The 62,383-nt window shown below is 48.7% G+C and overlaps 2 protein-coding genes across 4 annotated transcripts in view; both read left to right on the forward strand.

The window, feature by feature from the left end:
• Positions 1-1,558, forward strand: part of SLC35C1 (solute carrier family 35 member C1) — a 7,891-nt gene extending 6,333 nt beyond the window's left edge. For both annotated transcript variants that reach the window (XM_057317508.1, XM_026512052.4), the window contains one exon: positions 1-1,558. This exon is cut by the window's left edge and continues 719 nt beyond it. The gene's annotated coding sequence lies outside the window, so the exon portion shown is untranslated.
• Positions 1,559-26,259: 24,701 nt separating this feature from the next.
• On the forward strand, positions 26,260-60,452 carry CRY2 (cryptochrome circadian regulator 2). Of its 2 annotated transcripts, none has more exons than XM_057317100.1 (12): positions 26,260-26,536; positions 34,551-34,659; positions 37,518-37,660; positions 39,236-39,420; positions 40,383-40,471; positions 45,601-45,741; positions 46,845-47,156; positions 47,400-47,551; positions 47,676-47,878; positions 48,208-48,300; positions 49,462-49,617; positions 58,162-60,452. In XM_057317100.1, exons 1-11 carry the CDS (start codon positions 26,322-26,324, stop codon positions 49,599-49,601), a joined length of 1,782 nt encoding a protein of 593 aa, XP_057173083.1. In that variant the 5' UTR covers positions 26,260-26,321; the 3' UTR covers positions 49,602-49,617; positions 58,162-60,452. The 2 variants fall into 2 exon arrangements, with proteins under 2 accessions (XP_057173083.1, XP_026367834.1); XM_026512049.4 differs by having other exon boundaries at positions 49,462-49,603.
• The last annotated feature ends 1,931 nt before the right edge of the window (positions 60,453-62,383 follow it).

Here is a 62,383-nt window from a genome sequence, read left to right on the forward strand (position 1 = left end):
GTCCAGTGATGTCAGAAAGTTGCCAAACCTATCTCAACCCCCTGTCCTGTTTCTGGGTTTTGTGCTCCCCTAGGGAGGAGGGACCCCACGGAAACAGCCAGTTAGGTTCTCTGGAAGAGCACTCGCTTTCAGGGAGGCAGCACCCCTTCCTGTCCCCCTTCCAGGGCCTTCTACCTCCACATGACCTTTGGAGTTGGGGACAGGCCACGACCTTTAAGAGACAGCAGTAAGTCTTCACTCATACTCAGGGGAGATGGTGGTGCGACCCCACCAGAGGCCAACTGAAGGGAATTGGGGAACTTCACATCTCTGGGTCCCAGGACAGGCAGCGAAGCTTGGACCCCACAAATCAGCCTTCTTCTAGAGGAAAGTGTGGGTGGGGCTGAAGGAGGAAACAGACAAGTGTTCCCTCTTCTCTGCATCCAGCCCAGCAGGCCCCATGGAAGGGCACAGAGGATCATTTGTCCCCGACCCTGGCCCTGGCCCCCCCAGGGACTGCTGGGAATTGGCCTGGGAATGGGGTACCTCATGGGAAAGCACCCTTTTCCCACCATCTGCACCTTATGTTCCCAGCTTTCGAACACAGGGGAGCCACACAGGGTCATTAACACCCACCCCAATCCCTGACACTAAGAAGTGTCATTCGTCCCTCCTGAGGAGCACCTGGCCCAGGTAAGACCTAGAGGTGGAGCCAGGTAGCCCTCCCAGCTCTGCCTTCTCAGAGCTGCATCCCCAAGGGGGCTGATGGAGCATGGGTCCTGGCTCCGAGCCTCCCACCTCGCGGTGCTGCGCCATCCCCAGATCCTGCTGCCTGCACAGGTGTCCAGACCTGGCTCTGACGAAGGTGATACATGAACACTTGTGTTTCTTCCCTGAGGTTAGGGCTGAAAGACGCTTCTCCTCCCCCCACCCCTGCCCCGGGGCCTCAGGACAGCCTTCACAACTCTGTTGCACATTCCGTTCCATCTCCTTGGGGTAATTCCCTAATGTTTTTAGGCCCCACAGGGAAAGGTTGGGGAGGGTGGTCTTCTAATTCACGGTGGTTTCTAAGCAAGTGAGTAGGGCCTCATGCCCTGAATGGAGTGTGGATTTCATTAAAAGTGGGAGTAAGACACTATCACGTAAACCCTGACAGTTGGGGTTCTTTTCTTTTCTGCAAAGCAAGTGCCTGACTTAGCTCCGATGGCTGAAGCATCCACGTCAGAGATCATCAGAGATTGCCAGCCACAGGACGGGACAAAGAGCCAGGCTGCCTCCCCCATCAGAGGCCCCTTTGTTTTCAAGATCTTGGTTGATTTCAGTAACTGATCATTTGGGCCACTTGTTTGTTTGGTTTTTTTCTCTTCCTACACTTTAAATTTCCACTCTTATATTTTGAATTCACCAATAAAGAGTGAGCCCGCAAAACCCTCGACCCCAATAAAAGTAGAACGGCCTGTTTGTGCTCTCTCATACTCTCTCCATCTCCCCCCCACACATGCCCCCCACATCACTGTGTGGCCCAGGCATGCCGTGTAGTTTCCAGATCCTGTGAGTAATAAACCTTTATTTTTTCAAAGTTTCTTGATGGTTATTGCTGAAGGGTGTCTTGCAATCATAGCAACCACAGGGGCTGGTCCCAAACAACATTGCTTGCTGACAGGCTGAGATCAACACAAAATGATCAGTAGAGTCGGCAGGATTGCATGATCGCCCTTGCAATTCACCAGGGGGAATGCCCTTGTTACCTGTGACCTGCTTACCGACCCCCCAAGTCAGGTGGGTGACACCATCTGGAAAAGGAACGAGGCTTGCTGGGGTCTGTCGCACCGTGGCTGGCTGTCGCATACTGCCTCTGCAGCATGTTGCCTGAGGTAGCCCCATCTGAAAGTTCACGGCTGCCATGATTATCCAATGATCTCCCCAGAGCAGCACGATCAAGGCCATACGGCCTAATGAGACAATTAGACCACTAATTACAAAGGCTGTAACTGACTATTAATGTGCATAAGGGTCTTATAGACTCAAGGCCAAGGAGAGCTAAGGAGGGTGGGTTGGATAGCAAGGCTATCGTCACTACCCAAAAAAATAAAAAATAATGGACCTATAAATGTCCTCAGCATATGGTTCCAATGCCTCCTAAGAGCCCTGAGGAGGAACACCAGCTCCTTGACAAATGCAGACCCTCGTGGGTGCTACGTGTCATTCTAGGCGTTATTCGGTGCCATGCATACCAACAAGCCAAGACTCTGCAATGGGGCTCCAGAGGCCTGGGGGGTTTTCCGAAAGACCTGGTGTATATTGTGCTAGTGGAGGCAGATCCTAATCCTGGAGAGGTCTCTTGGGACACCCTGGAAAGGAGTGGCCATCTACGAAGAGGGTTCACTGTAACATCATCCAAAATTTTCCAGTAACAAGTAAGGTTAAAATTATAGGATAAAAGAAGAAGCAGAGGGCGCCTGAGGGGCTCAGTCAGTTAAGTGTCTGCCTTGGGCTCAGGTCATGATCCCGGGGTCCTGGGATCGAGTCCTGCACCAGGCTCTCTGCTCAGCGGGGAGTCTGCTTCTCCCTCTACCCCTCCCCCCTGCTCATGATCTCTCTCTTGCACGCACGTGTGCTCTCTCGCAAATAAATAAATAAAATCTTAAAAAATAATAATAAGCAGAAACTGAGATCAAAAACTATACCTGAACTGAAATTCAAACCTCCAGTAAAGATTTTATGCACAAGAAGAGAGGGGAACTGATCAGCTACTGTGGGTTTTCTTGTTCGTTTGGAATAGTCTCTGAGTTGTTATAGCTGCCAAAAGGTGTCAGCTGGCTGATATCTCTAAAAACCCCCAAATCCATAACTTTCTTAAAGATCCATCTTAGCCATATGCTTCAAAGAGACTCCACAATCCTGAGCCCCATCAGCTTTCCCCTGAACTGGACAGACCTAAAAGCACGCCTCTCGAGGCATCCCTGCCACCAAAGGGAAAGTTGGCAGGGTTATCAGGGCCTCCAGTGAGGAGGAAGAGGGAAATGGGAAAGCATAGGCCCCTAAAGCTACCCATATTTGTATGAGGGCCCTCCTTCTCACTGGGATGGTGATTGCCTGGCTCCGTGCTCAACCCTTCTATCACAGTGACCACTGCTAAGCTTCACAGTGAGTGGAAAACCTCAAGATGAAGCCCATCTCCTGCTCCACGAAACTGACATGATCCAATGGGTTTATCAATTCCATGACCGCAGTGACCCAAATGACCTCCTCTTCCATTTCCAACTCTAAAGAGGTCCCATTTGACCTTAAGTCCAGAGAAGTATTTTTACAGGGCACTGCCCTAGTGACAAGGCAACACTACCCCATTTTACTGAGACGGGGGTCACCATCCAAAGATACTAAATCTCCTGGAAGAAAACTGAACCTCCTCTCTCTGTTCCTTGAAGATGTAAATTTTACCAGATTGGCATGTAACTACCCTAGGAGATAATTAGAGATTACATCTCAAAGACAAACACAAATCTAAAATGTCCTCTCCACAAGTATTAGTAAAAAGCTGTAACCATCTGGGGCGTCTGGGTGGCTCAGTCAGTAAAGAGCCTGACTCTTGATTTCGGCTCAGGTCATGATCTCATGGTTATGAGATTGAGCCTCGCTAGGCGTGAAGTCTGCTTAAGATTCTCTCTCTCCCTCTCCTCTGCCCCTTCCCCCCCATAAAAAGAAAAGAAAAAAAAAGCTTTCAGCCATCTGAGCAGGTGAATTTCTCAGACTACAACTGCCAAACAAAATTTGGATACAACTGATCTTTTATAAATTTGCAAGTTTGCATTATCATACCCATCTCATGGCTAAACATTTAAAACAAAAGCTGTGAGTTCTCTGTGTCTGTCTGTACGTTTGCGTGTGTCTGTATCTCCTGTGTGTGTCTATAACACATGTATGTTGTAAATGTGAAATATATTCCTACCTCTGTATGGTTTTACTAAAATTTATTTGTAAAGAGCTCTATTCAATTGGCTAAAAAACAAGTGCATTTGTAAGTTAAGGATCTGAAAACTCTCAGAAATATAAGAGAAATTAACCCAAATGTTTTTCAAGTTCTTGTGACCTAGGATAATATTTTGTAAATAAAAGCTAGTTCAGGGTTTGGTTTTTTTCAATTTTTTTTTTAATTTAATTTAAACAGGTATGTCTTTAGAGAGATCAGCATTTGGGCTCCACTTTAAAAAACTACATTTAGAGGGATCAGCATTAAAGAGAATAATTTTACTCTAACTAGGTTTACTAAAGATTAAATGAGTTCACGTTCTCTCTGTTGCAAAATGTGTCAGCAAGAAAAGTTAGCTTAGGGTGATGTCTGATTTTGTTTAGTGTCTACCGAAGTTTTTGCGGGTCATCTAAACATAATTTTGGGAGAAAAAGATTTTGAGAGGTGTAAGTGGGATGTGAGTGTTTAGGTGAACTTTCCAGCATCCCATCCAGCAGGGAGAGAGGAACTCGGAGGAGTTGTACAAAGTGGAAAGTTGATCTAGATGGACGGTGGGGGCAAGAGAGTTATTAGCAAAGGAAAAGGATTATTCCAGAGGAAGATGTTTGCTAGGGGAAAAGCAAAGTGTCCCATCATGCCGATTACGTCATCTTTCTCTGGGATATGGAGAAGACCCAGAGACCAATTGGCAATGATGGAAAGAAAAATATCCTGACTGACGGGTTAAGCCTACATCTCTGGGGGGGATGGGGAGGGGTGAAACTGCAGTTAGGTGGGGACACCCTTTTGGGCCTGTGGGTTTCTTTTTTTAGCACTATTATCAACATCAACAATCGACCATCTCTTTATCGGGAACTAACCGTGCCCCACGCACTGGGGAGACAAGCAGAGGACAAGACACTGTAAACAGTGTGGTAAGAACAACGAAGGAGACAAACAAATAGTCAAAATGGAGACTATCAGACAGGAAAATTCTTCTAGTCAGAGAAAGCCTCTCGGTGAACTCTTTTTTTTTTTTTTTTATAAAGATTTATTTATTTATTTATTTGACAGAGAGAGACAGCCAGCGAGAGAGGGAACACAAGCAGGGGGAGTGGGAGAGGAAGAAGCAGGCTCATAGCGGAAGAGCCTGATGTGGGACTCGATCCCGTAACGCCAGGATCACGCCCTGAGCTGAAGGCAGACGCTTAACCGCTGTGCCACCCAGGCGCCCCTCTTTTTTTTTTTTTTTTTTTAAGATTTATCTATTTATTTGAGAGAGAGAGAGAGCAGTGGGGGAGGAGCAGAGGAAGCGGGAGAAAGAGTCTTAAGCAGACTCCATGCTGAGCGAGGAGCCTGGGGCTAGATCTCACGAGTCCCTGAGATCAAGACCAGAGCAGAAATCAGAAGTCGGCCACTTTAACTGACTGGGCCACCCAGATGCCCTGTGAGCACAACTTTTAACCTCAGACCCAAATGATAGGAAGGAACCAGTCATAGGAAGAGCTAGAGAAATGGTGTTCCGGCAGAACTTACAGCCCATGCAAAGGCCCTGAGGAGAGCAAAGAGCTGGGCGTGATCAAGGACCAGAGTGAAGGTCAGGGTGGCGGGAACAGAGCTAGGGAACCCAACTGGTCATTCCCACTGGGTTCCTCCTCACAGGGGAAGACAAAAATCCCAGAAATAGGAAAAGGGGTAGAAGTAGATTTAGCAACTTCCTGACATTACTGGGAAACACTGGTTCCTTTTGGTTCCACTCACCACAGGGAGGAGTAGAAAGAGAGGGGTCAGAGGCCAAGCTCCAGCTAGGGAGCGAGACACTGAGCCCAGGGAGGTTAGATTTACTCTCAGTGCCATGGGCAGCCACTGGGGGCGCCATGACTTGATTTATATCTTTTTTTTTTTTTTTTAAAGATTTTATTTATTTATTCGACAGAGATAGAGACAGCCAGCGAGAGAGGGAACACAAGCAGGGGGAGTGGGAGAGGAAGAAGCAGGCTCATAGCAGAAGAGCCTGATGTGGGGCTCGATCCCAGATCGCCGGGATCACGCCCTGAGCCGAAGGCAGACGCCCAACCGCTGTGCCACCCAGGCGCCCCTTGATTTATATCTTAAGACGATCCTGCGGGGGAGAAGGGGAGAAATAGGTGAAGGGGGTTAAAGAGTACACATATCATGGTGAACGCAGAGCAATATCTAGAATTGTTGAATCACCATATTGTACACCTGAAACCAATATAACGCTGTGTGCTAACTACACTAGAATTAAAATTAACAATGCAATTAATTACTTAATTAATTAACAAATAAATAAAACTTTAAAAAATCCCTGTGGCTGTTTCGAGGAGACTGAACGGGCACGAAACGCAAGGGCTGCAAAGGCACCGTCAGGGAGTCAGGGTGACCAGTCGGGAGGCTGCAGCGGAAGCCAAGGAAGAAATGATGCTGGCTTAGATCAGGGTGGTGGCCCTAGAGAAGAGGAGAGGACAGATTTGAGACGCATTTCGGAGGTAAAGCCAATAGACCTTTCAAAGGGATTGGCTGTAGGGTTGAGAGAAAGGGAGAATTCAAAAATAATGCCAGACCCTGGCTTACAGAACTGGGGAAGGGGCCATTTATTGGACAGGGAAGACTAAGGGGTGAGAGGTGGGCTTGGGAACAAAAGTTTATTTTGGGGCATGTTAAGTCTGAGGGGTCGGATGGTTGGTTGGAACAAGACATCATCCAGTGGGGAATGTCAAGCAGAGCATGGGACATTAGGACTCTAGAAGTTTCTGGGAAGGAGAAAGCACTAAAGAAATAGCCTATTCCTCTTACTATTGATCTGTGCTTGGCCTCTCCAGCATGGTGGTCTCAGGGTGGTGGGACCCCTTACTGGGTTACTGGTATCCACCAGAGTTCACGTCCCATGAAGAGCAGGTTAGCTGGCCTTTTCTGATCCAGGCTTGGAAGTCACGTCATGTCCCTTCTGCCTTTCTCTATTGGTTGAAGCAATTACAAGCCCACTCAGAATCAAGGGTAGGAGACAGAGTCCCCGCTTCCCATGGGAGGAGAGTCCAAGGCAACTGGGGGTATGCATTACCGCAATACAGCCCTTCTTATGGCAGGCTCTCCATTGACAACGGCCCCTTGGTAACCCATGAGGTGTAGGGAATACAGATGACACACATATGGATTTACTCCCGCAGCTCAGTGAGGAACCCCATTCGATCACAGGTACAATGAACCCAAGCCCCGTCCTTCACAGAACTCCCAAGCACCCTCTCAGTAGTAATAACAGGTGTTTATATCATGCCTTTAGATCTTCAAAGCACTTTGAATAGTGCTTATAGTCATGGACTAGCAGAACTGGAAAGGGCAAGAGTCATTGAGATTATCCAGCCTTGGTATAAGCTCCCTGCCTCACCTTCTAGAATCATCTGTGATGTAATTTAAGCTGCCTCTCATCACAACTTTTTGTATATTAATAGTATAATATCTAGGGGCTCCTGGGTGGCGCAGTCGTTAAGCGTCTGCCTTCAGCTCAGGGCGTGATCCTGGCGTTCTGGGATCGAGCCCCACATCAGGCTCCTCCGCTGGGAGCCTGCTTCTTCCTCTCCCACTCCCCCTGCTTGTGTTCCCTCTCTCGCTGGCTGTCTCTCTCTCTGTCAAATAAATAAATAAATAAATAAATAAATAAATAAATAAATCTTAAAAAAAATAGTGTAATATCTAAAAAGCATGAAATTCGTTCTTTCTTTTGGTAAACGTTTGAGTACTTACCATGAGCCGAGCATACATCAGAGATCCAGGCAGACCATAGTCCTGGCATTCTTGGAGCTTGCTGAGAAAAGAACAACAGTAAACAAAAAGACAAAAAGTAAATAATACACAGCAGGTCCCACGAAGTAGAGAAGGCCTAATTAGGGCACCGGCAATGTCAGGGGTATGACTCGTTCAGGGATCAGAAAAGACCTCTCTGAGTAAAGATGTGAGTATAGACCTAAAAGTAACAAAGGAGCAGTGGGAAGATCTGGGGTCAGGATGTGCCAGGCAGAGGGATCAGCAAGTGCAAAGGCCCTGGGGTGGGAGTGTGGTTGGTGCGAGTGAAGAAAGGCAAGGCCCAGGTGGCCGAGAGCTGGTAAGAAACGAAATCAGAGTGTGCTAGGTGGGAATATGTAAATCATAAGATCTGTTACTTACGTTACTTTTGTCCTGCAACTAAGAAATCCACTGCAAGTAGTTGTGGTATTTGTCTGCACACCCAGCACCTTCCTTTCCTCCCACCCCCAATGCACACACTGCATCTCCCACCAAGAAGTGGGGTCTATTGAATCCTTGAATCAGGGCCAACCTTGTGCTTGCTCTGACCAAGAGAATACAGAAAAAGCAATATTCTGGGGCTTCGGAGGCCAGGCCTTAACTGGACTTCTGTTTCTCCCCCTCACAATCCGGAGACCACCCTCAGGTGGCCTAAGCTATCCATATGGGAAGGCCGCAGGGAAGAGAACTAAGTCACCCCAGCCAACACCCTCTTCAGCCACACAAGTGTCCCTAAGATCAGCCAAAGGGCCACCCGGCTGAAGGGCCATCCAGCCAACCTGAAGAATCTAGAGAAACAGGAAATTGGTGTTTTAAGCCTCGAAATTATGGGGTGATTGGTTATGCAGTGATAGATAATTGATAGGTTAGCCTAAGTAAATGGGGGAGGAGTGATATTTGAATTTCAGGAATTCAAGATAGGCCAAGCCTCAGAAAGAGCAGGAACCATGGGGTGCCTGGGTGACTCAGGTCATGATCTCAGGATCTGGGGATCAAGCCCCACATCAGGCTCCCTCCTCAGCCTGTTTCTCCCTCTCCCTCTCCTCCCCACTTATGTTCTCTTTCACTGTCTCTGTCTCTGTCTCTCTCAAATAAATAAATAAAATCTTTAAAAAAAAAAAAAAAACAAGAGCAGGAACCAGAGCCCTACAGCTACCTGAGCAGGAATTCATGACCTTCCTGCGTGAGTGCCACCTGTGATATGGTTCAGTCTCCCTTTGGGGTCCACTTCTCCAATTCCTGGGAGGAAGGTATGATTGGGTTGAGTAAAGTCACATACGTCACCCAGACCACGGCTACGGGGCTCCTGGGTGGTTCCCCAGGGGTGCTGGGACAGCTGCCCGGGCAACACCCACTACACTGGAATATTCGATAGACTGAATTAGATAAGAAAATATGATCAAACAAGTTTTGATGTTTTTCAAAAAGTGCCGCTCATCGATGAGCTTGTCCAAGCCCCTCATTTTGTAGCTAAGGAAACTAAGGCACAGAAAGTTTAAAGGAGGTCTCTGGGGGCGCCTGGGTGGCACAGCGGATAAGCGTCTGCCTTCGGCTCAGGGCGTGATCCCGGCGTTATGGGATCGAGCCCCACATCAGGCTCCTCCGCTAGGAGCCTGCTTCTTCCTCTCCCACTCCCCCTGCTTGTGTTCCCTCTCTCGCTGGCTGTCTCTATCTCTGTCGAATAAATAAATAAAATCTTTAAAAAAATAAATAAATAAAGGAGGTCTCTGAGGGCATAGAACAAATTAGTGGCGGAGCCCGAAGTGGAACACGGGTCTTCTGGTCCTGATCTAGAGTGTTTTTTTTACATGCTTGAGATCATGTGCCTGATTGAAGGGGAGCTGTTTTATTATTTCAGCAATACTTAAATAAATGTTACTAAGTGTCAGGCGCTGCTGAAAGTGTTTTACACATATGAATAATTTATTTAATCCTCATAACAACTCTGTGTGGGTCCAATTATCATTTCCCGTTTCACAGGTGAGAAAAACTGAGGCACAGAGAGGTTAAGCAATTTGTCTGAGGTCACACAGCTAATAAATGGCAGAACTAGGATTCAAACCCAGGCAGTCTGTCTCTCAACCATAAACCCATGGCTTTTACCTTTCATCTAAAGATAAAAGGAAAAAAAATAAAGATGAAAGGAGACTAGATCTGGGGGTTAAAGGACTGACTCAAATCATACTCTAGTTGTGTGGACTTGGCTAAATCACTTAACCTCTCTGAGCCTTTCCTCTTCTGAAAGAAAAGGAGGCTGTTTTAATTGAAGAGATCACGTGATGATTTAAGGCATCAACACACATGAAATTTAGTTGCTAGATAAGAAAACCAAGGCCCGTAAGGGTCAAATGACGTGCCCAGGCCGATGACAAGGTCCAGCATGGCTCTCAGCCCTCCTGACCCTGCTTGCTTCTCACAGCACCAGTCAAGTGGGGAAGCTGCCTCCCCAGACACAGCCCTCACTCTCGCCCTGCCCCCACCACAAACCTTGGTTTCTGTGAAAGGGCCAAATTTAGGGTCTGAAACCAGCTGACACGGGGCCAGCAGAGCCCGCTGAGCTGGAGCACCTGGCCCAGGTGTGCTGGGAGGAAGGCTGCGAGGATGTGGGGGAGGAGAGGCACTATCGGCGGGGAGGGAAGACAGCAGGCTGTGGTTGAGCCCCCAGGGGGGAATTTATAATGGAAATGAGAGGCCAGCCCCAGATTCCACAGACAAGCCTGTGGCTGGGAGACTGTGACTGATTTGCCCAAGGTCACAGTGTCATGGGGCAGAATCCAGGCCAGTGCCCTTCCGTGGAGCACCACCATAATAATTTTTCAATAAGAATTACTATTATTATTATTATATTATCATTACTAACATTTGTTGGATACTCACCATATGCCAGGTGCCCTTCTAAACACTTCACATGTGTTAACATCTGAGACAGGTCCTATTAGCATGCCCATTTCACAGATGGGGAAACCGAGGCATGGAGCATCATGGTCATGGAGCTGAACCTGAACTTGAACCTGAACTCTAACCATACTTCTTTTTTTTTTTTTTTAAGATTTGATTTATTTATTTGACAGAGAGAGAGACAGCCAGTGAGAGAGGGAACACAAGCAGGGGGAGTGGGAGAGGAAGAAGCAGGCTTCCCACCGAACGGGGAGCCCGATGCAGGGCTCGATCCCAGGTCCCTGGGATCACGCCCTAAGCCGAAGGCAGAGGCTTAAAGACTGAACCACCCAGGCGCCCCCTAACCATACTTCATTGATCTTTGCCCTCGACTCCTATAATGCCTGGTGGGGTGGGGTCGACAAAGGCAAACACGGACCTCCAGCTCTGGCCTAGAACTAAGAGCTCCAAGTCATCTGAGCTGGACTCTGCAGGGAGGCAAGAGGACATGGAAAGGACATGAAGGTTGTCATCTTCTCCAGAGGCCAAGCAAGTAACACGCGTGAGGGAAGAGGCCAGGGTGCGAATCAACAGGTATTAGGGGGACCTGTGACAAACTGGGGACCAGGAAGCCCAGCAAAGGGCAAAAAATTCCTCATTTCCAAAAATACTGCTGGCCAAGCCAGTGTGCCCCCTCTGGCCACCAGCTTTCAACTTCTAGGCTTTGGAGTCAACTGGACCTGAGCTGGAACCCCAGCTCTGCCATCTGTTGGCTGGGTGTCTTCAGCTGAGTGAGTTAACCTCGCTCGTCTCAGCTTCCTAGCCACTTCCTTGCTGTGTGACCCTAGGCAAATGACTTGATGTCTCTGAGCCTTGCTGGCCTAATATGTGGAGTGAGGATAATAATAGTTGCAACTGCGGACGGCACTATGATAATTGGATGAGACAATGCATAGCGCATGCTGAGCAGACCGTCCAGGACGTACACAGTAGATGCGATCCCTGGAGGGAAGCTCGCAGCAGAAAGAAGGGTGTGACTTTGTCCCCTCTGCCACGCTGGCCTGCAGATTCAGCTCCGAGGCCGGCCCAGAGCCGCCGTCCAGCCTGCTGGGTGGGAGAGAGTGAGCTGGCAGGACCTAGACGGGCCAGGAATCCACGCTGCCTCCGTCCCTGCTGCCCTCATCTGCCCAGTGGATCGCTGCTCCTTCCCTCCCGCTGCATTTTCAGGAAAGATGAAACCCCCCTTTTTTTTAAAGCACAGGAGTGAACTCCTGAAAACACCAACAGGGACAACCGGGAATTTAAATGAGGAAGGGAGCTGGGGGGGCGGGGGGGGGGGCACTGTGGTGGACAATTGTAAACAAGGGATTTGCAATTCAGTTCCTGTCACCTGTTGCCATTTGGGAGTGAGGGTTTATATCGCTAGAATGTCTAAAGTTGCCAAAGAAGCTGGAAATCTGAACATTTATGTGCAATCTGATTTTTAAACAATGGCTCAAATTTATAAGCGACCGCGTTGGCTCTGTGGCTCCTGCATGGATTGCATTCAGCCTCGGGCCACCTTTCACGCCTCTTTCTTAGAGTATAACTGCTTTAGCAGCCTGTCACATCCGTGAGAGGTTGATAGGACAGGGAATCCACAGGCCGAGATGGCGGTATCCCTGTGAACCAGAGATAATAGGCATTGCCCCTTTGCCGGTCCCAGTTAAAACATTCTTCTTTCCCCACCTCCCCCAAGACAAGGGTCCCCAAGGGGGTCTCTCTGGCTGTTTCCACCACTTTCCAGCAGCAATGAGTATCATAAACATTTAGGGGCCTTAGAGTATGTGAAAGGTTTCACACCCACACATACCCCACTGCCCCGCCACCACCACGTCTTTGCCAAATGACAGGGACACCTAGTGTAATAATACTATTATAATATTATAATATTATTACAAATAATAGCAATGGTTACATACCAGTCATAATACTAACAAAGCCTTCTGTTATTGTAAGGAATGTTTTCAGGTAGCTTCATAGCTTATTTTGAGATTGCAAGAGTCAATTCCGTCCCATCACCTTCTCCCCAAAATTCCTCAGGTTTAGAATTGTGTTCACAACAGGGACAAATGGCAGCCACTGCTGGTTGTTCACCCATAACCCGCTCTTTCTGGCCAGAAGAGTCCTCATTTTGTTCAAGTGTCCAGTGAGCTCTTGTCTCCCTGAGGCCATGACCCAAGGGTGAATTGTGATTGGTCTAAATCACGTTGGTAATGGACTGGTCTCGGCAATGAGACCTGGGGGCAGGTCTGATGGGGTGCTTCCCTAAAGACTTTCTCTCTGTTACAAAGGAGCAAGAAGAAGGGTTCCATAAGGTGTGTGGAGTGCTGTAGCCATATTGCCACCTTGAAGGAAGCAGTCAACATCTGAGGACAGATGAGTGGAAAGATAGAGGGAACCTAGGTGCTTGATCTGGGGCTTATTTCACTTAACATCTGATCTTTTATTTCTTCAAGTGCTCAATATTCCCACTCACCTCAGGACCTTTGTACATGCTATTCTGTCTACCTGCAACACCTTCCTTTCTTCATAGAGTTGCACCTGCTACCCCCTCAAATCTCAGCTCAAACATTGTCCAATAAAAACAAAATCTGGATATAGATAGGGAGATGCTTTTGTTAGAAAGAGACTATAGCACAAGAGAGAACACATCTGTCTCAGAAATCTGCGAGCATCTCAATATCCAGCAGAAAAAAAAGTTTTTCTTTTACAGAATAAAGGAGGAGGCAAGCAGAATCTCTAGAGGAGAAACCAGACAGGCAATGGGAAATGACCGGTGGGGTCTGATAGGAACAGGGTCTTGACTGTGGTCAGCACATTTCCAGAAGCCGATAAGGGGAGACACGTTCTATTTTTTTGTGCTTGCTCAGGCTTGGGACAAGCAAAGTTCACCGGCCTGTAGGCAACAGAGAAGCCTCACTAAAGTTTGGTCAAGACAGAGAGTAAGAAATGGACAACAGTGAACACTTGGTTCCTCAGAGAAGCCCTCCTTTATCCACCCAACTTGGATGCTGGAACCAGACTGCCTGGATTAAATCCCAGCTCTGTCTAGCTGTGTGACCTTACATGAGTTCCTTAACCTTTCTGTGCATCGGTTTCCTCATCTGTAAAGTAGCAATAATAAAATAATCCATCTCACAAATTGTTGTGAGGATCACGTGAGTTGAGCAGGTCCCTGGGACACAGTTAGCGCTTAGTATATATTCGCTCTTGTGACATGATCTCTGAGCCCCTATGCCCTTCCTCCACAGGGAGGAAAGCGTCTCCCCCACTGGACTGTAAGGTCCTTGACAGTAGCAATGGAGCCTCTCCTGCTCCTGTCTGAATCCCCAGCCCTGGCAAAGCGACTCTGGCACAGAGGCTCTTTGTAAGTGTCGTGTAAATGATCCCCAGCCCACAAGCAGCTGATCACATGGGAGGAAGAAGATAAGCAAGCCCTGGGAGAGTTCGCTGTCTCAGGATGTTCCAAGGTTCACCCGGATGTTGAGCCGAGCTGCCTCTCTAGCTCCAGCATCCGGGGTCTGCAGAAGCTCTTGCCCTTAACAGAACCTTCATTTACTTTGCCGCTTATTTTTCCACGGGAAAGGCCAGTGCAGTTCCCATAACTATCCTCTCCTCTGTAGCTTTCACCATATTGCTCAGGGCCCCAAGTCATCATGGCCTGGTAGGAAAGGTCACTTCTCCTGTTGAGCAGCTCTGCCTCCTGGCTCCCAGGCCATGCGGGTTTGCTTGCACGGTGTTTCTCTGGCCGGCTGGGTAGGAGACTCTGGCCCAAGAGTGGTGGCTTTTGTTGACCTGGATTCTTGGCATCAATTTCTCCTCCTTCTATTCTTTCTTTTTTAGGACCTTTATCAGTTTAGATGCCAAAAAATAACAAACAACAACAACAAAAAATACCAAGTCACAACACAGAGGGCCTAAGTCACGAGTTTGCAAACTTTTTCTATAAAGGGCTGGATAGTAACTGTTTTTGGCTTTTCTGTCCATAGCGCCTGTGGCAACTCTGCCTTCGTAGCTCAAAGCACGCGTTGACCATACGCTAACAAGCGAGTGGGGCTGGGTTCTAAAAACATGCTACTTGCAAAAGAAGTAGCAATGGCGGAAGTTTAAAAGCATTATGCTGAATGGCAGGCGCCGGGGTGGCTCTGTTGGTTGGGCGTTGGTCTCTTGATTTCGGCTCAGGTCCTGATCTCAGGGTCGTGGGGTTGAGTCCACGTGTCAGGCTCCTCGGTGTGGAGTCTTGCTTGAGATTCTCCCTCTCCCACTCCCCCTACCCCACCCCCCTCTTTCTCAAATAAATAAATAAAGCTTTTTAAAAAAATGAAAGAAGCCAAGTACAAAAGACCACATAATGTATGATTGCATTTATATGAAATACCCAGAATAGGCAAATGTCTAGAGACAGGAAAGAGATTAGTGCCTGTTCAGGGATGGGGTCGGGGGTAAGGGCATGGAGAGTGACAGCTAATGGGTTTGGGGGCTTCTTTTTGGAGTCAGAAAAAATGTTCCAAAATAAAACTGCGGTAGTCGGTATGCAGCTCTGTGAATGTAGTAAAAACATTGAATTGCACACTTAGCCTCTGTGTGTGTTTTTGGCATGCAGATTATATCTCAATAAAATTATTTAAAAAGAAGAGTACACCAATGTTCAGAGCAGCATTATTCACGATAGCCAAAAGGTAGAAACAACCCAAGTGTCCACGGACAGATGAACGGATAGACAAAATACACATGCAACAGAGTATTATGCAGCCTTAAACAGGAACAAAATTCTGATGTATGCTTCAACGTGCAAACCTTGAAAACATTATGCTAAGTGAAATAAACCCGACACAAAAGCACAAATACTGCATGATTCCACTTAAATGAGGTTCTTAGAAAAGGCAAACTGAGAGAGAAAGACTAGAATACGGGGACTGGTGACGGGGAATGGGAATTATTGCTTACAGACACAGAGTTTCTGTTTGGGATGATTTTTAAAGTTCTGGAGAGGGATAGTGGTGATGGTCACCCAAAATTGTGGATGTACCTAATGGCTATGAATTATATACTTAAAAATCAAAAAGTGGTATATTTATGTGAAGTATATTTTACCCCAATTTTTTTAAAAACTAAAAAAAAAAGGAAAAAGAAAATGAAAGAGTAAAAAGAAGTTCAAAACACAAATTCCCAGGCCTTGCCCCAGGCCTCTGGAGTCAGACTCTGCATTTCGAACACCTAGGAACATTTGCCCTGGACAGGCTGGAATCTTGTTCCTGGACCCCACCTAATGGCTGGCAGGCATGGGAAGGGCCTTATCACCTCCCTCTCTCTCCTCCTTCTGCAAAAAGAAGCAGGGCTATGGGGCATCTGGGAGTGAGATGGTGGGGAGCAGAGGAAGGCAAAGTCCTCACCCCTTGATAAGAAGTCCCTCACTGTGGATGGGGACATGTTAACTTTGCATGAGGACTAAGCGAAGTCATTGCCTTTGGCATTTTCTTTTTTCTTTTTTTGAGCTAATTTGTTTACCTGGTACATCTTTTGAAAAAATGTATTAATTAACCACAAATCAAACAATGCATATTTTAAAAATTCAACGGTCCAGAAATGTATAGGGTCAATTTTCCCCCTACTCCATCCCTCCCCCACCTCGGTAACCCGACCCTGAAAACACAATTATGTCACCCTCCCCAATGTTTGCTCCTATTACCTTTTTAAAAAAGATTTATTTATTTGAGAGAGAGTGAGAGAGAGAGCATGAGCAGTGGAGGGAGGGACAGAGGGAGAGAGAGAGAGAAGCCCAAGGAGACTCCACGCTGAGCACAGAACCCTACAGGGGGCTTGATCTCACGACCCTGAGATCAGGACCTGTGCTGAAACCAAGAGTTGGACACTTAACCAACAGTGCCACCCAGCTACCCCAGACTTCTACTACCTTTTAGTATGTGTTTCTGACTCATTATCTCTTTGTTTTTATAAATTTAGAGACACGTGTAACCTTTTCCCAAAAAAATACATAAATGAGACAGGATCATTTTATACGTACTATTTCATAGCTGGCTTTTTTTTTTTAACAATTTAAATTTAGTTTTATCGTCTTTATTTTTTTAAAGACTTTTTAGTGTATTTATTTTAGAGACAGAGAGAGTGCACACCAGCAGGGGACGGGGCAGAGGGAGAGGGAGAGAGAATCTGAAGCAGATTCCCCAGCTGAGCGTGGAGTCCAATGTGGGGCTCAATCCAATCCCAGGACCTGAGATCATGACCTAAGCCAAAACCCAGAGTCGGGCATTTAGCTGACTGAGCCACCCAGGCGCCGCTATCCTCTTTATTTTTTTATTGAAATATCGTTGACATAGAATTCCTTGGTATTTTCTAGAATCTCTGCTGCTGGAGCGGGAAGACCTTAGGTTTTACACTCAGCCAGACCTGCATTGGAATCCCTGCTCCCTGCTTCCCAGCTGTCATTTAGAGGCTGCTCAGCTGCTCCGAGCCTGTGTCCTCCTTGGCAAATGGAGGTCATTGCTAAGACAAAGTGAATGTAACAGACCCTACTTTACAGGGTTATGTCAAGGGTTAAGCGAATAGTGGCTGGCATAGAGCAAAACTCAACAAATATTCCCTATTAATATTCCTCTGTGATCTTATGATCTTAGTTGGCACAAAACTCTATTATTGTACTTCTCATGAAACATATAACAAGAAAAAATGTTAATATGCTTGCTTCCTTCACTGTAAGTTTCGCAAAGGGCAAGAATTATGTCTAACCCAACCCTGTATCTTTGAGAACCTTCCTGGAGCCTGACCCAGGAGGCACTTGGTCAGGTTTGCCCAGTGAACGATTACTACCCTTATAAGCAAGGGCAATGATAATTAATGTCTGCTCAGCACACGAACCTCCATCTCTACCACCCCCCCTCGCTCATGGGGGGATGCCCTCTCTCCACATTTGGACCACAGCCTCCCGTCCCCTGCACCTGCTGGCTGGACCAACATCCTAGGCCAGCCACCATTCCTGAATCGGGATCTGAAAGATACTGGTAGTCTTCTCCTAGTACCAGCTGGAAGTTACGGGGCAGCCATGTTTGGCCTTGTACACAGAGCAAGCAGAGAAAACACATCTTCAGAGACAGAAAATGGAGAAGGTTGCAAAAAGAAGCAAACAGGAGACCATGGGATCCCAGAGAAAGAGAAACAGAGGGAGGATGGCTGCCCCGTATCCAGCGTCTTTAATGATCCCTGCTTTCAATCCCAGTAAAGCAAGACGCATGTTAGGCCCTGGGGTCCCACAAGATGTTCCTGTGTCCTCCCAATGTATGTTTGCTTTTTGCTTCAGCTAGCTCGAAGGTTTTGGTTACCTGACTCCAGAAGGATTTGGACAAAGGTCACATACATGCAGTTTCCGGCTTGACTCAGGGGCCCCAGGCATCTGGGGCACAGGGTGGCAGCTACGTGGGCTCCTTCCACCACCCTTCATCCTACCCCTTTGGAAAGTATATCCCACCACACAGAAGGCAAGCAAGCCGTCACCAGATGCTTCCTTCATAGAAGGAGTCAGTCTCTGATGTCCTCGAGAAGGAAGGTTCCATTTCTAGCACTTCATCCTTTTAAATTAAAAGGTAGAGGGAAGGGCGAACAAATGCTAATATCTCAGCGAAGACCGCGATTCTGTGTTAGTGGCCAAAGCCCAGTCTCAGGGGGTGGCGGTGCGTGAGGCTGCACTCCTCCAGCAGAGGCTTGTAATTAAGGGCAGGCTGAGGCAACTCTCCCACGAAACTGTCACCTCAAATACGTCATCTCTCCCCAGGCCTCAGAGACAGATGAGCAGAGAAAGGCTCAGCAGCGAGGTCCTTTTTCCTGGTGGCTGAGAGGCCCGTTACACGTGCCCTTTGTCCCTCTCGTGCCCGCCACACACACACCTGCAAACACACACACCACACTTCCCTCCCGTGAGCCCAAAGAGTAGTTGCCATCCTCTTGAGCAAGAACCTTGAAATTTCAGTTTTGACATTAAACCAAGTGCCATACCCCCGTTCCCTTGCCCTTCCTCCTGGTTTTTCTTTCTTGCATTTACTCTTTCTTACTGGGTGGTCCGACATCTAGGCTGGGACCTTGCCTCTCAGGGTGGGGAGAATGGAGTGCAGCTTTCCTGAGTGTTGGGGGTGACTTGAGGTCTCAGTCCCAGGAGATGGGAGCACAGTCGCTTGCCCATCCCCCGCTGGCCATAGGCCCCTGGCCCACCCCCATCTGGAGAGGAACATCCTGTATGCTCTTGGTCTGCTGCGGCAAAGATCAGAAAAGCACTCACTTGCCTATTTCCTTGGTCCTTTATTCAAGGCTACAAGTTTCTGGCATGGCTAGCAGGAAGTTAGGCCCAACTTGTCCCTTGGTGGTTGACAGAGGGTGAGGCCTCTTTAGGACTGAACAAAGCAATAATCCTGGCTGCTTCCTGCTCGGGTAGAAACCCGGGTGTGTCCGTAAGAACTCAGATCCTGCCCGTCCAGCTTCCTCAGTTCCTTTGATCAGCAGAAGAGTCTGGGAAGGCTCCGAGGGAAATAGAAATAGAACATCATTAGCACCCCAGAAACTCCCCTAGGTGCCCCCTTCTCTAGCCCTCCCTCCTGGTCCGTAGTCACCATCCTCCTGGCATGTGAAATCTAGCACCATGGATTAGGTTAGTTTTTGGTTTTGTTTCTAATTTATGAGCCGAAAATCTTTTTAATATGGACACCAACACACTCATCTGTTTAAAATACTGTACCTGTTAATCCAGTGCATATATTCAGATAAATAAAAGACCCCATGACATCAATAAAAAAAACTAGTGCTTTTATATGCAAATTTGATATAAATACTGCTTTTTGACTTTGGTATTTCTGAGTGGAAGACCTGTCTTTTTAAAGTCCCACTCTGGAACTGAGGCTTACTTTACTTTTTATTTATAATGCCCTTTATATATTTTTTTAAGTGATAGCTTTATAGAGACACAATTCACATGCCATACAATTCACCCATTGTTGAATTCAGAGTCGTGCCACCATCATCATGATCAGTTTTAGAACATTTTCATTACCCTCTCCCCAAAATTCAGTATCTATTGGCTGTTACTCCCCATTTCTCCCCAGCCCTCCCTGCCCTAGAAAACCATTTTCTGTCTCAATGAATTTGCCGGTTCTGGACATTTCATATAAATGGATTCCTACAATATGTGGTTACTTTGTGACAGGCATCTTTCACTTAGCAAGATGTTTTCAAGGGTCGTGGACGGTGAAGCGTCTACTGGTACTCCCTTCCTGCTTATCGCTAAGTGATATTTCACTGAATGGATATACCACGTTCGTTTGTTTACCCGTCCATCAGATGATGGACATTTGGGTTGTTTCTACTTCTTTGGCCATTAACACCAGGTTGTGAACTTTATATGGTGGATACGTACATATATAAATGTTTGCTTTTGTGTCCAACTTCTTTTGTTCAATATTAAATTTGTGAGATCAGGGGCACCTGGCTGGCTAAGTCGGTGAAGCATGCGACTCTTGATCTTGGGGTTGTAAGTTTCAGCCCCACGCTGGGTGTAGAGATTACTTAAAAATAAAATCTGTTTTAAAACATGTGTGAGATTCATCCCTGAATGTATGCATGTAGCTATGGTTTGCTCATTTTAACTGTTGTACAGTATTCCTTTGTTTGAGTGACCAATAAGTTATTTATCCATCCTACTGCTTAGAGACATTTGAGCTGTTTCCCGTTTAAGAATACTCCTAAGAATGCTACTACAGTGAATATTTCCATACAAGCTGTGAAAGTCAAGGACAGATAGAGGCTAGCCTTGGAGGCTCCCTGAGCAGACAGCACCAGTTGTAGCCATGCAGACAAAGCTTAATTTACCTTTTTTTTGCACTAACTGGACCTGGATTGTTTCTTGCTTCTGCCTCTGGAAAGGATAAGCAAAACTTGAACAGTTTCCCAAGGTTAATATGGGGTAACCACTGAAAATTTTCATATTGTAACCAATCACCGAGAATAAACGGTCATTGTTTTCTGTCTAAACTGCTTTATAACAATATACCCTTAGGTAGCATTCCATGTTCTCTTCTGACTGCTCTGGTTTGCAAGCTGCCTTTTTGATGTATGCAGTATACATTTTTACTAATTACTACTTCTGTGATTCATTGATTTTACTTTGGCTATTTTGAACCTTTGACAATGTGTTTTGGTGTACATGTGGACAAATTTCTGCTAGGCATGTGCTAGGGGTTAACTTGTTAGGTCGGAGGGTATATTGTTTGCAATCTGTAGGATATTCGGTCTTTCAAATTTAGCATATAACACCAGACAGCTTCCTAAAGTGTTTGTTATCAGTTTACACTCGCAACAACAGTGTGTAAGTGTTTCAGTTGCCTACATCTTCCCCCACACTTGGTTTTGTCCATCCTTTTAACTTTATCCATGTTAGTGGGTTTATGATGGTATCTTGTGGTTTTTATTTGTATTTCCCCCATGAACTAATTAATGCAGGTGGGCACCTTTTCCTGTGCTCACTGGCATCTTGCATATCTACCCCTCGTGGGAGAGAAGGTGTCTATCCGAGTTTGACTTAGTTTCATATTGCATTGCCTGTCTATTTTTGCTTTTTTATTTTATTTATTTATTTATTTTTTAAGATTTTATTTATTTATTCGACAGAGATAGAGACAGCCAGCGAGAGAGGGAACACAAGCAGGGGGAGCGGGAGAAGCAGGCTCATAGCGGAGGAGCCTGATGTGGGGCTCAATCCCAGAACACTGGGATCACGCCCTGAGCTGAAGGCAGTCGCTTAACCGCTGTGCCACCCAGGCGCCCCTATTTTTGCTTTTTTATTCTGTATCTGAGCTCTTTAAGAATTACAAGGGTTACAAAGATCTTGTGTCATTCTGTGGCTTGCTTTTTCACTCTCTAAATAATGTTTTTTGATAAACAGAGGTTCATAACAAAGCAAACAAGTAAAACCAGAAACAGACTCATAATTACAGAGAACAAACTCTGGTTACCAGAGGGTGGGGTGGGTGGACAAACCAGGGGAAGGGAATTAAGAGGTACAAACTTCCAGTTATTAAATAAATAAGTCATGAATGTGAAAAGTACAGCATAGGGAATATAGTCAATAATATTGTAATAACTTTGTATGCTAACAGGTGGTGACAACACTTACTGTGGTGAGCACTGCATAATGTAGAGAATTGTTAGATCACTATGCCATCCACCTGAAACTAATATAATATTGTATGTCAACTATACTTCAACTAAAAAAAAAAGATAAAAAAATGTTCATAATTTTAATGTAGTTCAATTTATCAATCTTTTCATTTATGGTTAACACGTCCCATGTCTTATTTAAGAATTCTTTGTCTGCCCTCAAGGTCATAAGAATTTTCTCCTATATAATCTTCCCAATGCTTTATTTACTGTTTTACTTTTCACATTTAAGCATATAATCTACCTGGAATTGATTTATGTGTATGTTCTGAGATAGGGGTCAAGTTTCTTTCTTTCTTCCTTCCTTTCTTTCTTTCTTTCTTTCTTTCTTTCTTTCTTTCTTTCTTTCTTCTTTTTTCCACATCGGGATATCTGTTTGACTAATTGCCATTACAAGAAGAACCACCTTACCCCACTTCTGTATAAAGATATCTTTGTCCTGAATAAATACCCAGATATGTGAGAGTCTTGTTCCTGGACTCTCAATTCTGAGGCTTTTATCATGCTCCAATTCCATGCTGCACGTGTATCACCATCATCATCATCATCTCCATTTTCCAGATGAGGAAACTGAAGCACTGAAAGGCTAAGTACCTTGCCCAGTAATTTGAGAGTTCATGGCAGAGCTGGGAATGGAACAAGGAGTCTGGCTTTTAGATCCGTAAGTCTCTATAAGTTTTACAGGTTCTCAAGCTGAAGCGTTCAAAGAACATCAAAGTAGGCTTTGTGGGTGCGAAATCTTGGGAATAGGAATGCCGAGGTTGCACACTGCGTGTGTCTGCACAACTAAAGGGCGGAGGGTAGGGCCCTGACGCTGGGTGCTCAGCCCAACAGTGAACGGCCCCTTCTTTCCCAGTCCCACCACTAGAGGGCGCGGGTAACTGAAACTCGCCAGGGACGTCCCTCCCTTCCCGCCCCTAGTTACCTTTCAACCAATCATCAAATATTTACCCAAAGCGCCGCTTAAAGGGAATGCAAACAGTTGCCCAGTCCAGTCTCCATGCGAGTTTAGAACAACAAAAAAAGCAGGACTGACGTCCCACTACCTGACTAATTTGTCTCATTCCTAAACCACTGAATATGAAGTCCCTTCTTAAATCACTTACTCTTCCTAGCGTAAACTAAATTTTTTTTTTTCTTAAAATAGATTCTTTCCCTCTACCCCTAATGGAAACGAGGAGCAACTGTTTGGCATCCTCATGGCAACCATTCTTCAGAGATGCTTGTAAATACGAGGTGTACGGCTATGAGGTCAAACCTCCTTATTTCTCTCAAAGATACAATAGTACTTGATTACATTTCACCTCCCTAACAATTTACAGGTTTCTTTGGTCTCTCTCCAATTTCTCTATGTCCTTTTTTTTTTTTAAGATTTATTTATTTATTTGAGACAGAGACAGAGACAGAGACAGAGAGAGAGAGAGAGAGAGAGAGAGAGAGAGAAAGGAGGGGCAGAGGGAAAGAAGCAGACTCCCCACTCAGTACAGGGACAAAGCCAGGCTGGATCTCATGACGGTGAGATCATGACCTGAACCAAAATCAAGAGTTGGCTGCTTAACCAACTAAGCCACCCAGGCCCCTCTCTAGGTCCCTTTTAAAGTGTAAAGTTCAAAAGTGAACTTTGAACTCCAGGATTCTATCCAGGGCCAGATTCACTTCCTGATTGATTCTTGATCCCTGTTATTATACTCAAACCATATGCAATCATTCCATAAAATAATTCATCCTTATCAACACGATGAAGGATTATACAGTCATTAAAATAACAAACACAAAGACAATGACATAGCAATATAGAATATACTTACTATTTTGTTTAAAAATGCATGCAACACTGCACTGGTTCGGGGGATTCTTGCAGTTTTTCATTACTGGTATCATTTTGAGGTCTTTTAAAAACTGATTAAAATCTTTTTTTCACTCAGCAACTTATAGAATGCTCATTACGTGTAAGACCAAGAACAAGGTTGCAAGGAAGACAAAAGGAGACACAGATCCTGTTGTTCAGAATAATAGTAGCTGACTCATCAAATGCTTACCATGTCCTCGCTACTATGGTCATTCCTACTGTATAGCTTAAGGAAGTGGGGAACAGGGAGGTCAACTAGTTTACCGAGGTCACACAGAGTAAAAGCAGAAGCAGAATTTGAATCCAGCCACTCCAAATGTGCGAGATGTTGGGCTTAACCATCGTACAACACTGCCTCCTATCATAGCCTAATAAGATAAGGATAAATGACATTCAATCACTCATCAACTATTTATTGAGCAACTACTACATGTCAAGTACCAAACTAGTGTGGGGAATACATTGATGAGCAAGACAAGCACAGTTCCTGCCCTCATGGACCCACAGTCTACAGAAAGCATTACAGGAGTTCAGCAGAGAAAGAGTACCCATCTTTGAAGCTAGGGGAAAGAGCCATCTCCTTACACTCTCTGTTCCATTCCTTCTCAACCTTATGGAGAGAAAAAGGGATGGGGGGGGGGACACAAAGTCCCAAGAGAAAAGTTATGAGAGGTGACATCTAGTCTTCCAACAAGCATTGGGGATTCAAAAACAAGGACAGAGTCAGGACTGGATAGAACTTTTAAGGTTCCTGCCAACCTGAAACTAGTTTCTGTTCACTTTTTACTCAAGTAATCCTCAATCAGTAAGTGCCAAGCACTGAGCTAAACCCTGAAATTTCACCTGTGAATAAGCCAAGGTCCCTGCCCTCCAGGACTTTATAGTCTAATGGCACAGAGAGACAAGTAAGAAATTCCGGCACCACGGACTAAAGCTAGTGATAAGCAGCAGTGCAGAATGAGATGGGCACTCTGCGGGCGGGGAGCAGACAGCAAGAAAGTGACATCTCTACTGAGCAGTGACACAGAACAAACTGGAGTTAAAAAGGGGACAGGGTAGGGGCGTCTGGGTGGCTCAGTCGGTTAAGCGGCTGCCTTCAGCTCAGGTCATGATCCTGGGCCCCCAGGGGTTGGGCCCTCAGCTCCGTGGGGAGCCTGCTTCTCCCTCTCCCTCTGCCTGACGCTCCCCCAGCTTGTGCACTTGTGCACACTCTCTGTCAAATAAATAAAATCTTTAAGAAAGAGAGAAAAATAAAAAATTTTTAAAAGGGGGTCGTGGTGAGGAGTGTGATTCAGACTTGTGGGAACAATTTATGCAAATGAGAGAGAACCTGGGATTGAGAATGATTCTGTGGTTTATAGAGTTGTGCCAAATAATGCCACTAATTTGCTAAATTCCTTCCTTCCTCGCTCATTCCCAAATCCAGGAAGGGATGTGAGTATGGGCACATCCTAGGGCCAGATTCAAACTCTTTACTTGATAACCACAAAGCTCCAGTCTAAATAGGCTAGCTTAGCCCATCAACACTTCATTGCAGGTGTTCATATGCTTCTCTTGCCATTCAATCAGTCTATCAGCAAAGCCACTGCTAGATTCCAGAATAACAGGGCTCTACTTGGCTCCCCAGGGGAATAGTGGAGACAGTCTTCATATCTCTGAATCCCACACGGAATCCAGTTCAGCACTTTGGGAGCACAGAGGTACCATTGTTCTATATTCCACTAAACACAGAACAAAAAGAAAAATTCATCTGATGGCATAATTACTATCTTGACCCACATCTTCTGCATTGGCCATCCCTACTCCCAAGCCCTCCACTGCCGCGCATCAGGGCACTTCTCTCTCTTTAGACTCTGCTGCTTTCAAATGCCAAGCAGCTCTACGCAGATAAAAGTATAGCTTTGTGGATAAAAGCAGAAGCTTCAGATTCCGAATAATCTGGGTGGGATCCTTTTATTAGCTTTCTGATACAGAGCAAGTCACTCTAGCTGTGGCAGCCTCAGATTTCTCTGTCTCTAAAATGAGAATAATAACAGCTCTTTCACTGGGATCTGTTGAGTGAACGTAACCAGGTTAAGATTAGTAAATGAGACAGTTTATGTAAGGATATTGTCATGTTGCTTGGTATATAAATTGCACTGAATAAATGGTAGCTGTAGTAGAATGTTGCAGATGAGGTCATAGACTAGAGGCAGAAGTTGGTGATGCCGATTAAGCCACTGGCTGGAGTCACAGCAACCCCCACCAGCCCAGACAGCTTCCAGCGACAGGATTAGAACAGGACGCATGTAAGAGATCCTCGGTCCCTAGAGACTCCTTCCACGCCCAGACCTCTGCAGAGATAGGCAACTTGCGTCACCAGCCCAGCCCGCCGCCTCCTCTCTGACCGACCGACACATGGTGGGAACGTGAGGGGGCGGGGCCGGACTCCCCGCCGCTGGGCCAATCGCCCGGCCGGAGGCGCCCAGCCAATGGCAGGGGCGCTCTAGGGCCTCGGGGGTGGGGCTACAGGGAGGAGCGGCGGCGTCGTAGGTCACTGGGCGGACCGGGGGCGGGGCCCGCGGGGCCGACGGGGGCGGAGTTGCGGAGGCCTGAGCGGTCAGAGCGGTGATGGCGGCGGCTGTGGTGACTGCGGCAGCCGCGGTCCCGACGCCGGCAGCCGGAGTGGATGGCGCCTCTTCGGTGCACTGGTTCCGCAAAGGGCTGCGGCTCCACGACAACCCTGCGCTGCTGGCGGCCGTGCGCGGGGCGCGCTGCGTACGCTGCGTGTACATCCTGGACCCTTGGTTCGCGGCCTCCTCCTCAGTGGGGATCAACCGATGGAGGTAAGGGGGCCGAGTGGGGTCGTGGGCCCGGGGGAAGCGGCCTGGCCTCGAGGGCTCCTGGCGAACAGCCCGGGTCGCCCCCTCTCTACGGAGAGGGAAGCTCTGCCTCCCAGTCCCCACGGCCGGAAGACCTGGCCTGAGGAGGTGGGACAGGGAGACGGAGCCGGGCCTCCAGAGGGGAGAAGCCGGGACGAGGGAAACAATTAGTCATCTTAGTAATGGCCTGGGTGGGCCAGGGCTCAACCTCCGACAGACCGCGTTCGCACTGTGTATTAGACCCTTAGGAACCTGTCAGCATTCCTGTGGGACAGAGATCATACTCTTCATTGTACGGGTGGAACTCCTGAGGCCTAGAGACGCAGAGTTGGCCTGCCCAAGGACTTGCAGCCAGGGAGTGGCAGAGCAGGGACTCCTGGTCTAGGGCTCCTAGGGGTGTGCTCAGGGAGGGGAAGAAAGGAGATACTGGCATGTGAGGGCAGGGACGGGTTTCTGGGTTTCTGAGTCGGTAGCACAGCAGGTGCTTCTGGCAACCTTCAAGAATGCTGGGCTCCCGAAGATCATCTCTAAGCTTCTGGCTTGTTTGAATCCATCCTTTCACCCATCCTAGTTTCCCTCCACCAAAGCCTTCTTGCCTCTGGAGGTGTCTAGAGAGCCTGGCTTGGCATTAGATAAGGCAGGTGTGGTCTCCCCGTTATTATGAAGACCCCAAGGGCTTACACAATTAGAGGCACTTTGTGTCCTGAGCTAGAAAGTAGTACTTAAACACCTTTTGAAGAGTTCCCTCGGCCTCTAGCTATGAGTTTGCTAGGGAAAAAAAAGAAAGGAAGGAAGAAAGAAAGAGGAACCAAAGTATCCCTTCCTTCCTCCTCTTCTCATGAGGCTGATTTTAAAGGACAATTGAGCCACTGTAGATTAGACTTTTATCAACTGATGTGCTGAGGTTAGGAAGCAAGATAGCTGTGATAGCAAGGAGATCCCTCTCTGATGATTCCCAGGAGAGGCAGTCCACAGAATCATGGGAAAGGATTAACAGAGAGGTAGCTGATGTCTTTTTTCTGTAGTCAGTGTTTAAAACCAGGGAGTTTTGAAACATTCTGTACCCTTTTCTCTTTAAAACACCCGCAGCTGTCCTTTGGTTTGTTTGCATTGTTCTGGGGGATGTTTGCTTGTGGCCATGTTGCACTAAGGGGCAGAGTTATTCCCAGCATACAGTGGCTATCAGTACACCATTCTTTTCCTCCCTAAGGCGTGTGCCCTGCTAGGAGAGTGAGTGCCCCTAGCAGTGGGTCTATTAAATGCCCCCTCCTGCCCCATTTATATAGAGAGAACAACTAAAGATAGTCCTGTGGAGAGCCTGCCCACACAGTTTTCAGGCTGCTCTATTGCTCTGCCTCTGCTCCAGTTTCTATAGATAGGAGGTTGGGTTTGACAGACATCTTCAAATGGCCATCCCTAGCATGGACATTAAACCAAGCCTTAGACTTTGCCCTCTGTTTATGGCAGTGTGCCAATTAGAGCAGGGTAAATAAATCTGACTACTTGCTCGTTACGTTGTTTTACGGGGCTGGGGGGACATTGCCTAGGACTGCCTACTCCTTTGTGGTAGTGGAGATTTAAAATCAACAACAAAACCTCTGTTGCTGATTAAACTCAGATTTGCTAGAAACTAGGTGTTTATGGATTTTTGTGGGTCACTCTTTTGTGATTGTGTTTTTGAGCAAGTGAAGGAGAAAAGGAATATGCCAGCTCAGATGCCTTAGTCAAATCCTGAAGTCAGAGGCCGTGTAGGAATGTAGATATTAATTGAACAGTGATTTAATGAGTGGCTAGTATCTGCCAGGCACTGATGTGGGTGTTGCTAGGGACACAGCAGTGAACAGCAGTTGTGTCCAGAGCTCCTGGAGCCTACATTTTAGTGGAGGGAGACAAGTAAACAACCATAATTTAGTAGAACTAAGTGCCATGAAATAAATAAGTTAGGGGGACAGACTAGAGCAATATCAGTCTTGCTGCACATGGGAATCACTAAAGGATCTTTGAAAGATGCTTGGACTCCGTCCTCCCCCAATTCTGATTTAATGGTTCTAGGTTATGGCCTGGGCATTAGGATTTCTAAAGCTCTCATGTGCAGTGAAGCCTGAGAAACACTGGATTGGAGAAGGACAGACTTGAGCCTGACAGCTTGGGAAATGTGTTGCAGTGCTTTGTCATGGAGCTAATTAGCTTTGGCATTCAGAAGAAAGAGGTGAAAAAACACAAAACAGATCGAATATGAGAACTGCTCCTGGGTCTGGAAACAGACACACTGCTGCCACCCCCACCATACTCTTTGCTCCCGTGATCAGATCCAGGGCAGAGCTGCAGACTGTTCTACACACTCGGTTGGGGGTTGGGGGGCTGGGGGTGTGATGGAGCCAGCTGTACCTCTGCATAATTGCAGTCTGTGTAGTCTTCCAGTGGCTGTTTCTGGATGTGGGAGTGATCTGGGACCACTGTGCTGCAGCATAACGTCCTAACTCTGCAGATCAGTTGCTGCCTCTGAGAAGCCTCCCTAGAAGGGGTGGGCCGTGGGCCATCTGCAAGAAGTAGGGGGAATCGAGATCTCAGATGTCTGTTCTCCTCCTGCACTTCTTACACTAACTCCTGCACAGCATTTTCCAGCAGATGAATCAGATTAAAATAACCATGAATGGCATTTTCTAAGAGTCAAAGAGGACAGAGAAAGGCAACCAAGAAATATGTATATTAGCTGAGCAGAAAGGCTAGCATACTCCTTGGCTTGGTAGTAAGTGGGAAACTGATGGGCTAATTGTAGCTCAGGGAGCCTCAGGACTTTTATTGCCAAGCACTAGTTGGCTAAGCCCTTTGCCATTATTCCCAGCCCCACCTTCCCCAAATTTGCTGCATGTGGAAGGAGGTACAGTGAGAACCACCCAAAAAAGGCAGGTGATCAGCTTCTAGATTTAAAAATGGGCACTCAGAATAGGTTTTCATTGCCTTCATCTTGCTCCTGCAACTTCGATTGGTGTTGGCAACAATTCATTGCACCCTTTATTTAAATCGTTTTCTCCCTAGCTCTGTGCTGCACCTGCATCCAGGAGCTTCTGGGACAGGGGGAGTTGGTAGAAATAAAATACCAGCCCACTCAGAGGGGAGGGGGGTGGGGGAATGGGATAGACCGGTGATGGGTAGTAAGGAGGGCACGTATTGCATGGTGCACTGGGTGTTATACACAACTAATGAATCATCGAGCCTTACATCGGAAACCGGGGATGTACTGTATGGTGACTAACATAATATAATAAAAAATCATTAAAAAAAATACCAGCCCATATAGCTGAGAATTAATAAATGAGGTGACCTAGGAACTCCAGGATGCCTGGTGAGAACAAGTGTATCTCTCATCCCAGTGCTGGGAGCTAATCACTATGAAACTGTTATTTGGTTGGTTCGTCCCTGGGACTTGGTCAGCAAGCAGGGAATTGAGAACTGTAGCCTGTTGGGGGAGAAATCTGAGTTTCTCTGAGCTGTTCACACTGGTACCCAAGAGAGTCACTTCACTGTTCTGCTGAGGAAACATATGCCAAAAAGGAAGGAAAATCTTCATCTTTTTCTTTGAAATTAGGACAGCATAAATATATTTTTAAGTGAGCGATACTTAGAGATCAATCCCTGCTATGGATTGTGGGTTTGAGCCACTCTTTTACATGGGGCTTATGCTCTCTTACTTAGGATAAATTAATTTCTATTAATGTTCTGTGTAGGCAGTCTGGGCCAGCCTATGGTATCATCACATAGTTAGATAACCTTGGTTTGATGCAGAGAAACTTGGTCAAGGGCAATCTGGATCCAAAAAAGAGTTCACTGTCATCCTCCCTCCTCCTATTAACAACAAATAAAATATTCCTCAATGTAGAATCTGCCATCTTTAGGGAAGGTCTTCTCTAAAGATCCGCCTATCTTATTCTAAAGGGCTAGCCCCATGGAGTGCCTGAATTACAGAGTCCTTTCCGTATTTTTGGAAACCCCTGTTTGGTCTTCTGCAGTGCTGTCTGCCTCTAGCTCCGGAGCACTTACATAATGTAATTCAGTTGCACATGTTGTCTAATCCTAAGGGTGAGCTTTAACTGCTCGCTCAGGACCGTGTGCTCTGAATTTTGGCCATGTGAGCTCAGCTTGGAGCTGCCAAGGGTGAGCTGCCAGCCCCAAATGCCACCATCTCCAATACACAGTCCAGATTTCTTTAGAGTTCACCCTCACTGGAGTAAAGAGAAACTGGCCACGTGGAGAGGAGGGCTCTGAGGGAGGGCAGAAGGCCCAAAATTCTCTCCAGTGAAAGAATGCATACACCTGCCCCAGCGAGCATTTGCCCAGTAGTAGTGCTGCTCCCTGTTTCTTTGGTGTCATGCAAAACTGTCATCTGGCAGGTGAGGTACTACAGCAGTGGCTTCTCTTTCTCTGGCTGCCTGGCGGCTGGGGCTCCTGGGGGCCTGTTGCCTTTTAGGGGGGCCATCCTTAAGGCTTCTTCCTGGGAAAGCCCTGTAGGGCTGGACTTGGGAGGGAAGTTGGAAGTAACAGAGCATATCTAGAACACCAAAGAGGAGCCAGAAACCAGGATCTCAAAGACAGAAAGTTTTAGTAGAAACAAATTGGCAGCAAAGAAAGGCAACTTATAAACAGAAGCTAGAAGTGAAGTTCAGTTTTCGAGACTAATGCTTGTGAAACTTTAGTATGCAAAGGAATCACCAGGGGCTCTTGCTAAAATGCAGATTCTGATCCTGGAGGTCTGAGATTCTGCATTTCAACAAGCTTCTGGGTGATTGACAGCTGTTGAGCCTCAGAGGAGCAAGGATCTGGGGGCAAAGGTGTTGGCTGCGGTTCTCCTTGACAGCTGCGTCTTGGGCAGCACAGCCTCAGTGCTCAGGCGGTAAGTCCTGGTCAAGAAGCAGTGGAGCCTGGTGGTTAAGGATGCAGACACTGAGCCACACTGCCTGATTTGAATTCTGGTCACTTACTATCAAATTACTTAATCACTCTGTGCCTTAGTTTCCGCATCTGTTAAATGGAGATAATCATAGTATCTACTTCACAGGTCTGTTTGAGAAGGAAATGAGATAATGTATGTAAAATAAGTAGACCAGTGCCAGGTTCATTGCAAATGCTGATTGAATGTTAGTTGCTGTTATCATTACTATCATTTGGTTGCAGAGTTCAGAGTTGGGCCTTCTGCTTCCTGCCTCAGCTGTCGACTTCTCTTGTCAAAGAAGAAAAAGGCTCTCATGGGGTTATCTTACTTTGCTTCAGAATTTCTCCTTTTACTAAATGAGATCTAGAACTAAAGCTCTGGGGAGGCAGCTGGAGCCTAGCTTTCATGCACACGTCAGCCTTATTTATAGCTTCAAACTGAAAACCTGTGCAGCCTAGTGGCCTGTGAGGGAGGAGGCCACCAACGTGCATGGCAGCGACATTCCTAAGAGCCTCAGATGGAGGACCCGGTGCCCTGAGGTGATGGAATTTAAGTTGCCAGTTATGTCCGGGCATTCTCCCTGGCGGGGCCCGGCTTTCAGGTAGTACAAGGCTGTTCACAGGGGTCTCTCTTCTCTTCCTCTTGAGAGGAACAGTGTGGCCCGGGAGGAGGCCGACACAAGTGCAAGTGCGTCACTCCGGGCTTAGTGTTCCTTTTCTGAGGGTGTCAGGTTCTCAAAAACAGAAATTCACAGAGGCGGAGCTTGGGGTTGCAGAAAGCAGCAGTCTCCCATCTCCGCCTCTCCTGGAGAGTCTCTGCAGGCCAGCAGGATGCTCTGGGCCGAGCGTGGGACTCAGCTCCTGCTGGCATGTGGGTCTGCGGCATTCGCTGCCGTGGGAGTGTCATGTTGTCGACGTCAGAGGCAGCGGTGGGGACTGGATCTGGTGGGCAGCCTGGGAATGGGCTGCTCCTGTCAGCGTGCAGCAGTCAGGGGATGCGATGTGCTACAGAGGAGGCACGGGGCTGCATCGTGTTCAGAATGAAATCTAATGATTTCTGTCATTGACCGAGGTGGGTGGGAGGTGGCAAAGTGTAGATAGCAGGGGTGTCTGTGAATAATTATGATCTTAAGCAAATTTATTATCCTTTCTGTGTTTCATTTTTCCTTGTCTATAAAATGAGGACAATATTTCCCTTCAAAATGTTTTGAAGGAATTAAAGAAAATGTGCTTAAAAAGCATAAACAGATAGGTAACAATGTTGATGGCATTGTTTGCCTCTGGGGAGGGGAATTAAATTCCTGAAGGATAAAGGGGAGACTTTTTACCATGTACCTTTTTATAACTTGAATTTTGAATTACATAATTTTAAAATGCTAATTTCATTTAATTTAAAAATAAAACACATGTTGGGGTTCCTGGCTGGCTTAGTGCGTAGAGCATGCAACTCTTTATTTATTTATTTTTTTAGAGAGGGAGGGAAGTGAAGAGGGGCAGAGGAAGAGAGACAGAGAATCTTTTTTTTTTTAAAGATTTTATTTATTTATTTGAGAGTGAGTGAGAGAGAGCATGAGTGGGGAAGGGTGGTGCAGAGGGAGAGGCAGAAGCAGACTCCCTGCTGAGCGGGGAGCCTGACACAGGGCTCAGTCCCAGGACCTCGGGACCATGACCTGAGCCAAAGGCAGACACTTAACTAACTGAGCCACCCAGGCGCCCTGAGAGGGAGAGAATCTTAAGCAGGCTCCGTGTTGGGCACGGGCTCAACCTCACAACCCTGAGATCATGACCTGAGCCAAAATGAAGAGTCAGACACTTAACTGACTGAGCCACCCAGGCACCCCGAGCATGTGACTCTTGATTTGGGGTTGTAAGTTTGAGCCCCACATTGGGTGTAGAGATTACTTAAAAATAAAATCTTTTAAAACAAACAAACACACACACACACACATATGTCAGGGGCACCTGAGTGTGAGTTTTGAATTCGAGCCCCACATTGGGTGTAGAGATTACTAAAAAAAAGTAAATAAACTTAAAAAAAATTTTTTTAAATAAAACACATATCACAAAAAGGTACTGATACATTTCTCAGAGGTGGTTGTACCTACCTGAACAGTAAATAAATGTTTGTGGTCAAATAAAAATAAATAAAACACCGAAGGCACTCAGCAAATGCTATTTCCTTCTCCATAGTGATCCAGCTCTCAAGGCCACGTCTCTTGAGTATCTGGGGGTGCCCACCACGCCCCCCCCACCCGCAAAAGCATGTGAGGATATCCTATAGAGAAGTACCTTCTAAAGCTTTCTCTCTCTTGGGATGAGAATCTGGTGGCTAGAGCCCTGGAGAATGAAACCCTGGGAACTGGGGACCCAGCCCAGGCTGTGGAGCTGTGGCAGTAGACATATGTGCAGCCCAAAGCAAGAATACACAAAGGCAGGGTAGACGAAGGTAGGAGGGTTTGCCAGGGCTGTTGCAGTCTTGTTCCTCTCTAACGGGACCTTGGGCTTCTATGCTGCGGTATTGCTCTTGCTTTTCAGATGGCTTTCTCCCCTGTTCTCCCTTTTGATTTTCACAGCAGCCTTGTGATAGGTGGATATTTACACACACACACACACACACACACACACACACACACACACACGGCCTGAGGCTGAGAGGGAAGACGTGCCTTGCCCCAGATCACAGAAAAACAACCAGAGTAGGAGCAGCTCGCATTTGCCCCTGGTTTTCTATATGTCAGGCACTGCACTAGATGTTTTTCATGTATTATTTGATTTTCTTTTCTTAGCAATTCTAGGAGATAGGTATACCATCAACTCCATGTTGCAGATTAGGGAAAAAAAAGTAGCTAAACAGGTTAAGTTAATGCCTAAAGTCACGCAGCTAGGAAGTGGCCAAGTCAGGATTTCAGTGGAGGCAGTGCTGTTGCCCCACCATGTCCTGGCTGAAGTAGAGTGAGTACTCATGACGTACCAGCATCTCCCTGCTTTGGTAGGAACTAGAGTGCCTCTTTCTTAACGTACCACTAAAAGGCCTGTGTGGGCTCTGCAGGTTCCTACTTCAGTCTCTGGAAGATTTGGATACAAGCTTAAGGAAACTGAACTCTCGCCTGTTTGTAGTCCGGGGACAGCCCGCTGACGTTTTCCCAAGACTATTCAAGGTAAGTGTGCAGAGTCCTAGAGAAGACAGGGAGATTCTGTTCTCTACACTTTCCCCACAGACTGAATGAGGTGATATTCTGACTCAGAAAATGGAACCGGTCAGCGCTGGTCTGTAGGGAATTTGGGAGCAAAGCCGATCAGTTTGCCGACAGAATGGAAACTGTGTTAAGGAAAAAAATTCTGTGAAACCAGTGTCTTGTTGGAAAGTTCCCAGCTCAGTCCAGACAAGGAATGTGGCAAGTTATTCCACCCCGGATGCCACTGGCTTTCTCAGATGTTTTCTTAGCTCGAGCCGACAAGATTTATTAGGGCTCTTCCTATGCCAGGAGTTTGAGGACAAGTTTTCTTTTTTAGCATGGGGTGTTTCCTGTCTTGCTATGCGCTATTTATTGGGGAGAAAAATCAGCCTTTTTGAGGGAGCTCCCTACTTCCCTGGGGCCGCTGGTTGATAAAATCTTCACTTGGGTACCATGTAGGCCCCTGTCTATGCTATCAGGTAGCCAGCCCACCCACCCCACCCCATCCCTGTGCCAACCCCTTTCTTTATCAAACACATTCTAAGACCCAAACAGGCAAAAGGACTCACAGACAGAGGGCTCTAGGACAGTCTGTTCTCATCCTCAGCAGTGCAGGATAGTTTTCATGCCCCTCTCCATCCCAACTCCCTTCCCTGCCCTTCCTGGGGGAAAAGACCAGAAGAAAGGTCTGATGTCAAGGCAAGCAGCCTACTGAGTACTTCATCATTCACTTCCCCTCCCCACACCCCCCACACAGACACACACACATACAAATCACACTGTGCTGAAAATAACCAGTGTTCATTGAGGACAGACTAGAAGTCAAGAGCCGTTCTAAGTAAATGCTTTACATATATTAATTCTCATAGCTGCCCATAGAGGTATGTGCTGCTGTCCCTGTTCTACAGATGAGGGAACAATAACTTCATGGTTGTGGTGCCGACAGGTGATGATCTAAGATTCCAGCCCAGGCTCTCTGGTTCCAGGTTTGTGTTCTTAACTAGCACAGCGTTAAACACATTTGCCTCTCTTCTCCCTCTGCGTTGTCTCCCCTCTCCCCTCCTAGCACCCCGGAGGCGAACCCAGTAATAGCCCAGAGGTACAGATAGATCAGTCAGTCAGTCATTCAGCATATATAGTGTCCCCCCTCTTCCCTTATCTGTGGTTTTGCTTTCTGCGGTTTCCATTATCTGCTGTCAGCCGTAGTCTGGAAGCAGATGATCCTCCTTCTGACATAGAGTCAGAAGGTCATCAGTCACTTAACACTACATCATAACACCTGTGTCCTTCTCCTCGCTTCATCTCATCACGTAGGTATTTTATCATCTCGCATCATCACAAGAAGGGACAGTACAGTGTAAGGTACAGTAATAGGTGTTTTAAGAGAGAGACCACATTCACATAACTTTTATTAACAGTGTATTTTATAATCGTTCTATTTTATTATTAGTTACTCTTGTTAATCTGTTGTGCCTAACTTATAAATTAAACTTTATCATAAGTATGTATAGGAAAAAACATAGCACTATGTGAGGGTTCAGTACTGTCTGCAGTTGCAGGCATCCACTGGTGGTCTTGGAACGCATCCCTGCAGATAGGAGGCAACTACCATGTATTTATTGAGCTTCTACTATGTCCTAGGCCCCCGATGAGGTACTAGGGTAATGATGAGACAGTGTGGTTTCTGCTCTGAGAGTTCACACTCAATCGGGGAAACAGGTAAGTAATGGGCAGCTTCACTGCCATATGATAAATGCTGTGATGGGAAAAGGGCAAGGTGCAGAAAAATCCTATTGAAAGAGAAGGTCGAGGAAAGCTTCTTAGAGAAGGTGGCATCTGATAATATTTTTATTATTATTCCCTGAGTTACAAGTTTTTGACAACATCATCTATATGAATTGCTAAGCATGGTACCTAGCTCATAGTAAGGGCTCAATGTTTAGTCCCGTTGTTCTGGATGAGGGATAGCCAGCCCTACTCAGGACCCACACCACAGGCAGGACTGAGTTATGTCCCCAGTGACTGGGACACTTGCCCCAGGGGTTTAGAGTATTAAGGGACCATGACCAGAGACTTTGTTTGGAATGTGGTTTTCTTCTTGCTAGTCATGTTCTAGGGCTTTCTGTGGGTTATCTGTACACTTTCTCCCAGCATTGCAAGGAAATCTAGAAAATTCTACTAGGAAAGACTTAACAGCTTGAAAAAGAATTCCCTTCTTTTTTAACATGTGGCCCTTCTGGTCTGATTTCTCTGACCTCTGGACTAAGGATTACTCCTCCTTGCCCAACTTTTCTGAGAACTAGAACCTATTAGCTCTGTTTGCTACTAGCCTCGGGAGTGTTGCTGTGGAAACCATTAGGACACTTCACATAGCACAAGTCTGCCAAGAAAACTAAGCCAGAAGTTTGTAGGGCTCTGAGGAGCTCTGGGAAAGGCATGCCGGGCAGGAAGGAGACAGTGATCGCTTCCCCCACTGTCTCCACCAGTGAGTCAGTGCTTCTTTCTGGGACTACGGGCTCCCCTGGGAGCATTGTATTTATAGCTGCCTGCTGCATTCTCCTACCCTAGAGACACAGCAGACGTATGGGGCTACCCACCTCTCTCTTGATTCCACTAGCCTCGGGCTCCACTGTTGCCACGCTTGTGGCCTCACCTCAAAGGCCTGCTTTCCTCAACCCTTGGGAACTTCAGATTGTTTGCTTTCCAGTTTAAATCTTTGTCCCTAGTTTGGTCTGCAGCCCATTCTGACAGGTCTCTAGACTCGTTTCTTCCCAGGAGGGAGCTGAGTCCTCATTCTCCTCCCCAAACAGTGCTTAGCATAACAGATTCTCTCCCCACAGGAATGGGGGGTGACCCGCTTGACCTTTGAATATGACTCCGAACCCTTTGGGAAAGAACGGGATGCAGCCATCATGAAGATGGCCAAGGAGGCCGGTGTGGAGGTGGTGACTGAGAACTCTCATACTCTCTATGACCTGGACAAGTAAGACATGGGCCCCAGGGCTCATACTGCCAATTGTGGGAGTTGGTTTGGGTCCCTGCTGAGCAGAACTCCGGGAGATTTACCAATAGGGCCACCTGGCACATGAAGTATGGCATTTTCTAGAAACTGGAGGGGAATGGGCCAGAGGTGGGGCCTGTGGAACAGATCACAAAGAGCTTTATCCAATTTGGGTGCAGAGAGGCTCACTAGGGCCAAGGGACGAAAGCAGTGAGGATCCCCATGCAAGATCTTCGTAGATGTCCTAATCTGCTGTGCTATCCCTCCTCATGCTCCCACTTCTGTCCTGCTCCTGAAGAGCTGTCCTCGGACCTCAGTGGACCCTGCCTGTTAGCCCCTTCCTGACAGTGCTCTGTTCTGATGGATCCCGTTTCTGTACCTAAAATGAGTTCCCTGAGCTTCCCTGGCTATCTGGGTTTCTAGGCCATGCACTTAGATGTCCTGCCGGAGGCTTTAGAGCTCCCTGCAGGGGGTGGAGAACTACAGAGGCCTCCTTCCCTAGGGACAGGCCTCTGCTTTCCGAGCGTCTAGGAGGAAACCCTCTCCTCCCCTTCCCTCGCAGAGGCCTGCTGCTGCTGCCGCCAAGCCAGCGGCCCTCACTGTTCCCTGCCCCCCTCTCCCCGACCCAGTGGTGGCTGCCAGGAGGCCAAGTCACACATGTCTGCACGTGAGCTCGTTCTCAGGAGGAGCTGCTGGGTGTGGAGCTCCTCCTCCTGCCACGTGCCAGAGCCAGAGGACAGGGGAGGTACTGCAGGGGCTGCAGCCAGCCTTACAGCCCCACAATGAACTCACCCAGCCAGCCAGGTCTTGCGTCAGCTGCCTCTTGGCCAACAGGAGGAGCCCTGGGAATCTGGCTCCAGACCACCCCAATGCATTCTATAGAAACAGCCTTGATTCTCCTCCTCAGTCCTGTATCTTCTCTTCTTACCTGAATGCAGTTCTGTTTCCCTCGATCATGAAAACAAATTTTGTAAACTGCTAAACATCCTTTAAATAGTTGTTGCTGTTAACCCCAGTCCCAGCCTCTGATCTAGGAAGGATAGGCTGTTCTCCACCTCTCTGTTCTAATAAATTGGGGCCAAGAAGGCAATGATTTTTCAACAAAAGAATATGCTTGCAGTTCTTATCAAAGAGCTTCCTGAAGGCGCACACTGGGTGTAGAGAGGAAGGTGCCGTGGGGATTCCCGCGACTCGGACACGCAAGCTGAGTACCAAGAAGGCTAGTGGGGACTTTTCTGTGACTAGAGAGATAGGGTCAGTCTCTGTCTGTAGGAGGCTCCACGTCAACAGCAGGGAACGTGGAATTGAGTCCCAGCTTTGCCCTGCTCGCTCCGTTACCTGAGGCACCTGCTCCAGCTCTCTGGGCTTCGCTTTCCCTCCCGGTAAAATGGAGATGTAGCCTCCCTTGCCCCTTCCTTTCCACTTACAGGTGGGACCCGTGAGTGGATGACAAAAGCCACCCTCCAAGCCTTCCAGGTCTGGGCTCTTTTCTGGGCGGGCAGGGACCTGAAATGAAGGGCCTCGTGCATGATGTTAGGTGTGCTTTGGGATTCCCAGGATCATTGAGCTGAACGGGCAGAAGCCGCCCCTTACCTACAAGCGCTTTCAGGCCATCATCAGCCGCATGGAGCTGCCCAAGAAGCCGGTGGGCTCTGTGACGAACCAGCAGATGGAGAGCTGCAGGGCCGACATCCAGGAGAACCACGATGACACGTATGGCGTGCCCTCCCTCGAGGAGCTGGGTTCGTACTTCCTGCCCGGAGCCCCCTTTTCTATAAAATAACTGACCAGGTTTTTTCTTCTTTGTCAAAGTGATGCATGGTATTATACACAGTGTAGAAGATAAGTGAAACCAGAATGGAAATAGCAATCACTACAACCCCACCACGCGGAGATTGCCACTACTCATTTTGGAGCATGTCTTTCCAGTCTTTTTTCTGTTCCTACTCATATATGTAATGTTATGTTTTTAATTCCTGCTCCTGTTTTTGTACTTTTCACTCTCAGAAGATAGAGGCACAGTCTATGCTGGCATCAGTGGGCTCCTCAACACCAAGTTAGCTAGTATTGCTTCCGCTGAGAGGGGGTCTGTCAGCCCCTCCGGTTACTGACTGTACCCTTCCTCCCCCAACCCCATTTTTTGATCTGAGTAAAGTTAGCCTTTCTTTTCTTTTCTTTTTTTTTTTAAAGATTTTATTTATTTATTTGACAGAAATAGAGACAGCCAGCGAGAGAGGGAACACAAGCAGGGGGAGTGGGAGAGGAAGAAGCAGGCTCATAGCGGAGGAGCCTGATGTGGGGCTCGATCCCATAACGCTGGGATCACGCCCTGAGCCGAAGGCAGACACTTAACCGCTGTGCCATCCAGGCACCCCTAAAGTTAGCCTTTCTCACCTGAAAACAATAATCATTGCCAGCCAACCCGATAGGGTGGGCAGTACAGGCTCGTTCTCATGTGCCTGGAATGAGGAGTGGCTGGGATAGGGAAGGCAAGGGAAAGGACAGGAAAAAAGTCACAGTGGAAAGAGAACCGGGATGACCTGGCAAACGCTGAAATGTTAGGATGATCTCAGCCCCAGCAGCACCAAGAACACACGGTTCAGTTCCCACAAAGCTCAAAGAACATACCGATGTGTCAAGACTTGCTGAGATATCACTGAAATGGCCTGACCTCTGGTCCTGTGACCTTCTCCTTCTCTCGTAGGGTTCCCTACTGAAGGACTGGGCCCAGCTGTTTGGCAAGGAGGAGAGACAGAAGCTCTGGCCCGCCTGGATAAGCATTTGGAACGGAAGGTATGGCCCCACTTCTGGGCCACAGGACTTGGGGTGCTAGCACCCAGGTGGCAGGGGATGTGAGGGTCAGCTTCATGGCCTTTAGTGCCTCTTAGCTAAGAGTGCTTGAAAATGAAAAACCTTCCTGATGGCAGTAACAGCAGTAATAGTAGCTACCGTTCAGTGAGTGCTTACCACATGCTGGTCACTGGGTGAAGTACCTACTTGCACAGATTTTCTGTTGTCTTTTCAACATCCCTACAAAGTAGGTGTTAAGCTCTCCATTTGACAGATTCGAAAATTAAGGTTTAGAGAGGATAAATAACCTGCCTGAGGTCACATGGTTAGGAAGTGGTAGATAGATCTTGTTCTGTGTGATTCCAGAACTTACCCTAGATTGCTTTTCTTTCATCTCTATGCAGGTTCCTCTTACTGAGAGGGTATCTGGTCAAGGAAGTCCATAAGATTAACTTCTTTGTGTTTATGTGTCCCCGCCTAACCTTTTGCTGGGTCCCCTCCAAGGCATCGATTTCCATTTGTTTGGACACAGAGAACAAATGGCCCACCTCCCAGTGAAGTGGGGATTGGCAAGGGGAAGGCAAGAGGCCAAAGCACACCTAAAGGCACTCCTTAACAGTGTCACATGGCTTCCATGACCCTGGGGCTAGAGGAGAGGAGGTTCTCGTGATTCTCGTGATTGAGTCCGCTGCTGGTTTCCTGCGCGCTGTTGCTGGTTTGTAGACCAATTCACAACTTTTTGTATTCCCAGATGAGTAGGCATTTGGCCCAGCAGCCAGGTAATAACTATGGAATGAGGAAAATTAGGGAGACCTACATAGGAAGAATGCTTCCCAGCCCTGGAGGTGCCTCACCAGCAGTGAAAATGTGCCCCAGGCTGCCCCTCCCTTAGGCCCAGAGACCTTGATGTTCCTATCTGCGTGTTACCTTCAGGCAGCCCCACTGACTGAAAAGGATGAGACTGATGTCCGAGGGCTATGGGGAGGACCAGCTGTCCTTGTCCACATCAGAAGCTTTACCCAAAGATTCTTGGGATCTTGGGGACACAGGCCAGGCCAAGGGGGCAGAGCGGTGGAGGTGATAAATGGGTTGGCAGGAGTAGAATAAGACTGCCAAGTGTAGAGAGCTAACTTACGGCCTTGGGGATTATCATCACCGTCAAAGCACTTTGGGGGGCGCTGCCCCTTCAGTACCAAGTCAGGGGTTCTTTCCCACATACCCCGGGAGGGTCCTGTCTGTCCTGGGGCCTTGTGTCAGGATCCTTCAGACTGCCTGGTGGCCAGTGGGAGCATGTGTTCTACGTGACCGGGAGGAGACAAGGGGCCTTGTGTAACCCTCTGGTTACAGGAGCGTAACCGCTCTGAGGAGGTTCATTTCAGGCTTCAGTTTTCTGACTCTGAAATGAGCTTCTATCTCCTCATGTCAAGATGGCTTAGCTGCTGGAAAGACTGCCCAGTGAGTGTGAGACTCCAAGCATGGAGCCTGTCTTCAGAATAGTAGCGTATTGCAGATGATAGACATGAAACAAGGAATTACAGCATATTGTGGGTCAGGAAAGGAGCGGTTCGAAGGGTTAGAATAGCGAAGAGCAAGAAAGTTTTATTAGGGGCGCCTGGGTGGCACAGCGGTTAAGCGCCTGCCTTCGGCTCAGGGCGTGATCCTGGCGTTATGGGATCGAGCCCCACATCAGGCTCTTCCGCTATGAGCCTGCTTCTTCCTCTCCCACTCCCCCTGCTTGTGTTCCCTCTCTCGCTGGCTGTCTCTATCTCTGTCGAATAAATAAATAAAATCTTTAAAAAAAAAAAAAAAAGAAAGTTTTATTAAATCAGTTCATATTTGCAAGCTGGCTTTTGAAAAAAGTGTTTTTGAACTCATGTAACTAAGAATCTAAGGTGTAGCTTTTAGGCACAGCCGGACCCAGGTGTCCAAATAATGCTACCGGAAATACCTTCTCCATCTCTGAGCTCTGCTTTCCTCTCTCTATAGTTCATTCTCAGGTAGGCTTTCCTTAAACAGTGGCAAAGTGGTCACCGGCAGCTTATTTTCAGTCTGCTTATCACACCAGAGGAAGTGGTGTGCCTCTTTTCCAAAAGCTCCAAGAAAAGTCCTGAGGAGTGTTTTCATTGGCCTGGCTTGGGTCACGCGACAGTCCCTGACTCAGTCATCTTGGCCAAGGAAGGGGTGCTCTCCCTGGCCAGACTTGCATCCTGAGCCTACTCCCAGAGTCAGAAGTGAATTTAGCTCCACTGCACCCACTTGGAGTGAGATTAGGGAAGGCTGGATCACCACAAGAAAATTAGGTGCTGTCATCAAAAAGGGGAGACAAACCATATGACCTTTACTACTGGGTTACCCAAAATAGTAAATGAGGGCAGGCATCTCTTTTTAAAAGTATCCCCATTTTTAAAAGAAAACGGAATGATAGAATTAGAGTACCAGCATTTTGCAGCCTTCAGTGATGACGCATTGTCCATTAATGACTGCTAACCCCATAAGGAGAGCTAGGCAGGCATTATGTCCCCCCACAGTCTTGCCAAAGAAATCAAACCTGAGTCCAGTCCCATCTGTGTACCAGCTGCCAATTTGCAGGCAGTATACCATGAGTGTGCAATCAGCAAAATGCAGACTGTGAGAATCAGTTCAAGTCAAATGACCTGGATTCTTCCTTAAAAAACTGCAAGGGAAAGAAAGAAATGACCGGAAATACATAGACTAAAAGAAACTTAAATAACGCATCAAACTCCCATAAATGGCCTGGGCTAAACTGTAGTGCCTAGGGATGCACATGTGGTTGAAAAAAACCCACTTAAAAATGCAAGGAATAGGGGCATCTGGGTGGCTCAGTCGGTTAAGCGTCCGACTTTTGCTTTCGGCTCAGGTCATGATCTTGGAGTCTTGAGATTGAGCCCCAAGCCAGGCTCCTTGCTGGGCGTGGAGCCTGCTTAAGATTCTCCCTCTCCCTCTGCTCCTCCCCCCTCTAAAAAATGCAAGGAATAACAAAATGCGAGGAATAACTGAAAAGATAAAGCCTTCTCTCCCAAATATGCTTTGCAAAAATAGAAAAAGGTCAACGTTTTTAAATGCAAAGAAGTGATTATTATAAAAGTTGGGTGAGTGTGCCGGGAAGGGACCGTGACTGGGATGGGTTTCTGGGGTGGTCAGCAAAGTTCTGGTCCTTGAACTTCAGTGATGGTTGCATGAGTGTTTGCCTTAGAATAATTCGTTAAACCACACATCCGTGTTAACTTCTTTATCTGTATTTCACTTAAAAAGGCTTTCAGAGGGAGGTGGGTAAGGGCGTGAGCAGACAAGTATACCTAGTGTCTGTCAGAGGCACTTAACCCAATACCCGAGGGGTTACCGGCACAGGAGGTGACTGTTAGGTTGAGATTTGAAGAAAGAGTCAGAGTTAACCAAGGGAAGGTGAGTGAAAAGCAGGACAAGAGTCCAGGCCAGGGGAGCTGTGCCTGCAAAGGCCCGCAAGAGCGTGGTGCTTACAAGAGAGTGACAAGAGATGAAGCTAGAAAACAGGCTCACCCAGACAGTGGGGTGCTTGTAAGCCGTGTTTAAGATTGGGCCTCTATCCTAAGAGCAACAGGAAGCCCAGTGCATGTTTGTTCCTGCAGGATGGTGTTCTTAAGCCATTGCTCTGCTCCCAGTGTGGCGATGGAATTAGAGGGGGGTGAGAAGAGAGGCAGGGAGGTCAGTTGGGAGGCTGTCACAGTTGTCTAGTCTACATCTTAGCCTGAACCAGGTTGGTGGAAAGAGGGATAGAAAGAAAAGGACAGATTTGAGGAGTACTTGAATAGTAGAATTGACAGGACTTGGCGACGAGGAAGTCAAAGGCGACGGCCAGGCCTCTGGCGTGGGCACCCAGGTGGATGACCGTGCGCTTTCTGAGATAGGAATGCACATGGAAGGGTGGTCTGAAGGAAAGAGCTGTTACACTTTGAGGGGCTGGGACTACACTTTGAGGTCCTGGCAGGGAGTTGGATGGAGTGATTTGGGAGTTGAGCTAAGCAGTAGCTAAGCAGTCTGAGCTGGAGCCTCCAATGTGTCGATCATCGGCAGAGAAGTAGTGTTGGGAGCCGTGGGACTGGACGTGCTTCCCCGGGAGCACGGTTGAGTAGGGGCCCAGCACAGAGCCCTGAGATGCCAACATCAAATGGGTTGGGAGGGGAGGCAACCAGCCACGTGGGAGGCAGCCAGGAGCGTGTGGAGTCCAGAGACCGAGGGAACAGAGGGTGTGGAGACCGGAGCAGGGTGAGGTGTGCTGAGAGGTCCGAAAATATGCCAGGCAAGCACCTGCAGGACTCAGTGGCACGGAGATCACCAGGACTTGGGGGGGAGCTAGCCTGCAGGGAGCAGTGAAGGCAGAAGCCATGCTGGGGTGGGCCGAGAAGCGCAGGTGGCTGTGGGACATGGGCTGTGGAGAGAAGAAAGCAGACCCGATAGAGGTCACAGGCTTCCTAAGGGTCCTTTATTATTTTTTTTCTTTTGTTTGCAAAGAAACGAGATGATTTTCCCAATGTTCTTGGAGTGGAAACTGGAGAGGGAGAGATGGAAGGTGCAGGGGAAGGAAGAGGGGAGGGCTGCAGAGCCAGGGGAGGCCCTGGTCTTGGGCAGAGTCACCGGAGAGGCAGTGGGGAGGAGAGGGGGAGGTGTAGACACAGGTGAGTGTGTAGATTTGGTGGCTAAGAGTTGAGGAGTTTTTCAGCCGAAGGCTTCCATCTCCTTACAGTAAGGAAGCGAAGTCGTCTGCTGAGGGCAGTGGGGGAGGTCTGCAGAGGGTGTAAAGTTTGTGAGAGAGGCATCACGAAGGGAAAGAGGGTGCGAGGAGTTGAGGAAGAAAAAGTTATCAGCTGTAGAAGGAATCTGGAGTTAGAAGCTGCGTCCCCCCAGCCCTGTCTCTTGGCAACTCTGTAACCCCAGAAGAGCCACATAACGCTTTGAACTTCATCGTCCATTTTCAAAAGGTGGTACTAATTAGTGCTGCCCCAGAGGATTGTTCAGACCCCACGGGAGAAGCCACGTAACAGTGAGCCGCGAAGTAGAGCACTACGCCTGTGCCTCGGGGTTTTTCTCTGCAACGTCCAGGCCTCTCCTTTCTTCGCCTTCTCTTCCCACTGCAGGCCTGGGTTGCCAACTATGAGAGACCCCGAATGAACGCCAACTCCCTGCTGGCCAGCCCCACGGGCCTCAGCCCCTACCTGCGCTTCGGCTGCCTCTCGTGCCGCCTCTTCTACTACCGCCTGTGGGACCTGTATAAGAAGGTGAGGGGGCGCCAAGGACAACACACCCTGCGCCCGTCGCAGCCGAGCGGACCAGGCCTTCTGGGCCAGTCAGACACCCTGCACAGAGGCCCTCCCCTCTGACCCTGGTGGTGGGGACCGGGTTGTGGATTCTGGAGTTGCTTATGTTTGTGAACAGTCCAGAGAAGGTAGGGAAGAGTCCACATCCCGGAGCCAGCACCACCCAAACTGCTGATCTAAATAAACTCCAGGTTAGCAAGTAGAGCAGGATGGGCAGAAAAGCTGACCTCAGGGTGTGACCCTCGAGGTGGCAGATCCACTGGCAGCAGGTGTACGGGGGCAAGCACTCGGGCTGGGACTCGGGGAGGGCATGCTAGAACCAGTCCCATGCCAGGGAGCACAGCAGCCCTCTGTGGGGCCGGTGCAGAGCATTTAACGGGGGGTGGGGTGGGGAGGGAGTTCAGGAGCAGCTGCTGCCTGCCAGTAAGGAGGAAATGACCCGGGCTGAATGCAGGGCTGTGCTGTATGGACCCAAGGCAGATAACCCTATGGTAGGACGCCTGCCCCCAGAAGGAAAGAGGGCGACATACCCAACTATCCACATTCAGCAGGTCATTCTTAGGTCTGTGTCGTTTCACGCTGTTTCCCTGTCCTTGCCGATAGCAGGATTTTGTGGCATGGGGTGGCTTTGCCAGTTTGGAATCTTGTGATTTCAGGAAAGTCATTATATGCTTGGAGGCCTGGTCTGATCTTTTAATTCTTCAAGGCCCCAGATCCAGGCTGTTGTAATCACTTATTTAACCAGAATCTAAACTGAGTATTTTTTATGCATGCTGATGGGAAAACTCCCTTTGACTGTAGAAAGTGGAGCCAAGCAGGGACCCTTGAGGCCAAGGATCATAGGCCAGGCCTGGGGAGTTTGGTTCCCGGTGCACACAGCCAGGGCCTGGGGTTTCAGTCTGTGGGCACACTGGGCCACTGCTAGGGCATAGTCCCTTCACGTGTCTAGGGGGTTTGGAGCCACCACATTCATAACAGCTCCAGATTGCTTTGTGGGAGAGATCGGAGTGACGTGGTGCTGAGAGCTGGGCAAGTGTTGTATCCGTGTGCCGCCCCCACCCTAGGTGAAGCGGAACAGCACGCCCCCCCTCTCCCTGTTTGGGCAACTCCTGTGGCGAGAGTTCTTCTACACGGCAGCCACCAACAACCCCAGGTTTGACCGCATGGAAGGGAACCCCATCTGCATCCAGATCCCCTGGGACCGCAACCCCGAGGCCCTGGCCAAGTGGGCCGAGGGCAAGACAGGCTTCCCTTGGATTGACGCCATCATGACCCAGCTGAGACAGGAGGGCTGGATCCACCATCTGGCCCGGCACGCCGTGGCCTGCTTCCTCACCCGCGGGGACCTCTGGGTCAGCTGGGAGAGCGGGGTCCGGGTGAGTGCTGTCTCAGAGGAAGCTGGCCCATACCTTCTTGTCAGGCCCAGCAAGGGCAGCCCTCTTCTGGGCTGGGGCATGGGGTGGGATCCCTGGATTCAGGGGATCCCCTCCAGATCCTTCTTGGCTTGCTATCAGCAGAAGGGTTCTGGCTGTCTCTTCTCCATGGGGCATGTGGTAACTTGGGGAGAACCCAGGCAGTAGGTCCATCGAGGCTGACTGTCCTACGCTGTCCCCATGTAGGTATTTGATGAGCTGCTCCTGGATGCTGATTTCAGCGTGAATGCGGGCAGCTGGATGTGGCTGTCCTGCAGTGCCTTCTTCCAGCAGTTCTTTCACTGCTACTGCCCTGTGGGCTTCGGCCGCCGCACGGACCCCAGTGGAGACTACATCAGGTAAGGATGCGGTCCAGGCTTTCTGGCTCCTGGCTGCTGGGACTGGCTCCTAAAATAAGATACCCTTGACCCTTTGAAGGAGAGGTGCAATGTGCTGACCGGTTGTCCAATGTGTGTGTTTCAGGCGATACCTGCCCATATTGAAAGGATTTCCCTCTCGATACATCTATGAGCCCTGGAATGCCCCCGAGGCCATTCAGAAGGCAGCCAAGTGCATCATTGGTGTGGACTACCCCCGGCCCATAGTCAACCATGCTGAGACCAGCCGGCTCAACATTGAGCGAATGAAGCAGATTTACCAGCAGCTCTCCCGCTACCGGGGACTCTGTAAGGAGCCACTACTGCCACCCCCATCCCCTAGCTCACTGAAGGGAGGGGTGCCCCTGCAGGCCCAGCGGGGATTTCCAGATATTGGAAAGGGAGACCAAGTGCTCTCTTCTAAGCTGTTAAGTTGACTTGACTTCCCAGGGCACAGGGCACTGCAGGCTGGGCTGGATCAGGGCTCCCTTAATTACGGCCAGTGGGAAGAGGTGGAACCTCAGTGTTATGGCCCAGCACCCCCTCTCCCCCACCACCCCATCTTGTCTTCAGCTGCCCTGTGGCCCTCTGCAGTCCTGTGAGATGATGTTCTGATTGCTCCCCTGCCTGTCTCCCAGGTCTGCTGGCATCTGTCCCTTCCTGTGTGGAAGACCTCAACAACCCGGTGGCAGAGCCCAGCTCAAGCCAGACTGGGAGCATGAGCAGTGCAGGTGAGTAGCAGCTGGCCTCCTGTGGACTGTGTCCATCCAAAGGACACTGCAGAACTGCCACTTGAGTCATTGAGGGCTGAGGACAAAGGCTGGAATGAATCTATGCTCCATAATATAGAGCTTGTATTCCACTTGGAGAGACACATGGTAAAGGAACCGTGCAAGATCATTTCAGATAACAAGTGGTTTTGGGGAAAATAAAATTGAATGTTCTGATATGAGAGGGGCTGGGGAAGAGAGGGATTCCTTCAGGTACTTTAGATTGGAGTAGTCAGGAAACGCCTGTCTAAGCAGGGACCCAAGTCACAAGAAGAACCTGGCTTTCCAAGAACTGGGAGAAGAGCATTCCAGGCAAAGGGACTAGCAAGAAAAGACCAGAGACAGAATGAGCTTAGCTCACGCAAGGAACAGAGAAAGGGAAGCCAGTGTAGCTGGCATGTCTCGCGGGAGGAGCTAGAATGAGAGGAGGACGAGCTGTGGCCGGAGTAGCATCCCCAGACTCTGCGCCCATGAGGAGGAGGGGGAGTGTGTCATCAGTGCACGAAGGCACTTCGGGTGGGCAGCAGGGTGGAGGAGTGGCGATCTGATCTAAGTTTTCAAAAGCTCACTCCGCCTGCTATGTGGAGGCGACAGCGTGGGCAGGAGCGAGGACAGGGAGGCTAGAAAGGAGGCAGCCGTGGTTGTCCAGGCAGGAGGTGGTGGCACAGCCCGGTAGTGGGGCCGAATTCTCAACCTCCCCACCTCGGCCTGGGATAAATATCAGTAAGACGAGACGAGCAAGAGCTCCGGGGACCTTTCTGGTTTGCCCAGCCGGCTGGCTCCACAGATGAGGGCGCTGTTTCAGGAGCTGGTCCAGGTCACAGAGGGAATGCCTGGCCTTCAGAGCAAGGTCCGCTTCTGCAGACACGCCACATCAGCCTCTGGAACCCCTGGGGTTTGGGGCCCAAAAGCTGGCCATGCTGCCAGCAGGCCTTGGTCATGCTCTCCTTGGCCATTTCCGGGCAAGGTCACTGCTGAAAGGAAGGCTGAGGGGCAGGCGGGAGGAGCAACATGTTGGCATGGCTTCGATGCACGCTCCCTGCCCCTTAAAGAGCTGCCCAGTTTCAGGTCATCTTGGCTTGATGCACAGTCTGTGTGACACTTCGACCTGCTTCCCTGCAGGCCCAAGACCACTACCCAGTGGCCCAGCATCCCCCAAACGCAAGTTGGAAGCAGCCGAGGAGCCACCGGGTGAAGAACTCAGCAAACGGGCCAGGGTGGCAGAGTTGCCCGCCCCAGAGCCGCCGAGCAGGGATGTCTGAGAGTGAGTGACAGCAGGTTAGAGTCACCCTTGGGAAGGAAGGCGGGAGAGGTGGGGCTGGGTTTGGAGCTGAGGGTTAAAACCCAGCAAACTTGATTAAAACCTGGTGGAGAGTGCAGGATTTTTTAGGATTTCAACCTTAAATTTCTACCATCTGACTTCCATACCTTTTAAATTTTAGAAGAAAATTTAAAAGTAAAGCCTTTTTCTTTACAAACTAAGGAAAACAATTTTTTTTGGCTCTTGCCACTTATCAAAGTGAGTCAAATCCTACAGAAAGAAAGCAGAGTCCGAAGGCGAAGCTGTGGGAGAAACGGCCCCGTGGCAGGGTCGGAGGAGGCTCCAGGACCCACTGCCGTCGCGGACAGGCTGTGTCCCACAGGCGGGCCAGCGGAGGGCAGCACTCACCTTCCAAAGAAAGGCCGAGGGCTGTGCGCGGGCAGTAGGCCCAGCCCCCGCTGAGGCCCTGTAGCGTCTGGCCGCCCATCATCTGCGCCTCTTAAGGCCCTTCCCCTCCTCCATTCGCACCTTCCTCCGTGGCCTTGGCTCTGCCCTTCCCTGTCAGCACTCAGCTTTCTTTGAAGCCCCGTGAATGTCATTAAAAAAACAAAAATAAAAACTGGCTCCTTCCACAGAGCAGGAAGGGACTTTCATGCCTTTCTTGGGGAATATAAATGACTCTTCTCTGGGAGTCGTCATCTCAGGTGCTCTTCATGTGCCATGTCTGCATCATTAGACTGCAGAGTAATTTTTTTTTTCCTATGGAGCTAATTGATTCTTTTTTCCCAACCCTTCCATTGCAGGGCCAGGTGGGGCCATCTGGTTTGAGTGTCTGTGCTTGAGTGCTGGGTGAGACAGCGAGGGTTTGATGTTTGTGCCCTTTACCCTACTAGGCTCTTTGTCATAGATGTTGCTGGTAGATTTGTACGGGCTTGTTCTAGAAGCACCGGCAGCCTGGGATACTACTTAGATACTACTAGGTTATCTCTTAGCTCTGTGATACTAAGCAAAGTTCATTCTGTCTTACAAATCTGGAGCTTGCCAGGCTGATAGTATGCCTTCCAGGTGAGAAGATCAAAGCATAGAGAGCTTAAATGTCTGGGTCAAGGTTGCTCAGTAAGCTAATGGCATCCAGTTCAGAATGAAATTGTTGCCAGCAGGTGTGTGAGGAAGGGAAGCATAAGCATATAGGATGTGTTACGATGCCCATCCACAAGCATTCAACAGTCTACTTAGAGAAGAAGACAAATGACTTATAATTCCTAGACTGATGGTCTAGACTGTACACACTTCGCACAAGCTGGCTGTTGGTGGGTTGGGGTGATCAGGGAATGCGACACAGACATTTACACTTGGGGCTGAAAGGTGAGTTGGATTTAGGCCACAAGGAGGACATTTCAGACAAGAACAATAGCTTCGGGATTACATGATCTTGTACAAATTACTTAACTGCTATGAGACTTCGTTTCCTTACCTCTGAATTCGGTTGTTGCAAAGGTTGAATTATTAACTCTATCTGTCAGGTAGGAATGCATGGGGCTGTTAGGAGCAGGAGAGCTGACTGCTGTGGCTCAAGCAAATAGGGATTTATTTATTTTTTTCCCTAACAAGAGACCCTGAGTTGGGCATCGCTTGGTGGCTCAGCAATGTCAGAGCCAGTTTTTCTGCAATTCTCTTGCTTCATGGTCTCAAGGTGGCTGCCACAGCCTCAGCCATCAATTCCTCATTCAAAGTAAGAAAGAAGAGGAGTAGCAGAGACAGCTGCACTCATTCATCAGTAAACACACACCAAGTTTTTGAGCACAGTTTGCTAGGCACTGTTGTGCTCATTGGGCTATTGGGACCTGCTGAACATGACTGACAAAGGCCTTCCCTCTTGGGTGTGTCTTGGTGGAGGAGACAGACAATAAACAGAGTTAAGAGGCTCTAAGTGGTATGAAGAAAAATTCAAGTTGGTAAGAAGATAGAAAATAAAGGGGCACAGTGAGGGTTGCAATTTTATATTAAGAAGGTTATCAGGAGATGTCTTTCCTCCTTTTTACCAAAAAAATAAAAGCTTCCCCAGAATACCCCTCCCCCAGCTTTTCACATTGATCTCATGAGCCCAGACTAAGTCACAAAGCCTCCTCCAACGTGGGAAGTGGGGATCCGGATTGTCAGGATTGGTTTAGACCATTGGTTTTCCAACTTGAGTAAGCAGTAGAATCCCCTAGATGGTTTGTTAAACCACAGATTGCTGGGCCCACTCCCAGAGCTTCTGATTCAGTAGGTCTGGGGTGGGGCCTAAGAGTTTGCATTTCTAAAAAGTTCCTAGCCGCTGGTTCTGCTGCTGTTCTGGACTATACTTTGAGAATCACTGACTTAGACCAATCATGATTCATTGTCTATGTCAGGCCCATGAGCCACCGCTGAACAAAATCTAGGTTTTGGTAGCGAGGAAGTGTGGATACTGGTAGACCACTGACAGTGTCTAGGTGATATGCAGGGCAGTTAGCCCAATGCCTGGCTCATAAGTTCATAAGTATCCAGTATAATTATTACAGATACTGTTACCATTATTATTTTAGAAGAACATAAGGCTACCGTTGGGTTGGACCATGAAGGGTCATAAATGTCAGGCAGGTGAATCTTTGGTGTACTCTGGATGCTAAGGAACATTTTGGAACAGGAGAGTGAAATGATCCACCTGGCATTTTTTGAAGCATTGGGCTGGGGCCTGCAGAGGAAACGTGGCAGTGGGGGAGCCAGCTGAGAGGCAATAGCCATGACCCCAAGTGAAAACATTACAATGGTGCGGAGGACAGCCTGTCTCTGGCCTTGTCCTCCGGGAAATTTTTCTTCGGCCTATTGGAATCTTAAGGACTGATTCTCAAGGTTTGCCTTGCCCTTCATCATGGCTACTTGCTCTGAAGTGGGAGCCAGGAAGCCAGAGGACGAGACAGACTAGGGAAGAAGGCACGTGTTCTTTGGAAACCCTGCGAGGCGAGTAAACTTCTGTTTCTCTGTACGCTGCTGGTAGTGCCTGGCCCTCAGGGCGTTCCACGTCCCCATCAGTAAAGTAGTGATAATAGCATCTGTCACCCATCGAGCATACACGGCAGGGGAGAAAATGTCAACCATACACGCAGAGGCTTCGAACAAGTAAAACGCACCACGGAGAAGAAATGACATTTCCATCCTGCACGCACTTCTCAGGGCATCTTGGATTGTATTATCGTTATGTTAGTCAAAGGCAGCCCTCTGGGCTAAGTGGGCCACGCAGCTTTGGCCACATGGCCTAAGCTGACACGGTGTTCTACTGAGAAGCAGACTTGCCCTTTCTCCCCTCTTCTCTCGGTCAGTTTTAGTTGTGTGCCTTGGAGCAGGACACTTAGCCTTTCTGAGACACTGTATCTGTGAAGTGTGACTAATCTTTACCAACCTGAAGTCTTCATCCTGAGCCTTTTGAGGCCCTGGTTAGCTCTGAGCTCTATTGTTTTGTGGTTCTGTTATTTCTAATGCCTCAGACCCGTGGCAGTTCACAGGGCAGACAATGGTTTACCGTGTAAAACATGCCCTGATGTCAGCAGGGTTCATGCTAACCTAAAACCCACGCCAATGTCTGTCTGCATCTGGTTTTACTGTGCAGTGTTCACTAAACTGAAAAATAAGCCAGCCCCCAAATAGCTATCATTTCAGAGGCTTCCCCATAATCCCCAGAGCTGCTGACTGCCCAGGATTCCATCAGCCGCCAATTGTGTACAGTTTTTTCTTATTGGTCCAAACATTTTACCATGGGGAACCAGCTCACATGATCCATTTGCCCATCGGCTGGTACACGTGATCTGTTGAGAGAAGCCCCATTGAATACAAAAGGTTCCTGGCCAAGGACCACCCCTCGCCTCCCCTCCCCTGCCCATAGTCCACCGAGGCTGCATTAGCCCTGGAGGTTCACTGTGGAAAACCTGACCCCTGGAATCTCCTCCTTGTCATTTTGGCACGTCATTCCGTTGTGTATCCCTCCTTACCTGAAACAACATGTGTGGAAGGCAGTGGGCGGTCTCAGACGCTGCACAGGGGAAGGGGACACAGTGCGGTGTTTGGACTTTCCGCTCAGACCAGCGAGCGCGCTGCTGTCGTGCCGCTCACTGCCTGGGAGCCCTTTCCATGCCAAGTTGCCTCCCGTCTCCACATCTCACCCTGGAAATGAGAAGTTGGGATGCATGGAGGTGTCCCTTTGCACTCACCCCTGCCCCCCCCAGCAGCTGTTGGCTGACTGACATCCCCTCCCTGTTGCTGTGGGATTTGTATGGTGCAGGAAGGGAAAGGGTGTCATTGACATGAGGAATGAGATGGAGCTGAGAGCCCAGCTTTGTACCCCATCCTGGCCCATCCCGGCCCAGCTGCACCTCTGTACTTCCCTGTACCTAACTTGGGAGCTGGTAGCAAGCCTTCTGCCCCTTTCAAGCTCCTGGGCACTGAGACAAAGTTTCCACCAACCTTGAGCTTGTTGCGATATCCTCTGCCGACGCAAGGCCCTGCGTGCGCTTCGTCCGCACAGCCCTGCGGGCTAGGATCAGGGGCACGGGGGCCTCACACACTGGGCTTTCTTGTTAGCATCCGGTATGCAGGTACCCGGGGGGTAATCCTAACACTGGGTGCACCGAGGGAGGCAGTATTAACTCACTTTGTGTTCCAGCAGCTGCTTCTGTGGTTCTCGTATTTAATGACAGGTTGAAAGAGTCGGATAATTGAGAAATTGATTTTTCAGCGCATGTTTTGAGTTGATTTTTCCCTTGATGCCTCCCCCAAGCTGTTCTTCCCTTTCTCTTAGTGCTGCTGTCATCACTTTCCCTCAGGGCCTCATCTGATTTCCCCAGCCCCTATTTTCTGCAGACTTATGCTCTGGCTTGAGAACAAGAACGCAGGAACTATCTAGTTATCTGCTGATAGAGCAGCTTGAGGAACTAGTTGACTAGGCCTTTGACTAACTTTGTGGACAAGAACAAGCTGGTTCCTCCAAATCTTGGTTCTGCGTTTGTGGTTTTGAACTGGTCATAGAGGGACTTGGGTCACGGGGGCTTATCTGTGGCCACACGCTGCCAGCTCCCTTCCCGAACCTGCCCCGTAGCACAATTATGCCCAAGTCAACATGGGTCTGAGGTGTTAGCCTTATAGCCACCTGACTGCTTATAGTCTCACTTTAGGCATTTATTGTTTTCCTTTGGAAAATGTTGAATTATGATGCGGAATAATTGAGGAGCTGACAAATGCATTGCTCAGATGTTAAATGTGGAGGGAACAGGGTACATCTTCAGCTCTCATAGTAGCCTGGAATGCCCACTCGTTACCAGTGTATGCCAAATGGAAAAGGGAAATGCACGTTAAAGAACATAGCCTCTTGAAGTACATGAGATTCATTATAAGCCTGATTCGAATTCAGTGAATGCCATCGACAGATTGTACGATGGGTCATTTTCACTGTGAGGTGTAAAAGAATCACCAAGAAAGTTGACAAAGCATATTAGAAAATAATCTTATAAATTTGATTAAAGATGCTCACAAAGTCACCTGATTCAAAAATAGTGGTTTTTTATACATACAGTGACCTCGGAAGTCGTGGGCCATCCCCCAAGAAAACCTAATGAAGATGAGCAGCCAAAAAAAAGAGAGAGCGAGAGAGAGGATTTTGATGCTTTTTGGTAAAAAAAGACTGTCTAAGCATTTGAATTAAACCTGTCCCTGAAAAGGGCATTTTTAACCAAAAGCAAGCCAATGCTGTTAGCAAGTACATGGATCCATTATTCACATGATCTCAGGAATGAAGGCAGGGCTCTTGTCCACTCTTGCATGAAGGCCCCAACGACCCTGGACAGCCACCATGGAGTGGTGGAGCCATTGCCCGATGAAATAGGTGCGTGTCTCTTCCCTTGTAGGATCTAGATGGAGAGGGAGTCTGGAAATCTTTAGTCTGTTAACACATACCCAGTATCCTCTGAGCCACTCACCTTCTGTGGCGAAGCCCTAGCTAGCTCTTCTATAAGCAACTATCAGACGCACTCAGAGACAAGTTTGCCAGAAGCTATGAAGATCACTGGCTACAATTAAACAATTTGCCTGCACAATTAGGCTGCCGGGTGTTTGATCAGAGAATCTGGAAAAGAGGAGGCTTTGTCTCTCCCTAGTTACAGAGACTTCATTGCTTCAAACTCAGTCCTGTCAGATCTACCATCCATGCCACAGTATAATTTTAAATTTCTGGTAACTACATTGAGAAATAAGTGAAATCAATTTAGTAATATATTTTTTCCAACTATACATGGGCACTGGTTCGCAAACCCTGCTGGGATTACCCATGCTTTGGAGAGTCTGATAAAGGATGGAGCCCTTGCCAGAAAGTGGTAGCTATTCACACACACAGGAAGATGTGCACCGATCTTCAGGGGCCTCATGGATTACCCCTTAAGCCTATCCTTGGACCACTAAAGAGTCCAAGAACCCCAGAGTAAGAGCCCGTGTTCTAAGGAATCTTTATGCACTCTTCATCTTCCCCCATCCCGAAAGGTGGAGAAAACACGATAAACAGAGGAATCAGGAAGAGGACCTGCTCTGGTACGCCCTCCAGTCCTGAAATTTGCAGTTTCAGAAGCAAAATCATCTCTGGCTTAATGGGCCAGAGCGAGACCTGCGTGTAAAATATATATCACAGCACGTCTCAATAAACATATCCATGCTTTAGAAACTGATACATTTATTTATAGGAAAAACATGGCTAGGTTATTATGGTACAAGCTTAAAGGAAAAATTTATTGACAATAATACATATTTTAAAGAATGAGGCACTCAGTACTAACCCAATCAGGTACCCGCCCTTACATTTATTTCTTTATTTTCTATAGCTTCTAGATAACTCGTCATCATCCAGATAAAATCATCTTCAGATTTCACATTTGTCATGTTGCGTGTGTCAGAGGACTGATTTTGACTCTCTGGCTCCAGTGTCTTTGACCCTTCAGAGCATGTTCCCTCTTCTGCAAAATTCTGTACTTCCGTGTATGTTGCTCGAATGTGTACTGGCCTTCATGCCACCACGTTGGGTTTCCTCTTACATCCCCTGTAAGTCTTGAGGAGCAATGCTAGGATAGAGAGGTTGCTTCATGGTAAGAACACGGGTGTTGGCGCCAGACCTGGGTTTTCTGGCTCAGCTTGGCGACTTTTGGTGCTGTCATCCTGGGCCACTTGTCCTCTTTACTGTTTTCTCATCTGTAAAACTGAAGGCCATATTTTCAGGATTAACAGGATCACAAGCTGTATTAGTTTGCAAGGGCAGCCATACTAAGGTGCCACAGACTGGGAGACTTCAACAACACAAATTTATTCTCTCGCAGTTCTGAGGGCTTGACATCTGAGAGCAAGGTGCTGGCTGCCTTCTTTCTGTGTGTGCCTGTGTGCTAATCTCCTCTTCTTATAAGGTCACCAGTCATATGGGATTGGGGCCTACCCTAATCACCTCACTTTAATTTAATTACTTCATTAAAGACCCTTTCTCCAAATACAGTCACGTTATGTGGCACTGGGGGTTAGGCCTTTCACGTATGAATTTGGGGGAGAACACAGTTCAGCCATAATACTACTGTATAGGGGCGCCTGGGTGGCTCAGTCCGTTAAGCATCTGCCTTCAGCTCAGGTCATGATCCTGGGGTCCTGGGATGGAGCCGGGCATCTGGCTCCCTGCTCGATGGGGAGCCTGCTTCTCCCTCTCCTCCCTGCTGCTCCTCCTGCTTGTACGCTCTCTCTCTCAGTCAAATAAATAAAATCTTTAAAAACACCAACAACTGTATAGTGCCTGGCCGCCACTAGGTGCGGTGAGCCTCATTATCATCTGCCTCACCATCATTTAAACTTACACAAACCTTTAATGGAACCCTGCATGTCTGTACACTCTCCGATACACTAGACCTATTTAAACAGGCAACCCAGCATTATGAGTGGCTTATGCTGTCCTCTCTTGTCAGGCATGAGGCCATTTCTTCCCTGCGCTCCAAATTCAGGATGTTATAAATATTTAAAATGACTCCTTGTGTCCCTGTGACCCCCTCCCCCAGTCTTCTCACACAGTGCCAGGGTTCTTTTATCTGTATGTGGAAATTTGCTCACCTGCTGATTCTAAACTCAGTCACTGCCTTCATCTTCAAATTACTGGTCCCATCTGGCTTCTCTTCTCCCGTTTGTTTTCTGAGTGTCTCTGGCAGCAGCTGCTGTGCCTTGATTTGGAAAACCGCCCTTGTCCTACCAGAGCAAGGATCACCTAGGGCCTCAAGTGAGTCCATACGGCCTCTCCTCCTCCTCCTCTCCTGCCCTGAGCCCTGGAGCCGAGGGGGCTCAGAGGGTCTGCAGGGAGAGCTTGTCCTGTGTCACAGCCTCCCGGGGGCACCCCAGGTACTGTGGCCAGTGCAGCTCACGCCAGGCTCTTCCTAGTTCCCAGTGTGAGTGTCCCCGGAGAAGCAGCCAGAGGAGTTTGTGTCCCTGGGCAACGAGCAGCCTCCTGAACGCTCCTTTGTGCACTTGTCTTTCTCTTTCAGCCGCAGCACTGCAGCTCCGTGAGCGAAGCCGGGAGCCTGAGCAGCCACCGCGGGAGCAGAGCGCGGCCCGCAGAGCCGCTGACCACCGGCGGAGACGGAGCGAGCATGTGTGCATGTGTGTACGCGTGTGCAGAGGAAGCAGTGGTGTGCCTGTTCGCGTGTGCATGCGTCTGTTTACGCTCTTGTGATTCTGAACACTGCTTGGGCTGGAGGACACCTCAGCCTCCAGACACTGGGCCAGAGGTCATGGCAGTGACTTTCAGCCAAACCTGTCCCTGGGAGCTGGCTGCCTTGTCTGAAGAGAAGAGTCATAGGACCCTAGCTGGGATTCTGGCGTCTGCCGTACCCCACCCCCACGCGGAGCCCTCCGTCCCTCTTTCATCACATCGGACTGAGGAGCAGGAGAGCAACTTTGCTGGCTTTTGTCCAGAGCATGAGATTCTAGAAGCAGCCAGGTCCCCGCTGAGTTCCCGCTTTATGACGCCAGAGGCTGGGCAGGCTGGAGGGGACAGATGCTGTCCAGATACAGTCACCTGATCTGGCTTCTTTCTTATTTTAAAATTTCCTGCCGCTGGGTCCTCCAGAGCCCTCCTCGGGCATCTGGGACTGAGCATGAGGCTGTAAACAGATCTGCAGACTTGCCACCATCGAGGGGAGGTACACCCAGATACCCGACCAGTGTGCCACAGACACAGTACTGTAGACGCTGGCCCAGAAAGCGCAGCCCCCTCTCCGGGGCTGAAAACCTAAGGTTATCAGAATATCGAAGGTTATTATCGAATCTGAGCTTTTACTGTTCCTTCCTCAAGCTGAGAGCCAGCCTCCACGCTCACTGCAGTGACTCAGTGCCTCTGCCAGGAAGAAGCCAGGTTCCTGGTGGGAGAAAGCCCTCTGGCCCCCCGGCCACATCACCGTGCTGCCACTGAGGTCAGCTGACACCCAGCCAGGAAAGCCGTGCTAGCCTGTGGTCTGTAGACTTCTGGGGCCTGCCTGGGACTGGTCAGCGTCCAGGCTGCTGTGTCAGCTCTCCCAGTGGCTGGATACCAAGGACCCCAGCAGGTGGACTCGGGCGGGAGCTGCCAGGGACAGTTGGGAAATGTTCTAGTAGAGATCTCACCCAGCACACCAACACTTCCAGAAGCAGCAGGTGGGAGGTTTGACCCAGAGAAGCCAAGGCCTTGCATTCCAGGAGTGGCCTGGCCTCCCACCTCAACCCTCCCACCGTTGAATGCCTGTGTGGAGAAGGACACAATGAAAAGGACTGTGTGGTCAGCTAGAGCAAGTCTTCCTTCCACCCCGTGGCCTGCACTTGAGCCACAAAGAGTGAGAGAGAGAGAGAGAGAGTGTGTGTGTGTGTGTGTGTGTGTGTGTGTAACTGAGAGGCTAATTCCTCTTTGGATTTTTGTCCTCACATGTAACATTAAGCTGGCCTCTGGGCCTTTTCCTCTCTACCTCCCCTGTGACCTTTCCCAGCCTCATAGCTGTTAACTCCCTTGGCCCTTGCCCTGTCCCTCATTGTCCTCCTCTGTCCTTGGACCAGAACCCTGGGGTCAGGCCTCTGTTCCCTCAGCTGTCCAGCACATTGACAGGCTTCTTCCTGAGATGTCCTCAGGTTTTCTCAGCCAGAGAGCTGCCTTTAGAGTCCCAACTGTTGTATGTATGTCACCCTCACTAGAAATGTCCCGTAATCATGTGGGGGAAGCAGGGCACAGGTGATGGTGTCTATTCAGAGCATTGAGTTGGGATCTTCTCTGTTCCCCTAGCCCCAGCCAGGAGGAAAGAGAATTGGGGGCTGTTGCCAGAAGGGGAGTAGAACGAGCTTCGAAGGGCTAGTTTGAGAAATTGAGAATGCCAGAGGGCTTGGGGCCAGAGTCAGTTTTGTTCAGCAGCACCGCCAAATACCAGGGTGTTTCCCTTTTCCTGCCTATTAGATGATGGCCCTTTTCCCTGAGGTACAAGTTGGTGAGACCACCTCCCCCTACTTCACCATCCCTGGCAAGCTGGCCCATTCCCAGTGGAGTAGAGCGGTCCACTCCCAGACCTGGGAGGAGAGGGGGCATCCAGTGGCCCAGAGTTCCACGATGGCTTCATGCCTCCCCTCTTCTGGCCCACGTGTCCCCGGGCTGCCACAGAACATTGACCCAAATCCTAATCCAAGGGCCGGCATGGGGAAGAGATGGTCGCAGGCAAAATGCACTTTATACAGAGATTTTATTACTGGGAAGGTGTGTTTCTCCCACAGTTTGTGAATATTCACTTGTTTCATAAATGTCTGATCCTGTCTGAGCAAAGCTGTGTTGTCGTCAATTTTGTGGGAGGTCTGGGAACAAGGAGTAGGTAAGGCTGAGCCTGAATGAAGCCTTATGCCAGATCATCTTGGTTCTGCTGGAACCAGGAGCTTCTCACAGCAGCCGTCTCAGACATGGCAGGGAGGAGAGGGATGGCCAGAGGTGGAGGAAGCGGGAGGCCCCTAGGTAAGCAGGCAGCGCAGACTGGAGGCCGCTCCAGAGCGTGGCCAGAGTTGGGGGGTCCCATCAGCCAGAATGGTACAGAGCACTCCAGGCCCAAGATGAGCTTCCTGAGTGCTGTCCTGCAGTGACTCAGCCTTTCAGGCCACCTCAAGCCCCAGGGCCAAGGCTCAGTCAGTGGCAGGGTTCTCTCCAGGCCCTCAAGCCACACTTTATCTCGACTCAGCCGCTTCAGCACTCTGTGGTGTGGAGGGGAAACGCACGCCAAGCACAGGCTCTAGCTAGGTGGCCGAGATCTGCCCACAGCCAAGCCCAGGGTCTGGATGCTGGCTTTGTCTCATGGCATCTGGCCGGAGAGTGGCCTCTCTCAGCACTGTATGTGTGCTTTTCGACGATGGTTTTTAGCCTTGGACCCCTGGAAGCGTTTCGTGAGCTCACGCCACACCCCAACTTCGTGTGGGCAGGGGCTCAGACAGGGCCCAGGATACAGAAACTGAGCAGCACAGAGTGAGAAAGGGGGAAAAGGGAGGAACTTGGTCCCGGGGAGTCAACTCATTCTTCGCTCTGCTTTGAAGCTCCTGCCCACCAAGACCTGGACCTGTGCTTGCCTCTCTCCCTTCTCCTGGCTTCTCTCTAATGTGGCTTTGGCTTGGCCTCAGCAGCTACAATAGCTTTGTTCTTGAGCAGAAGATTCTGGAAAATGGAGTTGTCTTACACACTCCTGAGGATGTTCCTAGTTGAGGCAAGCACACACTCTTAAGCAACAATTACTGGCCGCTATGGCAAGACCGCTCTCCTGGGAGCAAAAGCCAGGCATCTGAGCAGAAGGTGGTTACTGTTGGTCCTAGTGAAAGGGGTCTAAGCCAAGATAGCAGGAAAGGTAAAGTGGCCACTCCTCTGGGCCCACAGGCAGGGAGAAGAACCTTTGGCACTAGGTAGTAGGATGTTTTCGGGGCTGAAAGTGGGGAGGTGTTTCCTGCAGGGCAGGTGCCTGCAACTCCTTTCTGGGTGCTACATTGAAGGAAAAGGGGGTGACATGACCAGGGAGCAGTCCAGATTTGCAAATAGGACCCCACAAGCTACAAGACAGTTTGTTCTGACCCTTCTTCAGAGAGAGGTAAGGACGGGGCCTCTGCAATTCTCACGGGGCCAAAAAACAGTGAGATTTGGTCAGAGACTCTTGACTCACCAAAGCTGGGGCCCTAGCCTTGGCCAGCAGTTTGAGTGTCCCCAGTCTATGTTCTGTGGAAGAACTCACAGGCTTAGCCCTCTTAGGGGAGAGACCAGAAGGGAAGCATGGCCTGGAATTGGCAGGGGTAGAGGTGCTGGAGGGAACAGAAAAACCATGAGAAGAATCCCAAGAAGTCCACTATGGCAGCAGGAGTAAGGGCTGGCTCTTAGTCTTAGAATGTGAGAAGCCAGCTATGGAGTGTCTGTGGGTGCAAAAGAGAGGTGCTCTGCAGGAACTGCAGTTGAGGTGCTAAGTGAGAAGTGAGAGAAATGTGGGAAAGTCCTGGTGTGAAGGAGAGAAGCCAGGAGGAAGGGTTCAGTTCACCATTAACAGTTGTTTGGGGCTGAAGAGGGGCTTGGGTCAATCTTTAGTGAGAAGACCCTCTAGGGAGAGTCCATGAGAGGGTCTCCTCAAGATAAGGGGACAGGACTGGGTGAGACCTGGATCCTAGCCGGAGGTGGGGTGTTCCCTGCCTCCAGTGACAACATATTTCTATCACTTTTCATCCTCACAACAACCATGA

The sequence above is a fragment of the Ursus arctos genome, unplaced genomic scaffold (assembly GCF_023065955.2).
Source record: "Ursus arctos isolate Adak ecotype North America unplaced genomic scaffold, UrsArc2.0 scaffold_23, whole genome shotgun sequence".
Classification (NCBI taxonomy): Eukaryota; Metazoa; Chordata; class Mammalia; order Carnivora; family Ursidae; genus Ursus; species Ursus arctos.

Bases quoted from the DNA above. Each gene is read 5' to 3' on its own strand.
- CRY2 (XM_057317100.1), top strand. From the start codon at position 26,322: ATGGCGGCGGCTGTGGTGACTGCGGCAGCCGCGGTCCCGACGCCGGCA. The intron at 47,552-47,675 runs GTAAGGATGCGG...TGTGTGTTTCAG, and splicing joins CCCAGTGGAGACTACATCAG to GCGATACCTGCCCATATTGA. The intron at 48,301-49,461 runs GTGAGTAGCAGC...GCTTCCCTGCAG, and splicing joins TGGGAGCATGAGCAGTGCAG to GCCCAAGACCACTACCCAGT.